General features: G+C 38.3%; 1 protein-coding gene and 1 long non-coding RNA gene across 3 annotated transcripts; one reads left to right on the top strand and one right to left on the bottom strand.

Moving 5' to 3' along the window:
• Window positions 1-10,112: 10,112 nt before the first annotated feature.
• On the bottom strand, window positions 10,113-31,658 carry DIPK2A (divergent protein kinase domain 2A). Its single transcript, XM_019750561.3, has 3 exons — window positions 30,858-31,658; window positions 16,281-16,584; window positions 10,113-12,961 (listed from the first exon to the last, which is right to left on the bottom strand). Exons 1-3 carry the CDS (start codon window positions 31,512-31,514, stop codon window positions 12,630-12,632), a joined length of 1,293 nt encoding a protein of 430 aa, XP_019606120.1. The 5' UTR covers window positions 31,515-31,658; the 3' UTR covers window positions 10,113-12,629.
• Window positions 31,659-31,870: 212 nt separating this feature from the next.
• LOC109457580 (uncharacterized) lies at window positions 31,871-42,183 on the top strand. 2 transcript variants are annotated; one of them, XR_012496931.1, is made up of 3 exons: window positions 31,871-32,009; window positions 32,871-33,093; window positions 41,931-42,183. It is a non-coding gene; the product is annotated as an uncharacterized LOC109457580 (long non-coding RNA). The 2 variants fall into 2 exon arrangements; XR_012496930.2 differs by having other exon boundaries at window positions 31,896-32,009; window positions 32,656-33,093.
• Window positions 42,184-63,647: the final 21,464 nt, after the last annotated feature.

The raw sequence follows: 63,647 nt of genomic DNA on the forward strand, positions 1-63,647 counted from the left end.
AACAATTGTCACCCCAATAAATTTAAAAAGAATAAAAAAAGAATAAACAGGAAAGGAAAAAAAGTAACTTCCCAGAGGAAAAGCCTGGCAAGCACCGCCTCAGGCAGATGATCAAGGTCAACATCATCAGTGAGAAGTCTTGCTGGTAAACTGAGCCTCAGTGTGATTAATGAGAGGGGCATTTCATCTGTGTGGTCATCCTTTCAAAATCCCATAACCCTCGTCTAAGCATAAGAAGACCATCAGACAGTACCCCTCCAAACATCCAAGTCGTTCAAATCAAGGAAAGTTTGAGAAACAGTCATAGACTAGAGGTGGCTGGGGATACATGAGGACTGAGTGTAATGGGATATCTTGGAACAGAAAAAGGACATTAGGCCAAAATTAGCGAAATCCAAATGAAGTATGGAGTCTAGTTCATGTACCAATGTTGGGTCCTTAGTTGTCACAAACTTACATTGTAATAAAACATGTTGATAACAGGGGAAACTGGATGAGGGTTTATTAGGAACTCTCTATGCTATCTTTGCAACCTTTCCATAACTCTAAAAGCTTATAAAATAAACAAACAAATAAACAAACAAACTTGGGGAATTCTTGTAGTTTCCTGTTCTGTCGTTTAAACTTTATTTCCACCTGCTTTTCCATCTTTCCATCCTGCAACCTTGGAGTCTCTTAATCTGCCCTTTGGGATTGAAAAAGTCTGGATGACACATTGACCTTCATATATATATATATATATATATATATATATATATATATATATATGTATATATATATATATATATATATATATATATGTATATATGTATATATATTTAAATACATATATTCCCACATATACATACACATATACACTTGAAATGCACAAACACACATATATATGCATATACACACATATGTGTGTATAAAAATAAATATACAAAGATATTAAAAGTCCTCTGCATAGCCTATTAGGCTTTTCTTAAATAAGAATACAGTTTTACATGCTGCTCAGAAATCTATCATGAAATGTATTTATGAAGCTTCAAAGCCCCACATAGGCATAGACCCCCTTCCAAGTATCTGAATCTTTTTTTTTCTACTAAAGACAGTCCCTAAATTGTGTAAACTTCAGGCCCCACAAAACCTGGATTCACCTGCTTCCACGTGCATTAATAGATACCTGTGTTATCATGTTTAATACCAGAAAGTATCATAGTATTTTACTCCATGTATGGACCACCTTTTTTTAAAATCAATCCCTTAAAGAGATGTCTAGTTTTTCTAATTCTTTGAAATATCATCCCGTATCTCAGCTTGGCTGTCAGCCAGCATCTCTCGACGATGCTTTCTCTGTGCCCTGAAGCCTGACCCTCACTCCTGGGTAGTGTTCCTCCTCTGCGGCTCGGCCCTCTAATGGTCTTCAGGAAAGAACTGGGCGTAAGTTTGAGACAATACAAAATAAGTATGGGTTCTTGAGAAGGAAATCAGTGAAGATGTATTTTGTTGAATATTATTATGACAATCATTTTATCAAAACATTAGTATGGTATAAGTGCTCTGTGCAAATGTAACTCTCAGAGTAACTGGAAAAAGAGAAACTATAACAGATCTGAGATACACTGTAGCGGAAGCTGCAATCTCAAGGGCAAAAGATCCCTTGATAAGAGAGACGATCTTTGAAATAGAAAATATAAACAAACAAATAATGAGGAATAGAGACATGGTCTGCAGAGAGGGCAGGGTGAGGTATGTTGGTGGGCGTACTTTAGAAAGGCACCCTCATAAGCTTCCCATTGTTTTATTCCTCCTGTGATAACAGGAGGCTGCCTTATGTACCTGGATAGGAATTTGCCACTGAGGCACGCAGAAAGTAGACAAAAAGTTTAGAAGAAAGCAAATTCATGCAGCAGCATGATGGATGGTTTCAGCATTTGGGGACGAAGCTACATTCCTCACTCATTGCACACCAGACAACATGAAGGGGTTGTGCAGCTCTGGGCAGGATCACAACTGAAGGACGGCCAGTCCCAGGAAGGGCAAGGCAAACCTGCAAGGGTAAGAGGGGACTCACTCTTCCTGAGGACTGCAGACAGGAACGAGTGGTGAGCAGAAAAAGAGTTGCACACAGGGGACTTATATGGCCAGTGTGGCACGGTGAGGTCTGGAGGAGAGCGACAACTGGAAGCAGAGCCCTGAATTCAACTCCCGTCTCTGCGATTTACTTGCTCTGTGCCCTTGGATAAGGCACTTAACCTCTGGGATAATAGCTTATGCGCCATCTTACAACATTTGGGTCGATAACAGACCACTCATAGCACGGTGTTCTCATAAGATTATAATGGCGATGAAAAATTCCTATGTGGTGCCATAGTGTCATCATAGCCAAAGTTACATGGTAGCGCAAAGCATTATGTGTTCATGGTGATGCTGGTGTAAAGAAACCTACTGCACTGCCAGTGGATAAAAATATAGCGCATACAATTATGTACAGTACATACTATTTGTAATAATAAATGACTATATAACATAATATTGGTGATAATAAACGACTATGTTACTGGTTTATGTATTTACTATACTATACTTTTTGTTATTTTACAGTGTACTTATAAAAAAAAGTTTGCTTTCAAACGGTATGCAATGTCATTCTGGCAGAGCTACATACATCTGGTGTTTACTGAGTCTCTTGATTGCATCATTTTAACTTGTGTTTGATTTAACTTCATATTGTTTTGTACAGTAACATGTTGTACAGGCTTGTAACCTAGGGGCAATAAGCTATACCATACGCCTGGGAGTGCAGTGGGCTGTGCCATCCAGGTGTAAGTGCACTCTGTGATGTCCGCACAATAACACAATCGCCTAACAACGCATTTCTCAGAATGTATCCCCATCATTAAGCAAGGCATGACTGTAAAGTGTTAAGTATAATGCCTGTCACTTAGTGTGTGTACATGACGGTGGTATTATTTTAAATGATGTTAATATTAATAGATTTAAATTAATTGTTCCTTCTCTCTCTTGTTTCCATCTGATACTAGCTTCTTTATTTCCCCAGGCCTCAAGTCATCCCTGTGGTTTCTCAAAAAAGATCAATTTTTCAGTAATTCTGGGCATATCCTTACTCATTAGATTTATTCACAATAGCTACTATTTATTTCTAAAGATATAATTGAAGAAGCTCTGGTAGCTCTTGCACTTATAAAACATAAACTTGCATGGACACTGTTGAAGAGGCACTGCTCCCTGTTCACTCACAGTCATTACTGCCCCCTTGCCAGTTCTGGAACAATAATGGGCAGTCTTCTTCTCATCTCTACGACATCAATCAGATGTTAGAGTTAAAAAATATTTTCAGAGGTTTCTAAAGAAGTTAAACATAGAATTCCCATGTAACCCAGCAATCCACTCCGCAGCATATATCCCAAAGAATTGAACACAGGGACTCAGACAGACATCTGTATACCAGTGTCCATTTCAGCATTTTTCACAATAACCAAGAGATGAAAACAATTCAAGTATCCATCAACTAATGGATGGATGAGCAAACGTAGCATCTACATACAGTGAAATGTTACTCAGCCACAGTAAGGAATAAAATTCTGACACATGCTGCAACATGGATGAACCTTCAAAAAAATATGCTAAGTGAAAGAAGCCAGGCACAAAAGGACAAATATATATAATTCTTAGGCAAATTCATAGAGACAGACAGATTAGAAATTACTAGGGGCTGGGAATAAGGAAAATGGGGAGCTATTGCTTAATGGGTACAGAATTTTGGGGGGTGATGAAACAATTTGGAAATAGATGGTGATGATGGTTGCATGACATTGTGATGTAATTAATACCACTTAAAATAGTTAAATCACTAATTTTGTTTTATACATTTTACCATAAAAAGAGGGGGGAAAGATGAATGACAAACTTTTTAAAAAGCACTCTAATTCATCAGTTATAACAAACATTTCTTCAAATTTTAACATACCTGAAATCAAATTTGTTTTGCAATCAGTGGTGTCTTACACTTGCTGTCTGCCAGGCAGTACTTGTGAAATGGAACCATAGCCTGCACAAGTTCAAACTTGGCTGTTATTCCCTTTATTATTGGAAAGGTGCTGCTCCTAAACACTTCAGTCAACACAGTGTTCAACAACCATTGAAGGAAGGAAATACAGGTCCTATTTTTTTGTGTCTGAAAACTTGTTACATCTACTGCTAAGTTCAAGAAAGTGCCAGCATCGAAACACAGAATTGGTCAGGCTACGGGTTGGAAAAAAATTCTGGAGGCAGCACTGATGGGCTCTTTGGAGAAATGTGGCTGTACCCATACCTTTGACGACACACAGGATGACAAACAGTGTGGAAAATATGCACAGTGAGGGCTCGCTCTAAACAAAAAAATGTCAGTCAAGAGAGTGGGTGACCGAATATAAACTGTTTTGCAAATACCTTAGCCCATCTATTTTGCTTATGATTTCCGTTTTAAGTATACATACCAAAAAGTCTAAGCAACCTCTATCAATACATACAAAATAAAAATTTTAAGTGATAAGACTTACTGTGACATCGCTTGTTTTTCTTTTAACCTCCCTCTACTTAGGAGTAAATAAAATAATGATATCTTACAAAAGTCATGTTAGATTTAATTACAGTAATTGCGGTAATGCAGTAATTGCAACAACCAACCAAAAATTAATACCCTTAATATATGGAACACCCCTACAATGCAATAGAAAAATATAAACAAACCAACTTTTAAAAGTGGGCAAAAAAAAAAAAGCAGTTCACAAAAAAATTTAATGACTATCAAACTTCATGGAAAGATGGTTAGCCTCATTAAGGCTGGAGCTGCAGTGTTGTTGGAAGACACTGACTTCCAACTCACATTTCCAGGTGGAATGACTGCCTAAGAGTCGCACTCTGGGTCTTCTCCCCTCCCCCAGTGGCTCATCTAATTGGTGAGTTTGGGAAAGGGAACAAGAGGTGGGCAATTCAACCACTTTCTCTTTCTTTTTAGGATGCAACTGTCCTCCGAATCACAAATTCTCTTCTTCTCCATGTGTGTTTTCCAGGGAGAGATTGCCAGTGGCAGAAGGTCTTTCTGCCTGTGATAAAAGCGGGGAAGATTAATGGTAGGGTATTTGAAAAACTTGTCATCCTGAATGTAGGCCATGCTGTCCGGTAGCTTTATCAATAGTGTTGGTGATATTCTCCACCTTCTTGATTCCTGCATCTGCCTCTTAATTAATTCTAAGTTAGGCAAGAAGGTAAGGTGGTGTTATTAATCCTCTCAAGCCTCATCAATGCATTATTAAGCAGCTGCAAATAAAAATGAGGGTAATGGTATTTTGCACATATTGGTAAAAAAATAAATACATAAATAATAGTGTTGGCAGGTGTTAAGAAGCCAATTTCCATACACTGTTTTGGAGAATATAAGTTGATAAAGGTTTTGGGAGAATTTGGAATTGATATTTACATATTTAAATATGCACACCTTTGACCTGGCAATTCCACTTCCTAAAGTACTCAAACGTACACAGGGTTATTTGTATACAGATATTCATAACATGGGTGTGTAATAGTGAAAAAGTAGCCATTGCCATACTTTGTTTTATTTTTCTAGTTAATCAGACACTATCATGGCTACTTTTTATGCAGAAATACTACAGAATAATTTAGAACAGGGTGGGCAAACTGGGCCATGGGCTAAACCTGGCCTATTTTTACAAATAAAGCCTTATTGGAACTGTCATGCGGGAGACCCTGCTCGCTGTGCCATTTGTCGTGCGGGGAGGCCTGCAGGGTCTCTGGTCCCACTCCCCATACAAGAACGCAGGATATGGTGAGGCCAAAAAGGAACACCCACGGAGCCATAGGTAGGGGAGTCATACCACTATATTCTCTCTGGCGGCACTATACTCTCACTGGAGGCTGGATCCACACTGTCCGCAAACCGCCATCCGCGCTTGCCAGCCCAGCCGCCATCTTCTTGCTAGCCCCATTCTCTCTTCTTCTCTCTCTGCTAGCGTAGCCACAGCAGTTATATTAGTGGCCAATGGCTCACTGGTTACAGCTGACGGCCAACTAGCCACAGCTGATGGCCATGCAATCACAGTTGATGGCCATTTACTACCTGAGCCAGCACCTGTCTATGTGAGGCTGAGAGCCTGGAAACTACTTTTTGGGGCTCTGCCCCCACAGGAACACAACCTTGTTCCTAAGTTTATGTATTTTCTATGGCTGGTTTTGTGCTATATGATGATAGAGTTCAGTGACTGCAACCAAGGCCACATGGCTGCAAAGTCTAAAATATTTATTATCTTGCCTTTAAAGAAGATGCTTGCCAGCCTCTGATTTAGAAGAATGAAGTGGAGCAGTTTAGACTGATAGGCTCTGAGGCCTATCTTAAAAAAAAAAAAAATTCCAATTGAAGACTCATATGATTCCTATTAGTGTGAACTCCATTATATAAAAAATCTGTTTGTACGTTTACATAAATGCAATCCAAAACAAACAGAATTTAACTACTGTTAATTCTGTTTGTTTTGGATTGCATTTATGGGCATATTAATGGGCATATATTCATGTATTCCTTCTGAAAAGTATTGTGTATTGTAGACATCAAGAAGGGCAAAGAAAATGTCTGGATCCATCCAGAGGGTCTTCTCTTTGCCTCCTAGCAACTCCTGTCCCTCTACTAAATCTTTGCCTAAGATTCACATTCTGCCAAGAAAAGAACTTCATTTGATTTTCCACCATTTTTACTGGTACTGTGTCCTTCCCATGAGGAGGGTAGAGATGATAGTTTATTATTTGATTATTAATGAGCTTATAAATTTTGCTATGTTAGCTCCCATTGTGTTTCCTCTCTTGAGAACTGTCAGTAAGACTTAATTTATAGATCCTGGTTTCATTTAATTTTGATCAGATAAACTAAAGACAACTTATAATAAATGAGCTGAAAACAAGTAGCTGTACCTTAAGGATCGTGGTAAGTGACATTTTTTCTTATTTTGGGTAGTTCAATAAAAGAGATGGAAAAATTAAGCTTCAAGAATGAGAATCTGACAATAGTAAATAGTCTTGGATCAGTCCTCCTTCCCCAAAAAAGTTTGAATTATTTTTTCCCTTGCTGATATCAATTATCCTATAAAGCACAAGAAACTAGAAACTAAATTCTCATGCTGACTCACCTTTGGCAGTTTCACCTAAACCATAGGAAGTTTTCTAAAAATATATGCTGCCTCTCCCCCTACTAAAACTAGTTTCCAGTCCTCACATTGGTGGCTATGCACTGCCAGGAAGCAAGAAGCGTATTATTTAATCCTTGAATAAATTTTCTTTTCTCTCTGGGCAGAGCATCACTGTTAATATGCTATTACAATACATTTGTATAGCATGTGACAACTTACGAAGTGTTTGCCCAAACATTACTCCATCTGTCCAGTTAAGAGTCAGGAAATTCTGCGTAATATGTACACTGTCTCATAGATGAGAACTGGCAAGTGTGAAGAGACTCACTCTCCTTCTCAGGAACATCGAAGTACGTATTTTTAACAGTTCAAAGATGGCTTTCCTTTTTTTAATTGCCTTGTCTCAAATGACATCAGAGAAACTTATTTCCATGTGGAATGAACAAGTGTTTGATTTCTATTTATGGCTTTAAGAACAGCAAACTACTTTTCGAAGAATGTTAGTGCTAGAGGAAGAGAACTATCCTCAAAACTTCATATCTAAGTGAGATCATACAGTATCTGTCTTTCTCAGTCTGACATCATTTTGTGAGGGGTGTAAATGTCTAACTATTACATTGCTTTGTACATCTGATACTGAAAAAAAAAAATTTGTATCTCACTATGAGTACATCAGCATCATTAACTAGTTTCATAAGACCAAAATCTTGTCTGTAACTTCTCCTAATTCTTACCGTATTCTACTTTCCCATTTGAAAATAAGTTATGTCTTAAAATCATTACATAAAAGGATGACAAAAAACATAGTGTCCCAATAAGTGAGAAAAATCAAAGAAACTCAACTCATGGTGTTATTCTAAAAATATAGGCATTAAGAAAAAAACTCTAAAAGGTTGAGTTTCAGAATTGATGAGACAACTGAAAACACATCTTTTAAAGCAAGTCTCAGAAAATAATTTGGGGTGGGTGTGTTTTCCTCACCACTCCCTTCCCAGCAACCAAAACTTCACAAGTATATAAAAAACGGAAAGATAACTTAGGATACCACAAGTATAATTAGGTAATTTGGGGTAACTAAGTCCCCTTCCCCCCAAAAAAAAGGGGAAGAAAAGGATGAAGGCATTACAAAAACTAAAACCAATAATTAATGTCTTTAAATATAAAAAGAAAAATTAAAAATTAATTAGACCACTTAATGACATTAGTCTTTGACTTTGTTCCAGGATTAAAATGAAATATTGAAAGAACATTGCTTCTGCTAGTTGTATCTTCATCTAACATCCTATAGATGACCGTTTTCAATATTTTGAGTTACACAGAAAATGAAATATACATAGAAATATACATCTGTGATATACATAGAAAAGGAAAGCTAAAGTTAACAAAATCCTAAACCTGTTTGAGTAACTGTTGAGCTTATTTTTAATGGTCTTTCACCTTTCAAGGTGGACTTCCTTACAAGTCTATATTCTTAAAACTTAGGGTACAAGGCATGAGCTACAGTTTCAACACTATTTGTAGGATAAAGAAAAGTGAAAGGAAAAAAATTTAAAAGGTTGAGGATGATCCCTAGCGTCTTGGTAAGAAACGTCTATCCTGTAGAGAATTTTGAGACAAACTGACAATTGCCAGGAAGCAAAATCTTAATGAACTGAAAAAACTCTCTGGAGAATGGCAGTTTTGCAGCTTACTTTTTAGAACCAAAGGAGGAGACATAAGGAGGGTTACATGGAGTCCACTGGTGGTAGATTAAGGGGATGGGAGAAAGCAAAGTGGGGAAATCTCGGGGTACACATACTTTTACATTGGTGGGTACAGGATAATTAACAATTAACATTTATAGCACATAGAGGTGGCATTGGAACAAGGTAACAATAAGGGGTTCTGTGGTCTCCTGCTCTGGTGCGGGTGGGCTGTGCCCTGAAAGGTCTGGAAAGGGAGGTTGCTGACATTCCAAGAGTATCTTAGATGCAAAAAATAGACAGGTTCACTTAAGGTAAAGATAGGCCTTTGCCCAAGTTCCTCATCAGCTTTTCAATTAATAGCTTTAGCAGCCATTGATGATCACTGCCTAGCTTTTGTCAATTAATTAGCAACTGCAAAATAGTGATATTCTAACACACCTTCTGCATTTATTAACTGGAATAATTCTACAGATTCTTCGCTTTCAATTATTTGACTACCTTGGGGTAAGGCAGGATAAATGCTTCTTTCTCTCCAAGTTACCATTCTTTCAGAACAATTCCTCAATATCCTTCCAAAGATGACTAAGTTGACTTGTTTTGGTTTTGGTTGCTGTTATCATTTTGAATGCCTAATTCACATTTAATGTGTTTCGATCCATTTTAGTTATTATGCTTATTGATCATCAAATTACCCCTGTATATAGCCAGTGGCTTATATAATTGGATTTTGAGCTTTTGAGAAAACACCAGTGGTATTTGAGAGCTTTTCTGTATTAGCGACATTGAGGTATCACTAATTTTTTAGATGTGAAATAGTATTGTGATTTTGCTGGAGGGGAAAACACCTAATGTGTACATTTTAATCAAACGATCTCTCTCCGATTTTCTCAAAATAAGCTGGAGGCAAGTAGGTTGAGGTATAGATGAAACAAGTTTCAGCATGTTGATAACTTTCGAAGTTAGTATTAACCACAGTTACACTATTGTTCATTAATTATTCTCTTGGATACATTTGAAAAATTCTATAATGAAGTGTTAATACCATTTTAGTAGTAAAAGCTTAAAATGTCACGATCACTGAAAAACAGAAAACACAAATACCTTAAGTCCAGCTCACATCCAACCAGATAGTTTCTAAAAATTGTATCAAAATACATGCAAGAGGAAAAAAATAACTTATCTACACAACTTTCCACTCAAGGAAAAATTAGATCTTTGAAGTTAACAGATAGTCTGACAAGTGTGATTCTTAAAGTATTCTTTATTAAGATCATTAAAGTTGTAGAAACAACTTTATATTGTAAAGGCACAGGGAGACAGTTCTGATAAAATATTCAAATCAAACAGTAACTTACAGTACAAAAGACAATTTTAATGCACATACAAACCCCAAATGTCTGATTCAAAAATATTTTACTGTGTCTATTAATGGGGAATGATTAAAAATATAAATTGCTGCTGTATAATAAATATCTGATAGTGAATATCTTGATAGCAAAGTGAACAAAATATTTATTGCTTTTCACATACATATTTTTCCCTGTAATTTTAAATTCCTAATTCTTTTACTATCTTCTCCTCAACCTTTTTCAAAGATAAAAGAAATTCCACATAATCTCACGGGGAAAATGGTAGTTATAAAAAAACTACCTCCAGTAGCAATCACTGCTGGCAGCTGTTTTCTCACTTCCTGTTCTGCAATCACAAATCACTCTTCCCAAAAGTAAGATAAATGTTTGCTAAACCACAGGAAGACAACCCCTCTGTGATTGGCATTCTAAAGTTTGCAATGAATATTTATCAATATAAAAGGTGTCCATTTTGAAAATGTGTATTTTACTTGGAGTTTTGAGTAAGAGGCGAATGTCTGACAAGTAATTTTACTTACTCCCCTAAAGTTTTCCAAAGTTGTAAAAAGTCAGGTTAGTAAAAATTTCTAGCACTTAAATGTTTCTTTGAGGGCTAGTTGATATAGGTAATGTACTGATGTATAAAAGTTAACCTATTGCAACCTATTTTATAATGGAGAGATCTTACCCTTCTTCCAGTTTTAAACTGGGATCACCTTTATTAACTTCATACTGCTCTTTTTATAGTAACCCAGTTACAGATGGTACAAGTAGAATTTCCGTTACAACAGTAAAATAACACAAAAGCATCATCCTAACTTAACGAATGCTACTCCAACTTAGGAAATACCAACATGAAGGTGTGTGACAACCATGTCATGTTCAGTGTGTAGCAGCTAGCACTGTGCCTGGCACAGTGTGGATGTTCAATAAATAGTTGCTGAAGGAATGGAGGAGAAACAAAAACAAACCTGGCTTTGGTTGTGTGTATTTTAATCACTTTATGATTAAGAATAAAGTGAATCTAGAACTAAATACTGTACACTACATCAAACTTTGCCATAAACAAATTTAATGATTTCAAACAGAAAAGTATCACTGTTTGTGATAGTCAATATATATTGTAACTTTTAAAATAGTCCACAAATTTCACACGTTTGTTCATTTCTATCCACATACTTAAATTTTGATGTTTAAAAACTGGGTAATGAAGACCAAGTTTGGCAGACGGGCTAAACCATCTGCTTACAGGAAAAATTACTAGTCCATCAATTAAAACATTATGATACCTGATTAAACTCAGACAAGGACTATGGTTCTAATTTTTGCAAAAGTACCAATGAATGAATGGTAAGGTATCTTGAAAGTTACATATGCGAGGAAGCAGTAGCTTAACTTCTCAACATAAAAAAACAACCAGGGAGACCTAAACTGAATAATGACCGAGTTAAAGTACTGGAAGAATGGGACAGTAAGAATGATTCGGTGACCAATTTTAAAACCTACCCATGGAACTAGGTCTAATATTTCTTTGGCATATGCATTACTATCTTGGACTAGTTAGCATTTTAAAAATACTGGTTTATTTTTTTCCTTAATCAAAATTAACATTGAGGTGAAGATTGCTAGCACTCTTCTTAAAGCCTTTTAAATAACATTTTGCTACATATGCCAAACTTCATGTTTAGTGTACACTTAGAATTATTGGCATAGAGTGATGTAACCATTAAATAACCTTAAATGATCTCATGCAATGGTGAAACCACAGAAAGTGGGGATAAAAGTATTTACATAATAAAATACTCAGCTTTCTGAAGAAAACACAGTAAACCTGGGAATCCTGCCCTAACAGTTAATGTGTACCGCATAGCACTGAATGGAAACTAGTCCAAATTTAAATGAATATCTACAGTAACCCGAATGTGTAAAATTGAATAATAAAACATAAAAATGGAAAAACAAAACAAAAACCCCTACACATCAGAAGGAAAAAGTGGCCTATAAAACAGACCAATCTAACTTGACATTCAAAGTAAATGCAAGAGATTCACAAAATCATGATAGTAATGCAAACTGAGTCAAGTACCAAGTACCCTTTGATACACAAGCCAATGTAACTATCAGATTCATCTCCAATAGCATAACAATATTCATTAACCCACTCAGGCGTTCAGGCGGACAAAGCAGTCACTGACAGCTCAAGCCTCCACAGTGTAAGAACAAACTCATCTGCAGAAGAATCATGTGATTTTGAAGTAATGTCTCATTTTGATGGATGTTAACATAAGATCTATCAGTGCAAGTTTATCCTCTGAATGTATTACTTACTAATTTCTTTTTTCTAGATACTTTTTGGTGGTTTCATTTTTGCCAGTGCTACTTAAATGGAGAAAAGTAAAGTTCACCATAGACTACCTCACATTGTTACTTAATTGTGCTAGATATTCACGCAGTTCTTTTGCAGCCTGGAATCTGCCATAGCGCTTCTTTGGGTTGGCGCACTCATCCAGCAAGGCCTCTAGTCGGCCATCTCTGACGATGTCACTCGGTGGGTCGTGGAGCAGGCCTCCGGAAGTGCCACGCCAGGTGGCATGTCTGGATAAGAGGTTCTGACAAACAGCATAATAATTGTGGTCCACAGTGGCACGAGCACAAAGAATTTCTTTTGAAAATGATAAGCAAGCCTCCTTATCACAGTCATCAAATTTGCTTTCATACCACACATCCCAATTTTCAGGTTTATCTGTAAAAGGGGGAAAGCAGAAAGAGAAAAATACATTTTAAGAGTTCTCATTGCTTCCCACTAATTAACATAGTAGTATTTGTTCTTAAAATTGTATTATAATTTTAAACATATTAATTTATATGCAGACATGTACTGGCAGTACACTGCCCGGCGGAAAGAGCAGACAAGATCTCTACCACGGAAGGGCTCAGTCTAGAGGGAAACCTTCCACCACATCAAGTGCCATACAGTAGCATGACGCTGAGCTACAGGAGCACAGGAAGCACCGCTTCTGCCTGGCATTGTAGAAGGCTACAAGGAAAACATCTGCTTTAGGCCTCACAAGATAAGCAAACCTGGGAAAAAGGAGAGAGAGCAAACAGCTCTGGGGGGGGGGGGGGGGGGGAGAGACACAGTCCGTGCAGAGGCATGGACTTAGGGGCTGCTCCATCTAGGCTCAGGAAACACAGATGCACTGTGGCTAGAGTGTGAGACAGGAGCTGTAGGTGAGGCTAGAGAAACAGGCTGTGCCATGTGTGGTCATGGCCATGATGTTTTATAGAAAGATAACTCAAGGCTGAAGACTGGAGAGACCAACACAAGGACAGAAACTAAAAGAGGGCCAGGAAAAAAAGACAGATTGTAGAAATATTTGAGACAAAAATCAACAGGTAAGTGTCTAAGTTTAAGGTTAGAACCGAATGACAAAGTAGACATGTTAACACAACAGTATTAATGCTTTATGTAGAGAGCAAATATAAAGTGGCTCTGAGGTATTCAGGTGGGCGTGCACTATGCACAACTAGAAATAGACAGAGATACAGCACACACACTTAGAACGCACCAGCACACAAGGCTTGATGGAGCCAACACAACAGCTTGACTCTACTGGAAAGCATGTTGAAAGCAAAGGGGAAAAAAAAGACTGTGGGCAGAACCTTAAAACTTAAGGCGTTGGCAGAGGAGAGGTTAGTGAAAGAAACTCATTCAGCAAATAATTATTTCAATGCCTACCCTAGGGCATGCAAGGGTGTATAATGGTAAACAGGTAAAAAATACATGGTTCCTACCCTCACTGGTTTATAATCAACTACGTGAAATAGGCTTTAAGCAAGTAAATAAACAAACATTAGCTATCACAAATTGTGGGAAATGCTATGAAGGAAAGAGCAGTTTCCAACAGTAGAAAGGTTTATGAAAGAAACTACCCTGTCTCATTAGATCTAGTGGTCAAGTCTCTCTCAGAGGTTAACATTTAAGCTAAGGCTTGACAGACAAGTACTAATCGCTAGTGGTATGTGGAAGAGAAATGACGCATTTTAGGCAGAGCAAACAGCACATGGGAAGCCCAGAAATGGAAAGTTTCCTTCAAGAAACCAAAAGGCCACTGTAGCTGAAGCAACTGAGGTATTGAGAGTGACAATGGACAGAGGAATATTACAAATGAATCAGAAGAGGGTCAAGTCACAGACATTATGCCCTGGTCAAGCAATTTGAATTTTAATTGAAGAACAATGAGAAGTCACCAAGAGCATTAAGCGAGGGAGTGATAAAATCAGATTTACGTTTTAAAAAAGGAACTATATGAGTAGAAGGAAATCAAAGGAGTAAAGAATTTCAGGAACTTGTTACTAATCACTACAGGAATTGGCCAATTAGGTGGTTGCTAATGGAAATGCAGACTTCTAAGTCAGGTTTCAAAGGCTGAGGAAAGAACTGAGGCCAAGGAAGTAGAGACAGACAGAGTAAGCAATACTTTTAAAAACAGCTGAGAAGCAAGGGAAAGCAGGAAAGTCTCATACAAACTGGTTTATGGGAAGGTAAAGAAAAACTGGATTTTAAAGAAGATAACTGATTAAACAAATTCTCAAAAAAGGATCTGCTCTGAAAGGATGAATGTGTATTGTTTTTATTCATTTAGAAGATAAAGGGAAGGACACCAAGAGAGACACCACATGGAGACCTCAATTTCCCTGTGAAGAAAAACAAAAAAGGTCATTTACTAGAAAGAATTCAGAAAAGAGGGTGAATGAATAGAGAGGGCCTTTTGCATAGTGCCTACTTGACAGCCCTCCTACAGATACTTGGGAAGAACTGGACAGGGCTAAAGCACCAGGACCAACACTCACTGTATGAGGTGCAAGAAGACCGAAACTATAAGGTTGTGTTCAGAGTCCAGAAGTGGTAGGTATAAAATTGTAATGTCTATCCCAGGAAATGTCCACATCAAAAAAATATATTTTTACAAACAGTAGAATATTTTAAAATTTTAGGCAAGTTGCACAACTCTGTCGAAATAATAAAAGCCACTGAACTGTACACTTTAAAAAAGGAAAGCCTCAAGTAAGCTGCTACAACCTTCACAAATGCAGGAAGAGGGAAGTGGGGAAGAAAGCACTCCAGCAGGGTGTCCACCCCTGGAGGATCTACATGGCGGGCGAGAATTAATCACAAACAGTTTGTGATTCAGTGAGTATGGAATCAGAACAAGGCCCTGGGAAAATCAAGAATGTAACAGGATCAGCTAAGATCATGCAGAGCGTCAACCTGGGATGCTGCTGTTACGTTCACTGCATTCCCAGGGGCCACAAACTGCGGTCTCTGTTCATCAGAGGATCCTCACATGCAGGGAGGGGAGAGAAGTAAAAACATAAGACCCTCACCATGGAGTACCAACCCCTCAGTTTCTTTTAATTAAGTAGATAGTTGGAGAACTAAAGGCTTTGTCCCTGAAGCTTTGAAGTTCCTGTGGCATTTAATTTTCAAAACACTTTAGGTACTCTGCCTACCTGCACTGTGAATGGCTCACAGATAAATGGAGAGCAAGGTTTTGGGTGAGATGTTATAATGTCAAGACCAAAGTTAGAGAGCAGTGCTAGGAATCACCTAAATGGTTAAAAGAAAAAAATAATTCACTATAGGGACCCCACAGAACATCACTGTAAGAGACCCCACAGGAAAACAAGGCCTTCCTCCATGACAGCAGCATTGTCTCTCTGGCAGCCTGTAACTAGAATATAAAAACTTAATTCTACGTTAGACTCCTAAACTACAGAATACAACAGACAGTATGAAAAAGACACGCATGCATACACACTCCGAGTATATCTGTATCAGACTGAACTCAAAAGCTATTTTACTAAACATGGAGAAATTGTGACTAAAAGTGCAAGTATAATCAATCAATATTTGTTTACTGATACTGGTCAAATAAAACAAAGAAAGATGCAAGGTTGCCATCTAAGGGAGAAAATTTAATGTTTCCTTCATATAAAAACATTATTTTGACATAGAAAAACAATATGTACAAAAACAAATCTGAAAGCTATATACTTACTTTGTCTAATTAACCTTTTATCAGCAACCAAAACATTTTCAGCATCCACAATGATTACCTTCCCATCTCTAGGACCAACGGCAAAATTGTCAAAGCTGACATCCAGGAGGTAGAGTGCAAATTCAAAGTCATTGTTTGTAAGCTGCTCTGCTATTTCCATTAACTGCCAAGCAAGGTCAACTCGTTTTTCCCATGGTGCATTAAAGTAACTCCACAGTTCTTCTCCAACATAATTTACAGCCACCATTCTTCCACAAGCTCCAAGGTATTTTGCAAATGGCCAACCTTCATCAGATGGAAAACTCTACAAAAGAATTATCTTGGTATTATAAGACATTCTGGTGAAGACATCCTAGGTCTATCCCCAGATCCTTTCTGTAGAGATTGCTACTGGGCATGAGCTTGGATTTTCTTGTTATATTCAGTAGTTTCATAGAGAAAAACTGATTTCTTTTCTAACCCATATCATTACTATGGATCTGACAACAAATTTTAATAGATTATATTAGAAAGCTAAAATAGAATAAGTCTTGCTTATCAAAATCTCAGAACCAAACTGATCAACAAAATGCAACAATCTTCTTTATTATCAAATCTAAAAGTATTTACGCTTTCCTTTATCTTGATTTGTGTCTTAAGTACAATCAACCAATTCTTTTGGAACAGATAGCACTGTAGGCCAGTTAGTCAGCATGTATTTACCAGGCACCAGGCACTGACTGCACTATGCTGGCAATAAAAGTGAGCTAAACAGAGTCTCTAAAATAAAATCTTTAGATGAGAAGACAGATACCGAACAATTAATTATAAATACAGTTAAGTGTTAATTACTAAGAAATGGTACAGGTCCTAAGAGAGCATTTAATAGATGCCTTACCTAGTCCAGAAGCAGTCAGGCGTGGAATTTAGAAAGATTCCTGGGAAGCGTCTTTTATCTATACCCCAAAGTTGGGAAAGAGCCATCTGACCTTCTATCAGTGCAACTTCCTCTCCAAGTCCCTTTGGTTCCAAGTTAGTCTTGTTTCTCTTCCACCACCACATTTTCTGTTCACCTTTAGCCCAACTTTAAATGTATTCTAATCTTAGCAAGGTTTTCTAAAAGATTTTACAACCATTGGGAGGATTAACATCCTAAAACAAGTCTTCCATGACCAGAAAAAAATCATTTTCAACTTAAGTACAATGATAAGCTTTATCTAGGGTACTTTCCAGTGCTAAAATGCCAACCTACAACACAACCACTGGGGTGCAAAAGGATGGGAAGTGATATTTTCAACAACTTCTTGAAGATCACTGGCCAGAAGAGGTGTGTTTTAAGAGCCATTTCCTTTAGCCTAGCACCTTCCTTAAATTGGAAAAAATTACGATGTTTACACAAACAGTGCAGGGGAAACAAAGCTAAACATTACAGAATTTAAACAGCCTATTTCTAGTGCTAAAAATTGAACAATTCACATACATTAAAAGGGTTGGAGATAAAGGTCTTCTTCTGGGACCCCTTAAGAAATTAAGTAATATTAATTTTACTGAGTTTTTATAAAATTGACAAAACTCAAAAGTATATTAAAATTTTATAAACTTTAAAACAAAAAATATTTTTAGAACTAAACTTCATCCAAATAATTACCTATTTTCATCTGTTCTTCCTTTCAACTCTATCAATGCACAATAACTGTACTTGTTTATATATAACCTTTTCATTTAAATTTTAATATCTGCAGTTTTGTGATAACACTAATTATATATACTAGGAATTTAAATACGATAGTATGAATCTTTAAATATACTAAGTGAATTGATTCAATTTTAGTTCAGAGACAATATCTATTGATTCTTTAGCCATTAGGAGAAAGCATATTTTTAATCTTATACCTGAAATTTTTTTATTTCTTTTGGACATTGGGAAAAGTGACAGACTGCTAATGTCCAATGTGAAGTGTAAAAACTGTCTACTAACCACATGTTATTTTCAACTTTTCCTCCCAACTTAAAATACCTCTAGGACTTTGAAAATTTAGTTAGACAAAATGGTTACAAAAGATTTAACTGCTTCGCAGAAATACTCAAGTATAATGTCCCTGACATAAAAAGTGAAATCACTAAAACTAAGTAAATGTGTGATTATATAGTTTTATCATGCAAAAATTAAAACAAAACACTCCTCCATACACTTTTGGTATATTATTCACATGCCATATTGTAGAACAGATACAAACAAATCTTTGTGAAAATAAAATGGTCTTTGACAACAGGAGAAAAGGGAACCCTGCCAATGTCTGCACATGTACAACTGCCTCCTTGTGTTTGGAGCCTTTCCAACTGGCAAACGACAGTCAAATATACACTTCATTACCCAAGTCCCTCATAGAAGATAAAATATATGAACAAATGTCACATTGAGCAACTTTATATTCATATAGTGATTTCTGACAATATTAACTGAAATCCTGCTATGCTTCATTTTAAGAAGAACACTACAATTCTTTCATATAGTTTGCTACCTAATCTTTGGAAGAACTTTAATAAATGAATTCACACCACTTGCTCACATGACAAGAATTTTCATTGTATCATCAAGATAGTCAGATTTCATTAATGAGAACAGAATTCTATTGAATACATTGCAGTACAAAGAAAATGCTCAAAGGAAGCCAACATATTTATAATTTGTATTTAAAACAATTCTGGCTCAGAACCAAAATGATCATGGTCAAGCAGAGTTTGAGAGACAAAATTTTAAGACGTTTTTGCTTGGATTTCTTAAGTGTATCAAACAATAAGAAATACAACTTCATACTTCCCGATTACCAAACTCCCACAGTGCATAAAACACAGTAGCTAGTATAAAAAAAAAGTTTACTGCTGAGGTTGACTTTTTAAAGTTTAAACCAAATCTTAAAATCAGATTTTCAAATTGCCTAAGACAACAGGGAACATAGTTTAAAATAATCTACAGTAAAATGTGCGTATTTTAATGAATTATTTACAATTAAAAAATATATACAAATACTTTTCAGTATATATAAATACTTTTCAGTCTTTAAACTGAATGGTTTAAGTTCTAATGGGATTAAGCCACTGCAGTTAATTGTTCAGGGCTTTTCATCAGGCTTGAATGTATGTCATAAACTATAACATGTTAAGTTTTTAAATCTAAACATCAGTTTAAAACTGTACAACAGCACAAAATAATTATAAAATTACTGTCTTTTTTCAAAGAAAACATCCACTGAATATTACTACCAATGTAAAAATTAAAAATGGAAATTTAAGCAGTAAGTCAAACATGGTTAACTGCTATGATTTAAAGACATATTAAATGACTTCCCTGTTAATTTATAAAAAGTATTTTGAATATGAAAGCATGTCTATGTATCTTTTCCTTTTTAACAGAAAACCATAAGCTATTTCTTGGATATCATAAAACTCAAGTAATAACAATATTACACGCATTAATAGTAGCTTAAAGCCAAGGTTTCAGAAACAAATGAACAAAACCACTACGGTCATCTTCTATTTTAAGAGAAAATAAAAAGAAGGTGACATAAAATGTACATAATCAAGATTAGGAAATTTAGATATTTTATTTTCTTTATGGTACATATTAAAATTCTATATTTAAAGGGCAATATAGCATATAAGTAGAATAATGGACTTAAATAAAAATCACAAGGCTAGCTTTTAAGGTCTACCTTCACCTCTGTATCTCACCAGCTGTGTGACCCTGGCAAAATCAAAACTTCTTACTTAAAGCTTTAGTCTCTTCCTCTGTAAAACTGGAAAACATTTATACCAACATATTCAACAGGGAAATCCAACAATCAAAGGGAAAAAAAAGTATGAAATGTACTTTGTAGATTTAATACTACTTTATAAAGAATTGCTTACCAAAACATTTTCATACTTCCTACTTAAATCTGCTGAATAAAAAGTCTACATATTCATCAAGAGATGTGCTTATTTTCATATCACCTACTGATATGAAAAGCATCTACAAATAATAAACTCCTTCCAAATATAGCCAAGAACCACAAAATTAGAAATACATCTTCACTGCTCTCTAGTAGTTTCTAATTTACCATGGAATATACAAATTAGTTACCAGACTTTAAAAACATTCAGTGCCACAAGAAACGTATAGGGCATTCACAAATACTAAAAACACAAAAAAATTAAAAACTTGGTAACATGTATATGCACAGAGCACTATAATTTGCTTTTCATTGATAATATATAAGCAACACAAAGTAAATTCTAAATACTGAAGTAATCTATCACCTATCTATTGATCAAAAACCAAGTATCACGATAGCTTATGTGGTCAATGAAGGGGATGTGGAACCTAAGAACTCTAGAGGTGGAGGGTACCTGAGTTGTAAACGCAGTTCAATCTTATCAGCACACTTTACATGATTTGCCTAACTAAACTCACACAAGTAGAAGAAGGGAAGTAGGGCCCCTCAACCCCGTATCTGTCTGTTTCAGTTTTCAGATTTTAGAAAGGTAACAAAGCATATATTTCAAACTAGTACTACATACCACCTCCAGTAGCCTGGGGAAACACTTCACCAAAAAACATATTATGTTGCAAAAATAATGTAAGCTTATTCATCCTAAGTGGGATAAAGCACATAAATTACTTCACGGGTTTTCACTTTTGTTTTTTTTAATTTGACAAAACCTATCTCTAAAGGTTTTTAAATCTGGAATTGCAGATGAGGGATTCTAAATTAACCCACATTTCACTGACTATTATAAGCAGCTGGAGTAAAAAGCAGTGAGAGCTGCTGTGGAATAAATCAATATTTTGAATTTAAAAATCCTAGATCTAGCCTATCTCCACCATGAAACGCTAAGTCAACAGTTGTAAAGAAAACATAGCCCCTATTCTCTGGAAGCTTTTTTAGCCTGAATTAAACACATAAATCATAAATTACAGAATGTGTCAGAAATTACAGAAAAGTAAAGTATATGGAGAAAGAGTAGAGACCTATTTTTGATTGTGTGATAGAGGGCAGCCTCTCTAAGGAAATGTTACTTATGCTGAGACCTAAAGGATGAGAATAATATTAGACAGGGGATGGGGCAGTAAGAATTTTCCAGCTGCATGTTAGGGTCAAAAACTGTCTTCTCCGAACTGGGGAAAAAAAAAAAAAAAAAAAGAAAAAAAAAAAGGCCAAAGCAGCTGCAGTGAAATGAATGAGGAGGAATTAGCTTGAGGTAATATGGTCTGGAGAGGGAAGCAGGGTCCAGATTATGTTGGGCCTTATAGAATGAAACACAAAAACTCCTTGACATGGTCCACATACTGTTAAAAAAAAAAAAAGATTATATATATAAGACCCAGTCTTATATTAAATTTTGCTCCAAAAGACGTATTAGGGCTGACTGTCCAGCTAAGTCTTATTTTCGGGGAAACACGGTGTGTGTGTGTGTATATATATGTATGTCAAAGCCTTACCTTTCAGAAATATCTCACATCCTGGAATTAACCAACATCCTGTGGTACATAATGGTATTCTAGAAAACATGTTTTACAGTGTCACAATACCCTTTCATCAACATACATTGCTCTCCCAGGTTACTAAGGTCATTTTATTCTATTATGTCAGAACAGTCATGAAAAAAGGAGATGTGGAATGTATGAGTAATACAACATAAAACAGTACCTTTTGGGTTTATTCATTTATTTCCTCACTTACTTACAAACATTGAATAGCATGTAACTGATAGATTAAAATAAGGCCAATTCTAAAGTGCTTCTATTCTATTATCTTTTTTCCCTCTTTACATGTCCAAAAGTAGGGTATGCATACTAAATTTAAAAGATCCTTTCATACATAATTCCTTTCATAAAAGAAATATAAAATATTTCACAGTCATTTATTACCTTACGACATTTCATTAAAAGGAACGTAACTCTGTAGTTTGCCTAAAGAAATGTGTTACAAGACTTTTTTTCTTTAGAGGAGGAAATTCTCAGTAAAAAGAAACTGACTTGAAAAACATCTATAATGAAGATATACAAACTAAATTCTGGTTATAGGTTTTCTACAGAACTGGCATTTTTACACACATAAATTTAAACTTGAGAACACTTTTAGAAAGTATATGTTATCAAAAGCTTAGAAAATGCTTAAACGTTCAATTTAAGTTTCAAAATTATTTTTAAAAGCCCAAATTTGAACAAAATCCCATTGTGGTAATGCATGTTATAACAGCTGTTCATAGAGATTAGTCAACTGTACTGGTGACAGACTAATGTGTTCACAGTTTTGTGAACTGTCTGGAAGGGGGAACACAGTAAAATTACTGGGAGAATTTAACGGTTACCTAATTTTTGCTAAAATTTCTCTAAGACTTTAGTTTCTTATAACTTACACTACAAAATACTGGCCAAAACACATTGCAAATACTGTAGAATCTTAATAATCTCAAAATTTTCAAGTTATAGGATATCTTCCATTTATTTCATTAAATGATTTTCTGAATGCCATTTTCCACCCACCTAGATTCCAATGATATTAAGCAATGTTTTGAAAATAAGGCTATGTTACTTCACTGAATATCAGGTTCAACAGCTGTATCTAAAATTGGAAACTAATGTTAAAACACATCAACAAAAAACACTACCTAGTAGTTTAATAGAAATAAATCAGTTAAAATAAATAGCTTAAGAAATGCTCTCCCCAACCAAAAAGAAAAAAGTCACTTGGCCACAAATTTCAAATACGCATAAATTTGCTAGTCTCAACTGACCCTTTCTTACCTACTCTCACTACCAGCGACTGTGATCCATATTTCTTCATTGAAATATACACACCTACAAACACTATACTCCCAATAAAACAAAAATTCAAAGAAAAAAGATGCAAGTTTCTTTTGGACTCACTAACCTAAGAATGCTACTTTATTTTCTTTAGTGGATACCTGAATTCTTTAAACAGCCTGCCAAGTAGAACAGTACTAACTTCCCTGGTTCCTTTAAAGAACAAACTGAATCAATACAGTCCTTCAGAAGAATAGCAAAATGTCCACTAGTATCACAGTATCTCTCTCCATTAAATACCTGGTGCCTGGTTTTAGAGTTGTATTCCTATTTTTGCCTTAAATTGAACATAGCCAAAACAAAACTCTTGGCTCCCCTATATGAAAGGCATTCCTTCTCTGGGCTTCCTCATCCTAAGGAATAATCACTCAGTAGTTGCTCAGACCAAAAACCCAGATTATCCTTTTCTTTTCTCTTTCCCTCATACCTTAACCCTTAAAGAAAGTCTTGTCAGCTCTTTCTCCAAAATATACTGGGTCTGTCCAGTTCACTTTTCATAACCTCCTTTGCAACCAGCTTAATCCAAACCGCCAAACTCTCTCCCACAAACTAGTGCAAAAGCTTTCCTGTGTCCTCTCACACCACTTAAAACCCTTTCTCCACAAACCCAGCCCTCTGAAAAACACTTCTATTATTTCCCATTGCTGTGAAAATAAAATCCCAAATGCATTCAGCACGGCTATACAGGATATGGTCCTTGCTTACACCTCCCTATAATCTTGTACTTTACCACGCTTCTCTGCTCCCATGCTTGATCCTGCTGTGTGGTTTTTTAATTTTTTTCTTTTTTTCCCTATCTCTTGCTTAAAGACACTCTGCACCATTGACTTTTTCTCATCATTCACACTTGAGCTAAAATGTCACTCTTCCTGACCGCCCAATTTAAAGTATTCTATCCCCAATCCAATTCTCCATCACAGGAATCTGCTTTGATCTTTTTATAAGATGTAAAATCTGGAATTACCTTCTTTGTTTGCTGTTCACACCTAATGCCCCAGAAAGCAAAGCCTACACAAACTGTGCCTTGTCCTGTGATCTTTACTGTATCCCAAGGACGTATAGATCAGTTCCTAGCACTGTGGAGCAAGGCCACACAATTCTTATCAGGTCTCTTTACTCCACAGTTAAAACTCCAAATAAGCACTAGGAAGGTAAACTATGAAGACCCTGAAGAATCATACCTACCTCAGATAAGAAATCTTTTAAGATTCAGAGTTTAAGAATACCTATAAATATTCAGACTTAACCTCTATTTTTTAAATTATTCATCAATGCATGAAATAGACTAAACTGTAGTAGTGATTTACAGAGAACAATTAAATTATTTGCTTTGTATTACTGAATCCTTATCTAAAGGCCGTTTCCTACACTATTCATTCTATTCATTGTACTTCATATGGGATAAATCCCTAACCCCCCTTTTAATTACTATTCCAAAACAAAACAAAACAAAACAAAAACTATAACCTGAAGCAGCAGCCACATAGGTATTTATGATGTGTGCATATATAAAAGGGGGTGACGGGAACATTGTCCATAGGAAGAGTAAAATGCATGTATTTCTAAGACAGATGTCAACATAATATACTAAAGAACTTTTCAACTACTATAGATATCTAAAAATGGAATAAGATGATTTGCAAAGTAATATATTGTTAAAAACTTTGTAATTAAAGACATTTCATGTGTGTTATCTAAATAATCCTGTCTTTATAAAATAATCCTGTTGGATAAGTATTAACATTCCCATTTTACTGATTAAAAAACATTAAGTGACTTGCTCAATGCCATCCAATAATTTTAGGGTACTAGAGAATGCTATCTTAATATTGCCCCCATCACTACTCCCGCCCCCCCACCCCCACCAATGGGTAAAATTCCACAGAGGAACTCAATTCCTCTGTGAAATCTGCCCTGGTATCTACGCCTATGAAGATACATACAGATACCTCTCCCTAAATAAGTCATCTGATCAAGTGTATGTATCTTTTCTTGTAGGACTTATTATGCTATATTGACTGTAATTAGTCATTTATATACCTACTGCCTCTTACACGGTAAGCTACTCGCTGCTTAGAAAGATCCTTTCCATCCAAATCATAGACTATTTACCAAACAAACAAATAATAGTTCTCTGACTCTAAGTCCAGAACTGTAAGTCCAAAGAGCTTCCAGCTATTTCAGATAACTTCCTTTCAAGAATCTATTTTTTAAAAAGACATACAAGTTGGATAAAAGATCTGATTACATAATTTAAAGCCTTTCAGGGTCACGACCAGGATGAACAACTATTCTCATCTTACATTAGTAATTTACAGTCTTAAGACATGCTACAATCATTTACTAAGGTTCACTGTACGTGTAGGAAAAATGCAAAACATGTATGTGAAGGTCCTATTAGTTGAATACACACGATTGAAAAGTGAAGAAATAAAAAATGTCAGCATTCTGTGAAGCATCAGCAGCAATGATAGCAATATAGGAAGTAAGCCAGAGACCTTAAGACAGAAAAATAGAAAACCAGTCTGGAGATCCCCTAAAAAGCTAAACACCTATGTCCAGAAAGCATATACCTAAAAAGTAAACTTTCTGATTTCTCACTAACATACTTGAGACCCATACACTGAAAGTATGAAGAAACAGAGTTCAAAGATTAGACAAAAGTACAGAAAGAGCCTCAGGATCAATAATGGTCAAAAAACACGGATTAATCCAGAAAATAGGCTAGGGCATCAAATGATTGCGCTCCACTGACTTGGAAGTGGTGCTTTCCTAAGGATTCCTGTCTATCTCTATGGTCTTTCCAAAATATAAGTCTCCTTTTTGGGACCTGAGGTACACATAATTATTTTATTATTTTTGTTTGCTTTTTCAAGAAAAGATGTTCAAGTGTCAAAGGTGTTAATGAAACCGCTGATGAAAAACCAGAAAAACAGGGGGGAAAGAAACCTTTTAGACTTAAGCTTACGAATTTATTAGATAAAAAGTACTCTACTCAGAACTACCTAGTCAGAATCATCTCTGAAGCTAAATCTGCGAATGCAATCACTACAGCAGCAGCCAGGGTGAGAGAAGTAGGTGCCTCCCTAAGCTGCTATTTGAAAAGAATCCCTGAGAAAGTCTGGAACATCCTTTCTAGATGCTATAGCCTCACAAGGTCCTTAGATACCTTCACCTAAATATTTTTTTTCCTTTAAAGGTAGTCTCTGGTTTTTGTTTTGTTTTAATCTGATTTCATATGTATAAAAATTTGGGGGTAGAAAGACAAGCATGAAACAGAGCTATCTATCTATTCTGGCCCCCACCCTGTACCCCTAGCAGTAGGGACCAAGTCCCCAAATCCCCAATCCCCTTTCAGAAGAGTTTAACCCGACCAGTTAAAATCAAGCTCAGAAGAGAAGTAGAAAAATAATAATTTCTGAAGTCAAGAATGTGAGAGTCACAAGATGTTGGGGGTGAAAAGTAAAAGATCTAATCCAACCGTCTCATTTTATAGGTGAATCCCATAAAAAAGATTATCAGCTGGCCAAAGTAAGACAATTAGCAAATAGCTATAGTATGTTTTTTTACTTCAAAAACTGGATCTTGGGCAGTACACCTTAAAAATACATTCTTCTACAGAAATGATTTTTAAGGACAAAACAGCACTCAAAAGTTTTTTGTCAAAATGCATCCTGTAATGTAGAAGTGTAATAAATCAATGTAAATAAAGGTATGGTTGATCACAGGAATCATAAGTATCTTTAAGGGGCTCCATATCCAAATAAGCTTCAAAACAGCTGATCAAATGCACTATATGGTTAAAGTTGCTTTTACTTTAATTAATATCTAACATTTATTGAATGCTTACTATGCATAAGGCACTATAAAGTGTTTTGAATGATTTATGTCATTTACATGAATTAAAATGAAAGTTTAAAATGTATAGCTTAAATAATGTTACATACTGTAATTTTTTTTTAAATCCTCTAAAACCATAATTCAGAAAACAAAGGCAAACAAAGTTCTACAAATATAACAGTAAAACAAATTCCCACCTCCTCCCCTCGATATAACCAAGAGCTTTCTTCACTACTTCTAGGTGATAAAGTCAGAGAGAATAGTTAGGACTTCCAGGAATCCAGACAGTATTCTTCTCTCTCACACACAGCTTCTATAAATTCAATAGGTAAGTACAAATACTGGTAGAAAATTTACCAATACAATGACAGAAAACATCTTACCATCCTGCCAAATATATCAATATGTCAACTTTTGAATATTCCAAGAATGCTATTACACAATATAAAATCAAGGAAGTCCCTCGCCCCAGTTTTTTTCATAGGATTACGGCATACTTGTAATTAAAATATACTTCTTGGTAAAGTAAAAATGAGAGGATGAAAAGAAGGAATCAGAGTAGATGATAAAGGTAGTAGTATTATCTTATTGACTGATGTTTCTAAAAATTTTTAGAAGATAAGTCTATTACAGAACAACTTTCCTTAGAGATAGGTAAGTTTCTGTAAGCCAGTAAAACTATTCAAGAATGTGAAAAGAGCTGTGCTTTTATACCATTTCAAATGGGAATTCTATATTGCAAATCTATATAGCCTTACATTACATAGATAAGGCATGTGTATAATATACCTTACAGACAGACATTTAATACTTAACATGCCTCCTTTCATGTATAATAGGAACTTCAATTTGTTACTGTTTCTTAAAATCACAAGAGGCAAGTTTAATGGATTAAATTCCTACATTATTTTTCAATTCTTTCATTAGTACCTTGCCAAAGGAGATTTTTAAATGTTTATTTTGGAAACATGTTTATTACACCAGAACTTTTGTTAAGAATAGTTTGATAATGTCAGCTCAAAAGACTTTTTTCCAAAAGTAGTTAATTTCTGGACAATATAAGAATGGAAAAAAATCTAGTTTGTCACCAAATGTCCAAAAATTCAATAAGTAGCTCCCTCTCCTGGGGGGAAAATGTGAGTTCTTCTTTAAACCGTAAAACACACACTTGTACCCTTAAAAATATTTTCAAAAGTACACGAACCAAAAAATATACACAAATAAGCAAATTTGAGTTTTTTCTATCATTAGCAATTAATAACCCAAAACTAACATAAACAGCTATTCACAGTTTTATAGAAAACAGTATAAACACTAAAATTGCATACGTTTATCAAGCTAACAAAAAGTGATGAACACAATGATTTGAATTAATGTGCAACAATCTTTGTAGTTGATCACAGAATTTTAAGATTCCTCTCATTTTAGTGGTTTTATACTATACATCATTAAACCTCAATTATACTGTTCATACTTAACTCACTAGTTTTTACCAAAGATGAAGTGGTTCTATAAAGAAAGTAGCAGCTCTATGAAGATCCTTTACTTATAAGTAAGTCTTATTATACTTGCTGGTTCATCAGGTAAAAAAATAAACATACCAATATAAATGACTGGTACTAAAGACCCCAAATTTATATTTCACACAGTAATTAGCTATAGAACTGGGATGCCTAAATAAAAAAATGTAATTTATATATGACAGTCAACAATGTTCACACATATATATTTCCTCACATACCAAAAACAAACTCTTTTCCTACCTATAACCCATCTAACCACCCACTCAGAGCAACTGTGTCACTAAGTTTAAACTACAAGAATATAACTGACTTTTTATTTTAAAAAAAGCTGTTTATCACTAAAGATGAAAACAGAAAGAAAAAGTTTCAGGGAAGAGTTAATCAGAAAACAAGACACAAGCACACTTGACTACCTCAACTATAAAGTAATCTGAATATGCCAAGATAACATCAAACTTCGAAAAATAGAAACGCTTCCAAACAAAGCATATTTACCTTAGTGCAAATCAAATGCCAAAGTTTCTTATATTCAAATGCCATGGTATGTTTATAAAGAACTGGATACATAACATACAATGTTCTTAAAGTGTTAGTTTTATTATTAGTTAGTTTTATTATCAGGTTGTTACCTGATAAAAACCTTTGGAGAGCCAATATTTTAAGTGCAGAAAACATATATTACCACTACAATAGCTACTTACTAAATTTTTGGGTCCCAGAGAATTTGACAGGCTATTCAGCAAACTACAATGCTAAAGCTTTCTCCAGGGACCAACCTTGCTAACATAAACATCTATTTCTCAAACAGAAAAGGCAGCTTAAATGAAAAACAGTGTCAAGTCAAATAGATATATCACAAATATGGCCTTAAGCTTCAGAAGTTGACTAATTTTAAAACTAGCAAATAAAGTAATTTCATCAACGAACGTTTAGCTAGTTTTATACACTACGCACTGTTAAAGAGAGCAGTATTAAATATTCAATCTGTACTTTAAATTTCACCCATTACATATATCCTGTGACACCTTAAAATTTACCAAGACCCACACTAAAGTTTTGTTTGAGGCAAAATATTTGAAGTAATCAAATGAAGCAGGTTTTTTCTCTTACCTAAGTTGGTGAATGGAACTTGAGAAAAGAAAGCAACATAAATGAATACTGCACATTCCTACACATGCACTTCAGAGTTAAAAAATAACAATCCTGTCTTGTACAAACCCTCTACCCATCAGTGAAATTATTAGCAGCGCAGAATTACTTGTGATTAATTGTAAATTGGGGTTTTTTCAACCTTGTGTTTGAAATACTACAGAAAAACTAGTATGGAAAAGGAGCAAGATAATGTTCTCTTTGGTTATCAGGAGGGATCACAACCCCACAGTTGTAACCAGTATCCAAGGACACATGCACTAAGGCCGGGTGCAAATGTGTAGAAATTCAGTAATTAACTCCAAAAGTAAACAGTTTTCGTGTTTTTTTTTTTAAGGTCTTGTTTTTTGTTTTTGTTTTTTGCGTCACCAGTAAAAAGCTTTCAACCTACTCCCCTAAAAGGCACGTTTGTTTTCAAAATAAAGAGAGAGCCAATAACTCAACTAGAAAAAAGGTGAGACTCTCCTTTCAGTCTCTAGTCCTGGCCTAACATTTCATCTCCTTCCTGCAGCCAAATACCAGATGAATGGGGCAGGTCACAGAATCAGGATGAAAATGTCTGTCTTGGCCTTAAACCCTCCCAGCCCCAAATCCAACGAAGCCTGAAGTTTTCCTTTTCCTAATCCCACCCAAAGCAAGGCTCATGAATTAACACCACCCTTGACCACAGTTCCCATTATCTGCCCGTATCTTTCCCAGCGTGTCCCCAAATTAACTGCCCCAATTATCTGCCAGGTAAATGAGCTAAGGAATAAAACAGACTTTGGGGCCGACGTTAGGCCAGCCATGCAAGGTACTGAAGGAGAGAGCAAACGTGGTAAAGGAGCACTTGAAAACAACTGAGAAAGGTCCAAGGGCTCCTAAACAGTCTGCGCCGTCAAAGTGCAACCCGGCGGACAAACACAGAAAGGCAGGGAGGAGAGCCGAAGAAAACTCGCCTGAGAGACATTTTGGGAGCGTACGAGACGCGCTCCCTCTGGCGTTGAAGGATCCGCAGTCAAGTCCGACCTGCGCCCGTGTCTAGGTGACAAGAGCAGAAGATCCAGCAGCCAGGTCGTCCTCCGCAATCCGGCACGGCGCCCAGGAGTCGCCCAGCGCTGCCCCCTTCCCACGCCCGCAGCCTGGCTCAGCCCCGCCGGGTCCAAAGTGGGGAAACGAACCGGCGGAGCCGCTTCTCCCTACTCCCGTTCCCCGCGCGGCCCCTCCCGGCAGGACGCCCCCCGCCCGGGCTCCTACCTGTAGCACTAGCGGCTCGGGGTTGAAGGCCAGGGTCAGCAGCAGCTGCATGCGCTCCGAGTCCTTGAGGTTGCGGAGCAAGAAGCTACCCGAGTCCTTGGTCTCGGCGTAGCGGCGCACTAGGCGGTCAAGCAGGCGCTGCGACGGGCAGTGCACCAGGTCGGACCAACCCTCCACCGCCTCGGGCGTGAGCAGCCGCACGTCGCCGTTGAGGCGCGCGAACTCGGTGCGGGGCATGGCCTGGAGCAGGTCGCAGCGGGGCCGGCCGGTGGCCCGCTTGCAGATGCTCTGGTCGAGCTGCGCCAGCTCGCGCTGCGAGCCGAGGCGCTTGAGCACCACTCGGCGGCGGCCGCCCTCGCGGGGCTCGCCGTACTGCGCGAAGTAGACGTTCTTCACGTTGAGAAAGTCCAGCAGGCGCAGGCGGCCCCACGCCTCGAACACCACCTGCCCGTTGAGGAAGCGGCGGCACCAGCTCGTGCCGAAGCACGCCGGGCACTTATTGAGCTGCAGGAAGCGCCGGTCGGTCAGCTCGTTGCGCTGCCAGGAGGCGAGCAGCGACGGCGAGTGCAGCACCATCAGCACCAACAGGCTGCCCAGAGCCGCCAGCTTCAGCGAGCGGGACAGGCGGCCCAGCTTCGGGGGCACCAGGCGCCACATCCCGCCCGCCGCCCGTCTGCCCGCACCCGGAGGGCGAGGGCACCCCCGGGGCGCCCCCGCCGCGCCGAAACCCGGAGAGAGACCCGCAGAGGCCCCGGACGAGAGAAGGAGCGAGGGCGCGGGCCGGGGCGGGAGGCGGAGTAGGTGTGTAAGAGAGACCGGGAGCGGGAAGGAGCCGACCAGGGCCGACTGCGACTTCTCCCAGTCACTAGCCTCCACAACTCTCGAGCTCCCTCCACCGAGATCCCCGCCCTCCGACTCCGGCGGCGCCTCCCCCGAGCCAGCCAAGTTATAGAGCGGGAAGGGGAGGGAGCGCGGGGACCCGACGGCCGCGCGCACGCGCGCGCACGCGTCCTGCACGCTCGGGGCGCGAGAGATGCGGCGGTGGCCACCCGTAGGGCGAGCGGGGTCTCTGAGGAGAGAGAAGGAGGGACTCACGGAAGGGGAAGAAAAGCTGGAATGTCTCACACCGAAAAGTAGCAACAGTGTAGGAAGGTGGGAAGAATGAGGTGCCCGCGCGTCTCTGACGCTGCACGACCGAATTCGTACGCGCTGGCTCTCCCGAGAGAGGGCCACGGGGCCAGGGGGCGGGGCTAGCGGGGCGGAGCGAGCGCGTTGCGCGCCGCCCGGAAAGCGTAAGGGCTGGCTCGCGGGGGTGGGGGTTGGGGGGGGGGGTGTGCAGTCTCCGTGAGGGCGGAGCTTGAGTTGCTGGAAGAGGGATAGGCTCGCCAGTTGTGGTGGTGAAATGACTTTTAGTAATAGTTAATCTTTTATGAGTGAGGATTACGGAGGCCTGTCTGCTACCATTGTGGAAACGGCCCTCTGAGGGGAGCGGAGAAGAAATGAATTCCGGAAGGCTGTTGCAACCCCTTCTCACCGGCGGGCGCGCGTGGGGCGGGGGCAGAGTGGGCGGGGCACAGTGCCCCCTCCTCCGCGCCTTATATGGCTGGGGGCGCGCGCCTGGAGGCGGGGCGAGGCGTGGCGTGGCGTGGCGTGGGGTTCGGTTCCTGGCTAGAGCTCGCGTCCCGTGGGGCCCGCGCACCTCTCGGTGGAGGGCGGGTCTGCCAAGGAAACGTGGGAGAGGCCTGAGTTGTGAGGGACTGGGTGGGGACTTCATCTTTAGCGTGTCATATCTGTGCAGGCATCTTAAATTTTCCTGAGTGAGCACGGAAAAATCCAAGTCCTCGAGACACCGTGTTCTAGGGGAAGCAGGATGAACGGCACCGACGCGGCCTGGTGTCGCCAGGAGTTCTACCCTAATCGCTGCGAAGAAGCGGGGATGAGCAGCTGGCAGGTTTGCTGTGCTCCCGCCTGCTTTCCCAGCCTGGCCCTGAAGCCGTTTCTTTCTACTTGTAGTGAATTTCCCCGCGCTGCCCCTGAGGGCCCCGGAGGAGCTGGCGGGCGCCCCCACTCCACCCCCGCGGGTTCGGGCCTGCGGGGCTGATCACGACGCGTTGCTGTGACGGCAGCCATGGGGACTCAGGGCTGCCTGGTGCTCCACACAGGCATGTTGGCGCAGATTCAGGCCACGACTGCAGAAGTAACTCGGAAATGATAAACTACTGCGCCTTGTTTTGCTGTAAGTTTCAGGGGACCCAAACTCTAGCAATAGCTGTGAATATATCATTATTTTTATCGCTAGACTAGTTTTAGCGCTAGAATAAAATGCGTTAGAATCGTTTTATGAGTCTGAGGGATAGGTGGTTCCTGATACGGTATTACATACATGGGTCTTAACTGAGTTCATTTTAAAGACTGAACAATGATTAATAGAAGACCCTACTAATGGGCGTGTATGGACCAACTCTACAGGGTGCTTAATGAGAAACAGCTATACTGGCTTATCAAATTCATTTTTCTGTATTGTTCTCAACACCTATTTGTAAAAAAGCCATCCTGTTGAGAGGTACTTAATGTTTTGTCCTTCGTGATGCAAAAATTCAAACTTGGAAATAAAACTGTTGGACAATTTAATATATTCAACATAGAAGTGACATTTAAATGATAGTACATTGAATGCAGACAAATGGGAATATTTAGTCTTCAAGCCTTATATAAAGACATTAAAGAAATTTCACTGCTACAGCTGAGGACTTCCTGCCACTTTGGGCAGTAATTTGGTTTAACTTGCCTTCAAGCATCTCCAAACTCGATACACTTAATGAGCAGAAACCTAATGAGGATTTCTTAGAAAAAGAGTTTGGTGTGATTGGTCTGGAGATGTCTCAGCTTTGCTGCTGCTGCTGAAATGTAAACTCGGTAAGTTATTACTAAACTGCAAATTTTTTATCTCTAGCATCTTTCCTACCTGTCCTGTAGATGTGTTCGGTTAATATGAGATAATTTATGTGGAATTGCTTTATAGCAATAAAAGCACTGCATACCTTTCTATATTTATAGTTAGAATGAATGATTCCATTGGCAGACTTGACAGTAAACTGATTAAGCTGAGGTAATTGGGGCAACTGAGAGACAATTTCAGTGACAGGATTGTAACAGGATTAAGGAGGCACTGTTTCTATGTATGGAAAAGGTCTTTTGCGTTATTAAACTATTTTCAGTGTCCAAATCTTTGGAATTGTGTAGGCATCATTTGAAGAGTGGAAGTAAAAAAGGTTACTTACTAGTCTATACAAATTGAATTTTGAATAACATTTGCTTTTTATCTAAATATTTCACATTTGTTTAAAAGTCCTGAATTTCTTTTCAGTTAAGTTTTCTAGACTTTTATCAAGAAAGATAGTTTTCAAGTACTTAATACATTCCTCAAGGGGGGAAAATAGGCTCAGAGCTACATGTGATAAACTCAGTGTTCTAAAGTACCTTACTGGGTTTGGGAAAAAATCAGTAAGTTAACGTACATTATCCACCGATCCTATAAACTACAGGATGTTTTGGCTAATGAATTATAAGCTAACATCCAAAGTTCTTCCCCACAAGTTTAAATAACAGCAAATAATGTAGTTTCCAGTGCATTGTAAAATGTCATTTTATAATATCTGTCACCTTTTTAAGTGTATGCAATAGAATTAACTATCAGCATTTTGATACTCATCATCCATGTTTTTTAAAAAGTGAACTAGCTCTTTGATAGTCAAAGTTTCACATTGTATTGGTATTCTATCCCTTGTAGCAGTGGTTCTCAATTGGGGACTGTTGCCTCCTGAATGACATGTGGCAATATCTGGAGACATTTTGGTCATAACTAAGGTGTGGGGGCTACTGGCATCTAGTGGGAAGAGCCCAGAGATATTGCAAAACATCCTACTTTGCACAAGGCAATCTCCAACAACAAAGAATTAATCAGCCCAAAATGTCAGTAGTGCTATGCTCTTGAGAACCCTGACCTACAGAATTCAATTCTTATGTAGTATGGTTTTAGGCATGAAAGTCTTATTAGTTATCATTCTTTCCTGCAACCAAAAAAATTGCCCGAATATTTAAATTTATTGCATATCCTGTAATCATAATGTTCTAAAAGTTGTCAGTCAGTTGATCAAAATACAAATATCACAATTTTGAATTATTAAAAAGTTTTATTGAAATGTATTTTTATGAGATTAGGCTTTTTATCATTTAGCTTAAGTTTCTATGAATGGATACTACTGATTGCTAGCATTTGACAGAATTCAACATCAGTTATTTTTTTCTCTTTTTCATTTTTAGAGATGTAAAGACCAAAGTATTTTGTTCATTTAAGTTGAGAGGAATAAAAAAAAAATTTAATATATTAATGTGGCTCAATTCTTTTTATTCCTTCTGAGTTATATGCTAAAAAGCATTTACTGACAGTGATCTATCAGAATATTCCTAATGACATTAAGTTCTCCAGTTTAGTTTGGTTTAGAAGCAAGGCATTAAAATCCCAACTTGGAAAAATAATCTCTCACCTAATCATTAATTTTCTCAGTATTGACTGTTTAGTGTGCTCGCGGTTGTGTCCTATGTACCATATTTAATATGTACCATATCATGTTTCCCCGAAAAGAAGACCTAGCCAGACAATCAGCTCTAATGCATTTTTTGGAGCAAAAATTAATATAAGACCCGGTCTTATTTTACTATAATATAAGACTGGGTCTTATATAATACAATACAATACAAGGTCTTATATGATATAATAATAATACCGGATCTTATGTTAATTTTTGCTCCAAAAGACACATTAGAGCTGATTGTCCAGCTAAGTCTTATTTTCGGGGAAACACAGTATTCAAATTCAGGATGGGTAAGAGATATTCGTTTTGTAAAGGCCAAAAGGGTAAATCTCTTTGTACTTAAGTACCCAAAACAGTATCTGATTTAAGTGATTGTTTATTAGTAGTTATTGGATGGGTGGGTGGATGATTTAAGTGATTGTTTATTAATAGTTATTGGATGGGTGGGTGGATGATTTAAGTGATTGTTTATTAGTAGTTATTGGATGGGTGGGTGGATGATTTAAGTGATTGTTTATTAGTAGTTATTGGATGGGTGGGTGGATGATTTAAGTGATTGTTTATTAGTAGTTATTGGATGGGTGGGTGGATGAACAGTTGAAAGAATGAACACTTTAGGGTTAAATATTCTTGTAATAATACAAGCTAGAAATGATAGGTGATAAGCAGGGAAGCTGGTAAAAAATGGTACCTTCTGGATATATTCTGAAGACAGAATTTTCTCAAAGTTTGGATATGAGAGAAGGGGAAGCATCAGCTATTACTGCATGGTTTTTGTCCTAAACACTGGAAGAGTTACCATTTACTGAGATGGGGGAGACAGAGCAAAAGGATGAGGAAACACAATTCCAGCTTTCCTTCAGTGCCACATTTGTGTTTCTAAGCTTAATTTAGCTATTCAAACCTATAGTTATCTGTTGAAATATAAATAATATGTGACTTTTAATCTCATTAAAAGACCTACACAGTCATTTTTCCCACAAAAATGATGGGATGTTCCCCCTTTGTTTCTAACTCCAATGCCTAAAATTCAAACATTTGACAATGTTAATTGTAACTCTTCTAAGTAATGTTAATTATCTGATTTATGTATATTATATGTACCTTAGGACAGGTTTTATAGTTAAAGACTGTTCAGTGTCTTAATAGAATTTTAAAGTTTGTTATATTTTAAATCAATAACTCTACACAGGTATTTTTTTTAAGACAGGTTTAATATCAAACGTTGGATATAAAAATAGACTTCTCAAACTCAAAAACACCAAAACCATGATTTGGGTTGGGATAATTGAATCATAGTTTTCTGCCTTCGTCAGATCATGCAAATGCAACTGCAATATTAAAACTCATGATTTATATTAATTCAGGTTAATATGCATTGTTAGAGTTTTCCACCTTGGTGAGGCTAATCCAAAGAGGCACATTTTTCTCTCAGTAAGTTTTTGAAACTGAATTTTTCTTCCCGTTTGTTTCAGCAGAGAAAATAATATATGCAAAGACAAAAAAATTAACACCACGTCAATAAGAGGATAATTATGTCCCCATTTGTTATGATCTTTTGAAAAGTTAAACCAAAAGTGTACATCTGTCTGTATTAACATTATTAAGTATTTTATGAGTTGGCAAACATACTGATAGTGCCCCTTACTCAGTTCCACCCAAGTACAAGATTCTGAGGGTGTAGGTTCTCAGAGTCCAGTGAAGGAGACAGATACATACATGTCAACTTTATTACATGTTTCTGATAAATGTTGAGATATAAGCAAATGTTGAAGGAGCATAAGCAGAAAGAAATTCCTGTAGCTACTGACATTATCTTTGCATTGATAGCACTCCTCTTAGGAGAATAGGTTGTGTGCACTAGAATAATTTTGCTTCTTTCTCCTTTGACAGTCTGTTTTCTTCTTAAGCCTCACATTCCTGTCTCCTATCTCCACAAACCTACTGGTTTGTGCAAATTATGTTCTTGCCACCTCTGCTAGATAATGGCAGCTGCAGATACTCCTCTAGTCTCCGAGAACTGCAGCTGCCCCTTTTGGAGCAAAAGCATCCTTCTGGCTAGCTAATGCTCGGACTTCCTTTCTAAGTAAGGTATCTTCACCAGGATCCCTTCATGGAAACCACACATATAGGTAAAAAACCTAATGGCTGTGCCAATTATAAAGACTGGACAAGCTGAGGAAGGCAATTTACATTTTGTATTTACTTGGTTTATATGTATATGATACATATAAAATACCATATACTATATAATGTGTATTGTTCAAAATTATTGTTTTTTCCCCTTACAACAGGGCTTATAAACTCTGTTGGTAAATAATTGAGAATTCTCATTTTGGGGAACTAAAGAGTCTGGTCACCAATTCCAACATGTGGGGTGTATGTGTGTGGGAGGAGGTTCCCCACACTGACAGGCAATTATGTGACATCATCTGGATAGTCTACAATTTAACTCAATTCTGACACTGCCCAGAGATAGCATCAAATTCCACAAGTTAAGGGCTCAGTCCCACAAGCCAGCCTTTCCCTTCAGAGGCAATCTCAAGCCCAGGTTGTTACTTGTACTTCTGACCAACCAGCTACAAATCAGAGGTTCCCATGACTCCCTCCTTGGGTTACATGTTAAGGCGTCAGTCCTACAAGACTGCCTTCCCCCTTTCAGAAACCAGTCAAAAGCCTAGGTTGTCTCCTATGCTTCTCACAGACGCTCTCCTCAGGTTCGATTAGTTTTCTAGAGCAGCTCACAACTCAGAAACATTTCACTCATTAGGTTACTGGTTTATTATAAAGGATGTAACTCAGGAACAGCCAGATAGAAGAGATACATAAGGCAAAGTATGGGAAAAGGGCTTGGAACTTTCATGCCCACCCTGAGTGTGCCACTCTCTTCACCTCTCCACCAATCCAGAAGCCTCTGAACCCCACCCTTACGGGTTTTTATGCAGACCTCATTACATAGGTATGGCTGATTTAATTATTGGCCATTGATTGAGTCACCCTCCAGCTCCTCTCCCCTCTCTTTTTCTTTCACCAAGGAGTGGGTTGGAAAGTTTCAATGCTTTATTCAAGGTTGGTTCCCCTGACAACCAGCCCCCATCTTAGGTGCTTTCCAAAATTCACCTCCTTAACATAAACCCAGTTGTGGTGAAAGGGCCTTGTTATGAATAACAAGACACCCATTTCACACTGATGACCTTGAAGCCATTTCAAGAGCTGAGGACCAGAGACCAAACATAACAAGATGCTCCCATTGCTCTTATTGCTCATGAAATTCCAAGGGTTTGGGGAGCTCTGAGCCAGGAAACTGGGTATGAAGACCAAATATGTATTTTTTATTATAAGTTACAATATCAGAAACTATAGAGATGCCTTATCACCAGTGTAATCTAGTTAGAGAGAGTGGCCAGTAGAACTATGGGTTCATAATAGGAATTCCCCATCTTTGAAATATAACTGATTCATTTATCTGCCTGAATTGACAGATCATCTCCTACTTTTCCGTCTTTGTGCTGCCTATGCTTTCTGTAGAAAGTACCTTGATTCCCCGAAAATAAGCCCCAGTTAAGATCATCAACCAGACAGACACATTTAGTACATTATGACAATGTTCCAGAAGAAGATGACATGACTATTTGAATAAATGTAGATTGTTGTACGTGAGAAAATAAGACATCCCCTGAAAATACGCCCTAATGCGTCTTTTGGAGCAAAAATTAATTAATGTAAGACCCGATCTTATTTTCGGGGAAACACGGTTGACCCTAGAATTAAACTGGAATGTCGTAGTTTACATTTTATAAATGTTATATCATTCTAAAGTAAGGAAGCCACTAATTGCAATTATCTGTTCACACACTTAGTAGTAAATACAGTAATTGAAATTCTAGAATCAGTTTAAAAAGAAGCTTTAAATTCTGTATAAGGTCATATATAACATTATTTTTGGATTAGGTTTTTGGTTCCCAAGTTTTTAAGACACTAGACTTAATATGAAAATTATATTCTCATTGCAAAGGAGAGTTTAGAGAAAAATACTAAAAAATATTTTAAAAATTACTTTAAAATTTCAGATATTTTTAAAAGTCATATTTAAAGAGAAATATTTTTCTAATAAAACATTAGCCTATCTTTTTGTATATCTTTTTTTCTATTTATTGCTGGTTTATAGAAATACTCATTTTTGTATATTGTCTTCCCCTCAGCAACAGTGCTACGTTTTTTAAATTCTAATTGTAGATTCTTCAGGTTCTTTACACGCGCAAATTATATAAATTATACTAACATCATTTTTTAAAAATGTAAATACCTAAAAGCCAAGTCAGTCTTGAAAAACAAGAAAGCTGGAGAATTTATACTAATAGTAAAAACATACATGGGTGATTGGTTTATTTAAGACAAGTGCATTTCCCAAGGTGGTTTTCTCAATAATCATGCAAGGTTAAGTGACTACCATGTGGACAAAAATATATACCTTGACCAGTACTTCACACACCATGCTCCAAAATCAGTTCTGAAGGGATTGCAAATGTAAATGTGAATGATAAAATAATAAAGTTTTTAAAATGAAATATAGGAAAGCTTCTGCATGACCTTTGATAGGCTGTGATTGGGGAAATCCCCAAGTCCACCTTCAGGTTTAATTTACTAGAACGGAACTAAGGAAAGCTGTTCTACTCATGGTTACAGTTTACTACAGTGAAAGAATTGCAGATTAAAATCAGCAACAAGAAAAAGGGCATAGGGCAGGGTGCAGGAGAGACCAAGTCCAGAGAGCTTCCAGTAGTCCTCCCAGTGAGTTGTATGACAGTGCTTGCTTCTTCCAGCAACAGTGTATGGCAGTGCACACAGTGTTGTCAACCAAGGAAGCTCAGAAAGCCTTGTTATCCAGGGAATCTTATTGAGGGGTCAGTCACATAGTGATGGCTCTCTTCCCATATTGCTGACCTTATTCTCTAGCCTCTCCAGACATCGTGGTGATACCGAATGGCCAAGGCTATTCCATAAATCACAAATGGCCAAATGGCCAAGGCTAACCATAAATCACATTGTTAGCAGAGACTACTTGGCATGTCCTAAGGCCCCAGGTAAACAGAAACTCTCTTATGAGGCAGAACATGCCAACGGCTTACAGATTACTTCCCAGGAGCCACGGGCAAGGACCATTCCTTTCTCTGGAAAAAGTTAATCTTTTCCTACACATAGGTAAAGATTTCTTACACGGGAAGTACCAAACACTTTAGCCATAAAGATTTTTTTTAAATGATAAATTGTTCTGTATTAGGAATTTTTATTCACTGAATGATTAAGCGATTCAAAAAGTAGTAGAAAGTATCTGATACATATATTTGATGAAGACTAGAGTCCAGATTATGTGAAGAACTCATACAAAGCAATACGAAACAAGTTCAATTGGGGTCTGAGGGTGGACACAAAAAGCACTTTAAAAAAGATGTACAAACCTCATCTTTATTATCAGCCTAATGTAAATTAAAGCCATAATGTGATACCACTATGTACCTCGCCAAAATGGCTAAAATAAAAAGATGGACAATACTAGAGTTGACAGAGGTGTGAAGCAGCCATACTTCTTGTACAGTGTTGGTGAGAATATCAGTTGGTGCAACCACTTTGGAAGACTGGCAGTATCTACCAAAGGTAAACATAGTCATACCCAGTGACCCAGAAATTCCATTTCTAAGTGTATACCCAAGAGAATATGCATGCATTCAATCACCAACCAACATATATTAGAATATTCACATCAGTACTATTCATAATAGCAAAAAAACTGAAGAATACTCCAATGTCCATTCATGAAGAATAGATAAACTGATATAGTCACACAGTGGAATATGATACAGCAATGAGAATGAATACAATACACAACTATGCAAAACAATGTGAATGAATTTCACAAACAAAATGTTGAGGAAAGTGAGACACCAGAGTACATTCTATATGATTCCACTTATATAAAGTACAAAATCAATAATTAGAAATCAGGATAGTAGGTATCTTTAGGCGTACAAAAACCATACAGTGACTGGAAGGTGCACAGAAGGGATGCTGATAACTGCTTCTTGAGCTGCATATTATGTAGGTAGTTTCAGTTTGTAAAAATTAAGTTGTATACAAGTTTTTTCTTGCATTAGTCAAGTTTACATTTATCAGATAATGTGAGAAGCTCATGCTCGAATAGAAACAGTAGAAGTGAATTACTGTGCAGCTTAAGCTTAAATAAGGCTTAAGCTTCAGGTTCCCTCACTTTCATGGTGAGGGACGATAGATAGCCAAGGAAATTGACAGTCACATCCGGGGTACGATGTGAGGTGCCTCACAGGTTACACAAATGACTGTATCCAGTACCTGCAGCTGGAGAAAAGAACCAATTTCATCCAGCAAGGCTAATCCCTGGGGCCTATAACCGAGGACCTGACCCTTAGCTAATCATAATGTCATAATCTCATTTACATTGCAGTTACTATGACTCCCATCATGCATGTGACACCATGACAGTTCTGGAGGAACCAAATAAGGAAGAAAGCGGGAAACTGAGGGTCCTGCCCAGGGGGAGGAGATGAATGAACCACATGAATGGGACACCACCAATTCCCACCCTGGTAGGGATAAAACCTGTGATCATGACTTCCTCAACGTGACTCGTTCTCTGAGTTCACCCTCATTTCAGGTGTGTACTTTAATTTTCAATAAATCACTTTCACTTCCCTGCATCTGTCTCCCTCTTGAATTATTTCTTGCACAGAGACAAGAACCTAGTCACTGCTGCTCTGAGTTGAGTCCTCTCAGACATCCTCGTGGGCCTCTGGTGATAATGAGACCCAATAAGTGCTGGGAGCAGTAATGGATTCTAGATGCAGTGAGAAAGCCAGGTTGCAGACAGAAGCATTTTTATGTAAACATTTATGGTTAAATTGCCTAAAAAGATATTAGAAGAAAGGGACTTGAATTGCCAATCCTCCGGTAATTTGTTGTATTCTCATTCTAAAAAATACTCACTTTGTGCCTAATTTTGTCTCTATATATATGTTATTCTTTGTCTTAAATATGGACAAACCCCCCCCCACACACACACATACACACACTGTATTTCACTAGTTTATAAACTTCAGCTCCTACCTACTTAGATCTACCCCTGAGGAGTCAGAAGAGCTTGTTCTAACCCTACCTATGGTTTGATTTTTATCACCGGCATCAAATCTTTCAGTTCTTGTCCTTGCGTTAATAGTCTTCATTTTTATTCAAGAAACTCTAATACACTAAGTTATCATAGTTTGTCAGTCATTGTTTCAAGTAAAAGTGTGCTGTGGAATAAAGCAGCTATTCGAGCTTATAACTCAAAAGACTTACAGTGTGCTTTTTTGAAGATGTTGTACTTTAGTATGCAGAAGTAATTTGTGGGTATTTCCCATTCAGCACGCAAAATGTTAAAAGGATATGTACTCAATAAATAAAATTAATGGTTTTTACTAAGTTTTCCAAGGACATTCTTAAACTGCTCCCCCCCCCCCCTTTTCCAACATCTGTACGACAGGGTAAAATTCAATGACTTAATTCATACTAGCAGTTTTACTCACCATTGCTTTTGCACCATCAATGCAAATACCAGTGTACATGTTCCAAGATAAACAATGACATTTTAAAAAGTTTATTTAAGATTATAATATTGCAGTAAAGTTGTATTCAAATAAAAGATCTTTGATGATTAGTTGGTGCTGATACTGGCAAAACAGCAAATCCAGCAAAGTCTGTTACCCACCCATTTTTTAAGGTAAAATTAAAATTCTGCAGAAAAAAAAAAATCTTCATGATTTCAGTTAAATCTTTAAAAAAGGTACTGTATATTTGGAAAATGGAACTTTCATGGTTTATTTTACTGACTTTTCATCTAGCAGGTATTGCCATGTCACATAGCTTCATAGTATTTCGTGTGCTCCAGCCATGAAAATAGTGATTCACTCTGTAAAATGTTTCAGTGGTTTTTTCATTTCTAATTTCAAAAGGTAGAATAAATAATGGCTTGAATTGGCTTATATCTATTTTTAAACATTCAATTCCTTTTTCTTTAAACGTCAGTCTCAAAATGAAACTGCAATAGTGGAAGGTCCAAGATGGCAGATTAGGTGAACACTATGTCTGCTGTCTCCCAGGATCACACCAAAATTACAAATAAATTGTAGAACAATCAATCTCAAGAATCATCTGAAAACTAGCTGAACAGAATCCCTATAACTAAGGACCTAACGAAGAGACCACATTGAAACTAATAGGAGGGGCAGAGACATAAAGCGGGCTTATCCCAAACCCACAGATAGTAGTTGAACACCGGGAGGGACACCTCCTTGGCAGAGGTCCCCCGAAAAGAGAGAAGGATTCCAGCCCTACACTGGGCTCTCCAACCCAATGGTCCTGTGTTGGGAAAAGGAATTAACCACAACATCTGACAATGAAAATCAGCAAGGATTCTGTCTGTCTCTCCCAGTGAGATGAAAGATGGCTAAAAACCCAGACGCCCTCTTAAAAGGCCCACACACAGAATCACTGGCTTGCAAACACTCATCTGGTCTCTCGTGGAGGGGTGGCAACTTGAGAAGCACCAGAGACGTACATGGAAGACTGATTTGTGTGGCTTCAGAATGAAGGCTAGGGGGACCAGCCATTGTCCCTGTGTGGATCCTGCCTCACATGTAGTCTAGAGGAGGGCACAATCTTTTCTATGTTGAACCCTCCCCCAAAGGGCCAAACCTGAGGCCACATTGGTAAAATCCACTCATGCACACCACCATAGTGATACCCTGGGTTCCTGCCCCACAGAGCTAGTACAGCATTGTTGGGGCCACTTTTGGCTACCGAGCAGCTGGCTTACCCCAAGAGCTGTGGAAGCCTTTTATAGCAGTGGACAGCCAGCTGCAGCCCAAGCAACTTTTGGTGGTGAGCAGCAAGCTACACCCTGCAGGACAGCCTCTCTTGTGTGGTTCTCGGGGAACTGTGGGCCTGAAGTGAGCAGTGGCTGGGGTGAGCAGTGGCTGGGCATGGTGTTCTCAAGGAATTTTTGTGAAGTGGTCACAGGCCCAGCACTGGTGCAAAAACTGAAACTGCATTAACTCTGTAAAAACCACCAGCCACACCTCATAACTCCCTGGAACCTGGCTCCACCCACCTATGGATGTATTGCAGAACGTGAGGGGCAGGGACTCTCAACACTGCGTAAACCAGCTGACCCATGCACCTAAGGAGGTTCTTTCAACAGCTGAGCCTTTGGGCAGCCAGCAGGAGACAATAGGCACAGGGGGCCCCGAGCCTTTTGCTAAGCTGCCCCAGGCCCAATACTGGTTGCAGCTCACCTTGGTTCATAGCAAGGACACCCCTAAATGCCTCCAGGTCCAGCACAGGCAGCAACCAACCACATATAGCTACATAGCTCCTACGAGGCCAGTCACAGATAAGACTGAAATAGACCTGCATGGCAGCTCCTCCCCAAGAGACACCAGAGACAGCACACACAGAGGCTGGCTTCAGACCACACCAGAGCACTACCTGGTTAGATCCACAAATAAAGGGTGGACTCAACAGGCACAAGAGCCTGTGTGGGGGCAAACTCCACTTGAACAGGTCAGCCCCCACAAAGCAGCTCATACTCCGTGGGCATAGCCAATCCTGACAGTCAGCCTGGGAGTCAATCCCACCCACTGACGTGCCAAAAAGGCAACCTAGGCTCAACTATAATAGAATACACACAACACATACAAGGGACACGCCTAGAACACACACACAGGAGATCAGGGTAATCGAACCATTGGACCACACAGGACACATACTACATAAGGCCACATAGGAAAGGCTAGAGATCTACCTATTAGAAAAAAGCAAACACAGAGAGACAGCCAGAGGGAGAGAACAAAGTGACATGTTCTAAATAGAAGAAACCTCCAGAAATAGAACAAAAGAGAGGCAACCAACCACCCAGAGACAGAGTTTAAAACACTGCATATCAGAATGCTTAAGGAACTCAGAATTTCAACAAAGAGATAGTAAGTATAAAGAAGGACATAGAAACCGTAAAAACGAACCAGTCAGAAATAAAGAATACAGTTCCGGAAAAATGGCGGCGTGAGGTGAGCCTCTGTAAAGCTCCCCTGGAATTTACAAAGAATCGAACAACAAAAACTCCACAAAGGACTCCCTGCACAGCAGACAGGCAAGACGAAGAGGCCCACTACCGACCGAAATCACCTACAGATGGGAGATTCGCGCGAGTGGAGGGAGGAGGAAAGGGAGAAGTGCGCAGAGACGGAGTCGCGCGGCCGCAGGACAAGGACCCAGCTCAGTGCGCCGAGCTCGCTGCTTCCCAGAACTACCGCAGCTGCGGGAGATCGGACTGCTAGGGCTCCGCCAGGGCTCCACAGGGCTGAGGGGACAGCATATAACACGGCTGAACCCAAAGCTCACGGCAGAGACCTCGGAGAACAGACTGAGGGAAGAAGGCTGAAAACGGTGGTTTAAGCCCGCACTGCCGAGCAGAGAACGGAGCCTTAGGCACTGAGACTAGCCGCCCCCTCCCTCCCCTCCCAGAGCTCGCCCCACCCCCACCTCGCGGTGCTAGAAGCGAAACAGTAGCAGTGTCAGATCAAAACAACAGAAAATTTGCTGTATTTGAGAACGGTGGCCCACAAACACAAATCCACAGCCCAACTAGTTCCGGCAAAGGGGAAAGAGCTGTGGAAGCAGGACCGGCTGTGGTGGTAGTCAACGCCATTGCTCTGCGCCACCTCTCACAGCTCACCCCGCCCCTGACCCCATCTCTCTGGGCAGATCCCTGCAGGAGTAAACAGAACTGCTGAAACATACGGGCTCTGAATCAGGAGCTGGAAGAGCTTTGGAACATCAAAAGCTCTCCGCATACCCACCAGGACACTGCGCCCTGTGACCTAGACGAACTATTAACAGAGGAGAAGCCCGTCTCCCAGGGAATCCCCCCAGTGTGTGAGAAGCTGGAATAGTGCAGAGAAAACATAGCACTACTTTGTGAGAGAGGAAAAAAAAAAGCCTGCAGTCGGAGAAAAAGTAAAACGTTCTACCAACAAGTACTGGAAAACAAAAGAAAGACCTCTTCCTATCAACTTGTTGCAGAAGTCACTCCTGTAGATGTCTAGGAAGAGAAATAGTAAACCAGTAATCGCCATGAATCACCAAGGCGACAAGATAGCTCAGAAAGAAAGTGAAATATCTCCAGAAAAGGCACTTAAAGATACAGAAATATGTGACTTAAATGACAGAGAATTCAAGACTGCAGTTCTGAAAAAACTCAACGAGATACAAGAAAACACAGATAGGCAGTTAAATGAACTCAGAAACTCAATTAAAGAATAGCATGAGCATTTTACGAAAGAGATTGAAATTTTAAAAAAGAACCAAATAGAATTTCTGGAGATTAAGAACTCAATAGAAGAAATTAAGAATGAAATAACCAGCTTAGGTAGTAGAGTTGACCAGATGGAGGAAAAAATCAGTGACATCGAAGATAGAAACCTGGAAATGACACAGCTAGAAGAAGAAAGAGACTTGAGACTTAAAAGAAATGAAAGAACTCTACAAGAACTTTCAGACTCCATCAGAAAGAGCAATATAAGAATAATGGGCATACCAGAAGGAGAAGAAAGAGGGAAGGGAACAGAGAATATATTCAAACAAATTGTCGATGAGAACTTCCCAAATTTGTGGACAGAACTGGACCCTCGAATCCAAGAAGCAAATAGAACACCTAGTTACCTCAATCCCAACAGGCCTTCTCCAAGGCACATTGTATTGAAGCTGTCTAAAATCAACGACAAAGAAAGAATCCTCAAGGCAGCCAGGGAAAAGAAGACGGTAACTTACAAAGGAAAGCCCATTAGATTATCATCAGATTTTTCAGCAGAAACTCTACAAGCCAGGAGGGAGTGGAACCAAATATTCAAACTATTGAAAGAGAGAAACCATGAGCCAAGAATAATATATCCAGCAAAGATATCCTTTAGATATGAAGGAGGAATAAAGACCTTTCCAGACATACAGAAGCTGAGGGAATATTCTAATACACGACCTGCACTACAAGAAATACTAAAGGAGGCTATTCGACCACCATCAACAGGGACAATTTGTGGCATCCACAACTCAAAAAGGGGGAGAGTAAAGGCCTGAACCGGAATAGGGGAATGGAGAAAGCAAGCGTGCTGAAGATAATGGAATACTCTAAATATCAAACTTACTTTTACATAAACTTAAGGGTAACCACTCAAAAAAAATCTAGAACTGAAATACATACTGAAATAAAAGAAGAAACAGAGGGAAACATCATAGAATACCACCACACAGAAATAATAGACAACAACAAAAAGGCAAAGAAACAATGGAGACACAGCCTTACCAGAAAACTAAAGATAGAATGACAGGAAATCCTCACATATCAATAATCACCCTAAATGTAAATGGACTGAACTCACCAATAAAAAGGCACAGAGTAGCAGATTGCATCAAAAATCTAAACCCAACCATATGCTGTCTCCAAGAGACACATCTCAGCTACAAGGACAAGCATAGACTCAAAATGAAAGGGTGGAAATTGACACTCCAAGCAAATGGTGCCCAGAGAAAATCAGGTGTAGCCATAATGATATCAGATGAAACAGACTTCAAGGTGAAAAAGATAATAAGAGACAAAGATGGACATTTCATAATGGTGAAGGGGACTGTACAACAAGAAGACATAACAGTCATCAATATTTATGCCCCCAATCAGGGAGCACCGAAATACACCAAGCAACTACTAACAGAACTAAAGGGAGAAATTGACCAAAACACAATTATACTAGGGGACTTAAATATATCATTGACAGCTATGGATAGATCATCCAAACAGAAAATAAATAACGAAATAGTAGCCCTAAATGACACATTAGATGAAATGGACATAATTGACATTTATAGAGCACTTCATCCTAAAACATCAGATTATACATTCTATTCTAGTGTACATGGAACATTCTCAAGGATAGACCATATATTGGGACATAAAATCAGTCTCAAGAAATCTAAAAAGATTGAAATCATACCATGCATATTCTCTGATCACAAGGCTTTGAAATTGGATATCAACTGTAAAAAGAAAGCGGGGAAAAACACAAATACATGGAGACTAAACAACATACTTTTAAAGAAGGACTGGGTCAGAGAAGAAATTAGAAGAGAGATCAAAAGATACATAGAAACAAATGACAATGAAAATACATCCTACCAAAATTTTTGGGATGCAGCGAAAGCAGTTTTAAGAGGGAAATTTATCTCATTACAGGCCTATCTCAAGAAACAAGAAAACTCCCAAATAAATAACCTCACGTTACACCTTAAAGAACTAGAAAAAGAAGAACAAGTAAAACCCAAGGTCAGCAGAAGAAAGGAAATAACAAAAATTAGAGCAGAAATAAATGAAATAGAGAACAAAAAGACAATAGAAAAAATTAATGTGACAAAGAGCTGGTTCTTTGAAAAGATTAACAAAATTGACAAACCCTTGGCTAGACTTACTAAGATAAAAAGAGAGAAGACACTGATTAACAAAATCAGAAACGTAAAAGGGGAAGTTATCATGGACATCACAGAAATACAAAGGATCATCCAAGAATACTATGAAGGACTATATGCCACCAAATTCAACAACCTAGAAGAAATGGATAAGTTCTTAGAAACATATAGCCTTCCAAGGCTAAACCATGAACAACTGGAAAATCTAAACAGACCGATCACCAGTAACGAAATTGAATCAGTCATCCAAAACCTTCCCAAAAGCAAAAGTCCGGGACCAGATGGCTTCACTAGTGAATTCTACCAAACCTTCAAAGAGGATCTAATACCAATTCTGCACAAACTCTTCCAAAAAATTGAAGAAGAAACAGTACTCCCCAACTCATTTTATGAGGCCAACATTACCCTGATACCAAAACCTGGTAAGGACAGCACAAAAAAAGAAAACTACAGACCAATATCTCTAATGAACGCCGATGCAAAAATCCTAAATAAAATTCTAGCAAATCGAATACAACAATGCATTAAAAAGATTATTCATCACGACCAAGTGGGGTTCATCCCCGGGGCACAAGGATGGTTCAACACACGCAAATCCATCAATGTGATACATCACATAAACAAAATAAAGGACAAAAATCATATGATTATATCAATTGATGCAGAAAAAGCATTTGACAAGATACAACATCCATTTATGATTAAAACACTTAATAAAATGGGTATAAAAGGAAAATACCTTAACATAATAAAGGCCATATATGACAAGCCCTCTGCTAATCTCATAATTAATGGAGAAAAACTGAAGCCCTTTGCTCTACGTTCAGGAACACGACAGGGATGTCCCCTATCACCTCTACTTTTCAACATCGTGTTGGAAGTCCTTGCCAGAGCAATCAGGCAAGAGAAAGAAATAAAAGGCATCCAAATTGGGAATGAAGAAGTTAAATTATCACTCTTTGCAGATGACATGATGCTATATATAGAAAACCCTAAAGACTCCACCAAAAAGCTTTTAGAAACAATCAGTGAATACAGTAAAGTTGCCGGCTACAAAATCAACGCACAAAAGTCCTTTGCCTTCCTATATACCAACAATGAAATCTCAGAAAAAGAAACACAAAAAACAATTCCTTTTGCAATTGCAACAAAAAGAATAAAATACCTAGGAATAAACTTAACCAAGGATGTGAAAGACCTATATGCTGAAAACTATAAGACTTTTTTGAAAGAAATTGAAGACACAAAGAAATGGAAAGACATTCCATGCTCATGGATTGGAAGAATCAACATAGTTAAAATGGCCATATTACCCAAAGCAATATACAGATTCAATGCAATCCCCATCAAAATCCCAATGGCATATTTTAAAGAAATAGAACAAAAAATCATCAGATTTGTTTGGAACCACAAAAGACCCCGAAAAGCCAAAGCAATCTTAAGAAAAAAGAACACTAATGGAGGTATCACACTTCCTGACTTTGGCTTGTACTACAGGGCCACAATAATCAAAACAGCATGGTATTGGCAGAAAAACAGACACATAGACCAATGGAATAGAATTGAGAACCCAGAAATAAAACCACATAAATATGGACAGATAATTTTTGACAAAGAAGCTAAAAACATACAATGGAGCAAAGACAGCCTCTTCAATAAATGGTGCTGGGAGAATTGGATAGCCATGTGCAAAAGAATGAAACTGGACTGCTATTTGTCACCATGTACCAAAGTTAATTCAAAATGGATCAAAGACTGAAGCATAAGACCTGACACAATAAACTGCATAGAAGAAAACATAGGTACTAAACTTATGGACCTTGGGTTCAAACAGCATTTTATGAACTTGACTCCAAAGGCAATGGAAGTAAAAGCTAAAATAAATGAATGCGACTATATGAAACTTAAAAACTTCTGCACAGCAAAAGAAACCATTGACAAAACAAAGAGGCCACCAACTGAATGGGAGAAGATTTTTGCAAACAGTGCCTCCGATAAGGGGCTAGTATCCAGAATATACAAGGAACTCGTGCAACTCAACAACAAAAAAACAAACAAACCAATTGAAAAATGGGCAGAGGACTTGAAGAGACATTTCTCCAAAGAGGACATACAAATGGCAAATAGACATATGAAAAAATGCTCAACATCACTAATCATCAGAGAAATGCAAATCAAAACCACAATGAGATATCACCTCACCCCAGTCAGAATGGCTATCATCAACAAGACAAATAATAACAAATGTTGGAGAGGCTGTGGAGAAAAAGGAACCCTCATACACTGTTGGTGGGAATGCAGACTGGTGCAGCCGTTATGGAAGGCAGTGTGGAGGTCCTCAAAGAATTACGAATAGAATTGCCATATGACCCAGCAATCCCTCTCCTGGGTATCTACCCAAAAAATCTGAAAACATTTAGAGATAAAGACACGTGTGCTCCAATGTTCATTGCAGCTTTGTTTACGGTGGCCAAGACATGGAAACAACCAAAATGTCCTTCGATAGAGGAATGGATAAAGAAGTTGTGGTATATATACACAATGGAATACTATTCGGCAGTAAGAAAAGATGATATAGGAACATTTGTGACAACATGGATGGATCTTAAGAGAGTAATGCTGAGCGAAACAAGTCAGACAGAAAAAGCAGAGAACCATGTGATTTCACTGATATGTGGTATATAAACCAAAAACAACAAAAGAACAAGACAAACAAATGAGAAACAGAAACTCATAGACACATACAATAGTTTAGTGGTTACCAGAGGGGTTGGGGGGTGGGAGATGAGGGTAAGGGCGATCAAATATATGGTGATGGAAGGAGAACTGACTCTGGGTGGTGAACACGCAATGGGATTTACAGATGATGTAATACAGAATTGTACACCTGAAATCTATGTAATTTCACTAACAGTTGTCACCCCAAGAAAGTGAAAAAAAAAAAAAACATTGTCACAGCCCATTATGGGTAATAATTTACAATTTTAAGTTTATATTAAAGTGAAAAATAAATTGTGCAAAAAAATAAAAATAGGATATAATAATGGAAACAAATAATATATTATAGGGAATTAACAGTAGATTAGATGAAGCAGACGATCTAACCAGAAATTTAGTGGATAAGGAACCAGAAAACACCCAACCAGAACAACAAAAAGAAAAAAGAATCCAAAAAATTAAGGAGGGTTTAAGAGGTCTCTGGGACAATATCAAGCATACCAGCATTTGCATTATAGGAGTACCAGAAGGAGAACAAAAGAGAGCAAGGAATTTAAAACGTATTTGAAGAAATAATGACAGAAAATTTCCCTAACCTGGTGAAGGAAATGGACATACAATCCCAGGGAGCACAGAGTCCCAAACAAGATAAACCCAAAGAGACCAACTGAGACACATCATAATTAAAATACCAAAGGTTAAAGACAAAGAGAGAATCCTAAAAGCGCAAGAGAAAAGCTGTTAATTACATATAAGGGAGCCTCCATAAGATGGTCAGGTGATTTCTCAACAGAAACTTTGCAGGTAAGAAGGGAGTGGCAGGAAATATTCAAAGTGATGAAAAGTAAGGACCTACAGCCAAGATTGCTCTACCCTGCAAGGCTGTCATTTAGAATTGAAGGACAGATAAGGAACTTTCCAGACACAAAAAAGCTGACCACCAAACCAATATTTCAAGGAATCTTAGAGTGACTTCTTCAAGATGGGAGGGGTGTTAAGGATGGATGAAAGGTGAAGGGATTAAGAAGTACAAATTAGTTGTTACACAGTAGTCATGGGGATGTAGGTTATAGCATAAGGAATATAGTCAGTAATATTGTAATAACTAGATATGGTGCCAGATAGATACTAGATCTATCAGGGTGATAGATGGGAATGGGGTTGGGGGCAGGGTGAAAAAGGTGAAAGGATTAAGAAATACAAATTGATAGTTAATGCAGTATGGGGAATATAAGCAACAATGTTATAAAGATTATGTAAGGTGCCAGATGGGCACTGGACTTATCAGGGGGATCAAGTCATAGACTGTGTAGATGCCTGGCCAATGTGCTATACACCTGAAGAGCTGAAGTAGAATAACTAAATGTATAGGTACATATAATCATGGGATGTGGAATACAACATAGGGAATATAGTCAATGGTATTGTAACAGCTATATAAGATGTAAGAGGGTTAGTAGCTTGGGGGTGGGTTATCACTTTATGAGACGTTTAAATGTCTATTATATTGTGTTGTACACCTGAAACTAATAAAAAAATAAAAAAATAAGTAGGGAGGGTGTCCAATACAGTTATTTGTTTACTGGCTAAACATTCCCTCACAGACAGTGCCCTGTGAGCTGGCACATTTTCATGATGCAAGAACCATGAATTGTTGGTGAAAAGTTCAGGTCATCTAACTTTTTCACACAGCCTTTTCAGAACTTCCAAATAGTAAACTTGGTTAACTGTTTGTCCAGTTGGTACAAATTCATAATGAATAATCCTTCTGATATCAAAAAAGGTTGACAACATCATTGCAACAAGTTCGTGAACTTAATTGTCAGACCTCATATTTTTAAGTTTTTAAGGAACCTCCATTCTGTTTTCCATAGTGGCTGCACCAATTTACAATCCCACCAATTGTGCGCAAGAATTCCCTTTTCTTCACATCCTCACCAACATTTGTTATTTTTGTCTTTTTGATGATAGCCATTCTAACAGGCATGAAGTGATACATCATTGTGCTTTATTTGCATTTTCCTGATGATTTAGTTATGTACCTGTTGGTCATTTGGTCTTTGGAAAAATGTCTATTCAATTGCTTTGCCCATTATTTAATTGGATTATTTGTTTTTTGCTAGTGAGTTGTATGAATTCTTTTTATATTTTGGATATTAGCCTCTTATCAGATATATAGCTTGCAAATATTTTTTCCTATTAATTCCTTTTGTTGTCTTTTCTCTTTGTTGATTATTTCTTTTGCTGTACAGAAGCTTTTTTGTTTGATGTAGCTCCACTTGTTTACTTTTTATTTTGTAGCTTGCTCTTTAGGCGTCATGTCCAAAAAATCATTGCCAAGACCCATGTCAAGGAGATTTTTCCTATGTTTGTTTTTAGGAGTTATGGTTTCTGGTCTTGTATTTAAGTGTTTAATCCATTTTGAGTTCATTATTGTGAGAGGTGTAAGATAGTGATCTTGTTTCATTAATATTTACATATGAATATCCAGTTTTCCTACCTTCATTTATTGAAGAGATGGTCTTTTCTACATTAAATATTTTTGGCTCCATTGTCAACTATTTGTTGACTTTATGTGCATGGGTTTATTTCTCGGTTCTCAATACTGTTCCATTGGTCAATATGTCTGTTTTTATGCCAGTGTTACACTGTTTTAGTTACTATAGTTTTATAATATAGCTGGAAATCAAGAAGTGCGATGCCTTTCACTTTGTTCTTTCACAAAATAACTTCTGCTTTCAAAACTTACCATTAAGAAAATAAAAAGGCAAGCCATAGATTGGGAGAAAAATGTTATACACATACACATGAATATATATCTATATATATTTGAAACTCAAATGAGTTATTACTACACACGCTTTATATGTCTAAGATTAAAATAACTGGAAATATCAAGTGTTGGCAAGGATGTGAAGCAACAGAAAGTCATGAATTGCTGGTGAGATTGTAAAATAGTGCAGAACTTTGGAAATCTATGTAGTTTCACATCTTGTTTTAGAACACATTTACACAAACAAGTTAATGTCAAGAAATGCCATGAAAATTTATCTTATTCCAAAAATAAAGATAAAATTGTATAGAAATTCATCTTAGTTACAATCAGTGCTAGAAAATCATGAAACATTATTTACATTTTCCTCAGGAAAAGAAAGAACATCCTAAAAATTTAATGCAAGACCAAATTATTGCACAAGTTTAAGCTAACAGACATTTCAAACCTACAAAAAAATCAGAGGATAAATTATATTAATATAAAAAAGAAAACCATTTAAATTATTAGAAAATAAATAAGCTTAAAACTAAATCAAAGCAGAAACAAAACCTTGTAGCAAACAAGATTTTCATTAAATTAAAACATTTTTTAAATTTAATTAAAAATTAAAAGAACAAAATAATTTGACAGAATAGACCAAACATATCTATCAGATCAATAAATTTAAATGGAATAAACTCAGTAAAAGAGAATACTCTTAGATTGAATTACAAAGCAAAACCCAACTAGAAGCTGTAGATTAAAGAGATTTATCTACAACCAGTCTAATCTAGAGAAGGTTGAAAATTCATAGTTGGGCACAAAAAATTCCTGCAAATGCCAAAAAAATGAAAATAGGGGATTTATGCATGCATGTATCATTTGTTTTGTTGTTGTTCGCAGAAATTGCTAGATGTTTTTCAATCCCATATCCTCTTCCACATGGGGAGACTACCTTTTCCTGCCCAGAATGCAATATAAATATGACCTTGCAACTGGATTCTGGACAAAGTAATGTGGTGGACAGGGTACACCACTTCTAGGCTGATAATAAAATGTTTTGTGAAATCATCTTACTTTTTCTCTTGGCCAGCTAAAAGCAAAAGATCTACCGTAAAATTCTGAGGGCTCCATAGAAGTGGCTTCAAGTAATTTGTTCTTTTCTAGGTATGGATATATAGTTGATAGTTTATACTTATTCCTCTAGAGAGTATGGCCCTCCACACCAGAAGGTAGCATCTTCAGGGGTGGTTTCCTCCTCCTGGGGCCTAGATCTCCTCAAATCCCAACTATCAGATATCCTTAAACTTCAGGGGAAAGGTAATATTGAAATATTGCTGTGTAGTGCAACATAAAAACCATTGCAGTCATCTACTTTCCTCTATAGAGAGATTCCGAATTAGCAAAGCCTTTTCCAACTATTCATATTTTCAGGTCAGCCTAACCATTTCATGAGAATGATTTCATTCCTGCCATGTTTCTTTTCATAGATAAGTTTCTTTGCTGTGTACTGCCTCTTGACATAGGTTATGGTTTATCGTTCTGACAGCTAATCTCTGCATCTTCATGATCTTTTAACTATAAACTAGCAACTTACTACCAGTACCAGTTTGTTACCAAATATGTCTTTCTTGTTATTATCTCCTGGTACCACTTTTCACATCTCCTTTAACCCAAATGATATCCCATGATTTTCTTTCTCACAAAGTGAAATTTTCCGGTTTTCTTTTGAAAGATCTAAAGAATTTCTCGCTATGACACTTATAGATTTTTTTTTTTTTTTGCAGCATATCTGGTGGTTTGTAATTTAGTGATAAAGTGCTGAATTATGTCAATGTATTAAACTGTGTTTTGAGCAGTAAAATAACACCACATTTTAGATTTCAAAGTCCTATTGAACTGCTCTAAAAATCTCAGTCTTAACCAAATCACTGTTGACAAAATGATGGATGAAACTCCATTAAAAGTTTCCTTATGTGATTATTTAACCCCACCCTCTTCTTCTTCTCCGCCATGTCCGGAGTGTCTGTACTTCCGTGGCCCAAATAAAATATTGCTTTAAGAGTTTGGGCAACATAAGCACCTTCCTTGTCTTTCAGAACCTTGGTTTGGGTAAAGTTTACAGGTACATTATTGGATAGCAAATCATCCTCTATTACACTTATAAAACTGGCTCATATTCTCCAGGTCTACTTGCCAATGTTATTCCATACCTAGAATCAAACTATTGTTCTCTTAAAATGAAAATATAAAATATAAATGCTTTATTGTGGAGAACGTAAACATTTTTTCACTTACAGATTGTACTACCTGATTCAATTTATCTTCTTGTTCCTCCATAACTGCTTCTGAAAGACAGGAGATAGTGCCTAGAAAATAGTAAATCTTCCTACAAGTGCTGTGCCTTATTAAATCTAGAGGTTTTATTAAAATACTGGCTGCATTACTTTTCTAAGGCTGCCATAATAAAGTAATACCAACAGGGTGGCTTGAAAAAATAACCCCAAAATCTATTGACTCACAGTTCTGGAGGCTAGAAGTCCAAAATCAAGGAGTCTTCCAGGCTATGCTCCCTCTGAAACCTATAGGGGAATCCTCCCTTGACTATTCGTAGCTTCTGGAAGTTTGCCAGCAACTTTTGGCATCCTTTGGCTTGTAGCTGCATTACTCTGATCTTCCATCTTCATATGGTGTTCTCCCTGGATCTCCTGTTGAAAGCATTCCTCCCTTTGAAACTCTGATCTCTAGACCAGCAGATCATAAGGTTGAGGGTACAGGAAGCAAAAATGTTGGTAATGGATCAGTAGGGGGAATACTGAGTGGTGCCACTCCCATATTAAATTAATCCCACCAGAGAAACAAGTTGAAGAAAAAAAAAGAGGTAAGATTTTTATACTTTATGTTCTTAAGTTAAAAATACCTTCTCACTAATTTATCATAGTGAGGCTAGCATTACAGCCATTGCAGTAAATTCCTGAGTAACAAACATGTAATACTTACCAATAGAAAAGTATGCAGACACTATTCCATGATTGATTTACCTCTCTTTCAGATGTAATTTTATTATTTATAAAATGTTTTTATATACACTATTTCACTTATTCAAAAGACCTTTGAAGTAGATTTATTGCCTGTCATGCAGGAGACCCTGCTCGCTGTGTCATTTGTCGTGCGCGGAGGCCTGCTCGCCGGGCCATTTTTCAGGCGGGGCAGCCTGCGGGGTCTCTGCTCCCGCACCCCACACAAGAATGCAGGATATGGTGAGGCCAAAAAGGAACACCCACGGAGCCATAGGTAGGGGAGTCATACCACTATGGTCTCACTGGAGGCTGGGTTCACCGGACGCGTGACCTACCATCCGCCTTTCCGCCAACTGACCGACCGACGACTCTCCTCCACTCTCTCGACCCTGTTCCTCTCCCCTTCCGCTCTCTTTGGCTCTGCTCGGCTCTTCGGCAATCCTCGGCAATCCTCGGCAGTCCTCGGCAGTCCTCTGCAATCCTCGGCTCTCCTCCGTAGCCGCAGCAGTTATACCAGTGGCCAATCGGCTAACCGGCCACAGCCGATAGCCAATCAGCCACAACCGAGCCAACACCTTTACACATGAGGCTGAGAGCCTGTAAACTACTCTCTGGGGCTCTGTCCCCACATTGCCTTTTTACAAATAAGAAAACTAAGGTTCGAGACAGTTAAACGGTTTATGTTGTCGTGTAACTAGTTTAATGGTAAATATGAAGCTAAAAATTCTATTTCCTTTTTTTCTCCTACAACTCAGCTTCCCAACGACTTTACAAACTGAGTATTTGTCATGCAGGGATTCAGTTCCCACTCCCCCCACAAGAACGCAGGATATGGTGAGGCCAAAAAGGAACACCAACGTAGCCATGGATAAGGGGTTCATACCATTACAGTTTCGCCAGCAGCCAGGTTGGAGATACAGGGAGCAAACATTCACCAATACCCAAACAAGGGGTCTTCCTTCACTCCAGTCTCGCTGGCGGCCAGGTGAGACACAGGAAGCAGGAGCCACACGATCCACAATCTGCTGACTGCTTCTCTGCCTACCACCCAACCAGTGTAGCCATGGCAGTTACATCAGTGGCTAATGGCTAACTGGTTACAGCTGATGGTCAATTAGCCACAGCTGACAGCCATCTACTATCTGAGCCAGCACCTTTCCACGTGAGGTTGAGAGCCTGGAAACTGCTCTCTGGGACTCTGTCCCCACAGTATTCTCTAGTAAATATTATAATAAGTACCATGTTTCCCCAAAAATAAGGCCTAACTGGAAAATAACCCCGAGCATGATTTTTCAGGAGGACATCTGTCGTGCGGGAGACCCTGCTCGCTGCGCCATTTGTCGTGCAGGGCGTCCGGTGGGGTCTCTGCTCCCGCTCCCCACACAAGAACGCAGGATATGGTGAGGCCAAAAAGGAACACCCACGGAGCCATAGGTAAGGGAGTCATACCACTATATTCTCTATGGCGGCACTATACTCTCACTGGAGGCTGGATCCACACTGTCCGCAAACCGCCATCCACACTTGCCAGCCTAGCCGCCATCTTCTTGCTAGCCCCCATTCTTCTCCTTCCTCTTTCTTCTCTCTCCTAGCGTAGCCACAGCAGTTATATTAGTGGCTAATGGCTCAATGGCTACAGCTGACGGCCAATCAGCCACAGCTGATGGCCATCTACTACCCGAGCCAGCACCCCTCCACGTGAGGCCGAGAGCCTGTAAACTACTTTCTGGGGCTCTGCCCCCACAACATCCCCTGAATATATGCCCTAATGTGTCTTTTGGAGCAAAACTTAATATAAGACCCGATCTTATTTTCGGGGAAACATGGTACTGCTTACTATAGTAAAAGTGTCTTTTAAATTATGGAAAATAATGTTACGTGTGTTAACCATTGTGGGGACAGAGCCAGAAGTGCAGTTTCCAGGCTCTCGCCCTCACATGGATAGGTGCTCACTTGGGTAGTAAATGGCCACCAATTGTGATTGGATGGCCATCAGCTGTGGCTAGTTGGCCGTCAGCTGTAACCAGTGAGCCATTGCCCACTAATATAACTGCCATGGCTACGCTAGCAGAAAATGGGGGCTGGCAAGAAGATGGTGGCTGAGCTAGCAAGAGCAGATTACAGTTAGCATGGAGGATTGCAGTTAGTAAGTGAGGTTGGTTTGCAGAGACAAGTGGACGGCGGGTTGCAGATCGTGTGGCTCCAGCTTCCTGTGTCTCCAAGCCAGCCGCCAGCGAGACTATAGTGACTCCACTATCTATGGCTCCATGGGTGTCCCTTTTTGGCCTCCCCATATCCTGCGTTCTTATGCGGGGAGCGGGACTAGAGACCCCGCCTGACACCTCGCATGACACTCATTGTAAAACATACAATAGCTTAAAAGTCTAATTGTATTCATCATTTATTTATTATTTTTAAAAAATACTTCTGAGTTGTTTGAATATTAAAATATTTGGCACAATTTTAAGAAAGAAAGCAGTTACAACTGAAAATTATCATTTCGTAGTCATAAGAAGATTTTTCAGAGGCTAAAAAGACCTCATGCATCATCCAATGTAATTTTCATAAACACTTCATGTGTCCATCTCATGGACATTTGAAAAACTGTAGGGTTAATGTTTCCTTTTATATTCATTTCCTGTAGTAAGTAAGGGCTTATAAGTCATCAGGTGGCAGTGCAGTTTAAATGGTCACAGGTATAACTATTAGAGAAAGTAATTCACTTTGAAAGGAAGTGACTGCCCTACTTTGTTTAAAAACAGTCCTTGTGTTAAACTTCCATATATAGCGGATAATCTAAATTTATATTTGCATCCCTGATTGCTTCTTTGAAGTCCATATGTGCCTATCTGCCATAATGACCTACCCCTTGGGATGACAATTAGGCAACTCAAACTTAACCAAGCCCTACCAGAACTTGTGTCAGCCCTTTATCTCCATCTTAGTAGATGGCTAATATCTAAGACATTGTTATTTCCCTTTTCCTTCACATCCTACATCCAAATTAAATTGGGTTTAATTTCAAAATATATCCTGAGTCTGGCCACTTCTTGTAACCTCTGCTGCTACCACTCTAGTCCAAGTCACCATCATCTCTCACTGGAATTACTGCCGTCGTCGCCTCTGCCAGACCATTACCACCCAGTCTCTCCATGGAAGAAAGGGTGATATTTTTGCAATGGAAATGAAACCATATCTGTTACGCTATAGCACAGAATATGTCCGAATGTCCTTATCTTGGCCTAAGTATCTACAACTCTTCTGTCTGGCCTCATCTTGCCCCCCTACCACTGCTCCAGACACACTTTCCTTCCAACTCTTCCTATGAACACATCAACCTTGTTCTGGCCTCTGGGCATTCCCACTTGCTATTTCTTTTACTTTTTGCTGGAGATCTTTGCATGATTCAGTCTTTCACATCATCCAGGTGTCTGGTTAAATGTCTCCTGAGCTTTTTTTCATTGCTCTGCCCAAAGTGTACCCCTTCCCACTACTTAATTCCTTTTGACTCCTTGAGTCATTTTCTTCATAAGAAGTATATATTTTTGTTTCCAGATTAATCATCTCTCTATCCTGCAGAAATAGGAGCTTTGTCTTTTTCATGGCTCCATCCCCAGTACCTGGTAGAGTGCCCAGTGCTTCGACAGAAATAAGTATTTTTGAATGAATAGATGAATACATTTGTTTATATATTCATAGTTGAGGCAAAATAGTTTAATTTAAAAATGTATAATGCTAGCTTAATCAAGAGTTATATTGTTTTGGAGAAACCTCAATCAGTTAAAATTTTATGCAATTTGCTTCTCTGAAGAGAGTTGATCTTCTGAGTCAATCAGTCATTAATAGGAACAGCTGGTGGCAAATGCAGGTATTGCAAAAATAAGAACTAAGAAAACATAATTTGTCATCATCTATGGCAGTGGTTCTCAACCTTGGCCATACATTAGAGCCACCTGGGTAGATTATAAAAGTCTGATGACTAGGCCAGATACCAGAACAAGTAAATCAGAATCTTTGAGGGTTCTATCTAGGGCACCATTAACTTTTTCTAAGAAGTTCTCAGCTTATTACAATGGACAACTAAGGTAGAGAACCACTGTTCTATGAGGTAGGGGTTTTTTCCAAAACTATTCTTGGTGCTGACGATAGTATAGGAGGTATTCAGATACCTATTAAATGAATAATTAATTAATTGGTGAATGTAAAGGGTGTCGATAGTCAACTGAACTGAACACCACTTGAAAACCATTCAAAGGGTTTGGCCTTATCAATAGGGTTGCCAGATATAGTAAATAAAAACAGGAGTCCCCAGTTAAACTTGAAATTTATGTTAAAAAAAAAAACACACGTTTTTTTGGTAAAGTATGTTCCAAACATTGCAGGGGACGTATTTATATCTAAAAAGTGTATTCGTTATTTGCCTAAAATTGAAATTTAACTGGGCATCCTGTATTTTATGTGTCAACTCTACCTACTAATGAGGAAACAGTTATGTTTCTCTTGTAAAAATCAGCAAGTTATTAAAATATTTAAAACGATTCACTGTTGAAGTGGTAATTTAATCTCTTCTATCTTCAGCTATACTAAGCTACCATAAAAACAGTGTATCCTTACGAATAAATTTAATTTTGCCTTTTTGAGCTGTTAATAGAGTCATCATAAAAATGAGGTGAGTTCCTCTTGTACGTTATAGTTTTTCCAAATGAACTTAGAATTTAAATTCTCTAGTATCTGTTTCTGAACTATCAAATTTCATACCCTAGAGTATAGAAAGGGGAGATTCTGAGTGTTTTAAGACCAGTGAGGTACCCTCTCAGCATGACCTCTGAATCAGGGGCTGCATCTTGGTCTGTGTCTTGAATTCTCTCTGTACCCCTTGAAAGAATGAGAAAGACAGGAATCCCTCAGGTATTTTCTGCTCATTGTACTGACCAGTTAAAACTATGATTAAATGTAATAATGAATAAGATTTGACTTTAATACTGGAAAAATAAAGTTATTAAAATAAATCAGTTGAATAATTGGTCATGCAAGCAGAAGTCTCAAAGACACTGCCTTTATTTTAAAGAATCCATAAAAGTCCCAATCCTCTGTAAATGTCAGGCAAACACTTTTCCACTTCCAGGTGAAATACTCATGTGTACAGAAATTCTCCAATGAATGGGTGACCCGAGGAAGGATCAGTTATGGTTTATTATGAGTGTGGAAAGAATGGAATGATGAAAAGGCAGAACAGGAAAGGCTATTTGTATGTCTAATGTTTTCTTTCCCCAACTGGATTGCACGGTATAGACCAGTACCTTGCTGAGACCATCCCTAAATCTAAAGATGGATTAAAAAAAAATCAGAACAGGAAAAGGCTATTTAAATATAAATTTTAATCCATCTATCCCAAAAGTCTGAGACTAGCTCAGCAAGAGCAAGGTCAGCCAAGCTATGTATTTTCTGTATATCACTCTGGCTGACAATCTTCAGTGAAGGTATAAAAACATAGGAACTCAAATTGATTTTTCTGGGCCGGCCCAGTGGCTCAGGTGGTTGGAGCGCCATGCTCCTAATGCCAAGGTCGCAGGTACGAGTCCCACATGAGCCAGTGAGCTGTGCCCTCTACAGCTAAGATTGTGGACAATGGCTCTCCCTGGAGCTGGACTGCCATGAGCAGCCAGAGGTTGGTGTAAGTGGCCAGCAGCCATCGTGAGCCGCCGGCTGCCATGAGCTGCTGTGAGCTGCTTCAGCCGGAGGGAGCACAAGGCTCATAATACAGTAGTACCTCGGTTTTCGTTACGAGTTCTGAAACATTTGAAAATCGAGGCACGGTTTCCCATAGAAAGTAATGCAAAATGAATTAATCCGTTCCAGACCTTTAAAATCAACCCCTAAAACAGCAATTTAGCATGAATTTTACTACCTAATGATACCATAGATCCATAAAATGATACACAATGAAAGCAATAAACACAATATACTGTAAAAGCAATAATAAATAAACAATGTGAAAACAGTACTGTAGATGATAAAAATGAAAATGTAATTTTTTTTTTACCTGCAGTAACGATAATCTTGGTTTGGATGGAGTGGGGGTCCCCTTCAATAATCACAGTAGGTGAGTGTTGTTTAGGTGTTC

This window comes from Rhinolophus sinicus, chromosome 17 (genome assembly GCF_057876585.1).
Source record: "Rhinolophus sinicus isolate RSI-liver-muscle chromosome 17, RSI-T2T, whole genome shotgun sequence".
NCBI classification, from domain to species: Eukaryota; Metazoa; Chordata; class Mammalia; order Chiroptera; family Rhinolophidae; genus Rhinolophus; species Rhinolophus sinicus.

Coding starts and splice junctions, on each gene's coding strand:
- DIPK2A (XM_019750561.3), bottom strand. CDS start 31,514: ATGTGGCGCCTGGTGCCCCCGAAGCTGGGCCGCCTGTCCCGCTCGCTG. Junction 16,585..30,857: donor CCGAGCCGCTAGTGCTACAG/GTAGGAGCCCGG, acceptor ATTCTTTTGTAG/AGTTTTCCATCTGATGAAGG. Junction 12,962..16,280: donor TAAAAGGTTAATTAGACAAA/GTAAGTATATAG, acceptor CCCCTTTTACAG/ATAAACCTGAAAATTGGGAT.